Raw genomic sequence first — 72089 nt, 5'->3', positions numbered from 1 at the left:
ATAGCTCAGTTGGTAGAGTGCTTGCCTCGCACGCACAGGGCCCTGGGTTCAATCCCCAGCACCACATAAATAAATAAATAAATAAAATGTAGAAAAGGCTGGGGATGGTGCTCAGTGGTCTAACATCCCTGGATTCAATTCCTGGTACCAAGAAACAAATTAAAACAAAGCCAATCTGATAACTTGATGTTTTGAGAGCTGTTTGTCAGCTCCTTCTTCGATGCTGTTCTTCCCACCAGGATTGTCAGTCTACTAATCAAAAAAACAGCAGCAGTGGTTTCATGGTTCCTTCTACTATGAAGGGGAAAAGCCAAAGGCCCATGGGAAATTTTGTATATTCCCATTAAAAGGTAGGCCATGGTTTGGTAGCCTAAACCATGTTATTCTCTTGTTTCTTAGGGCTTCTTACCTTCCTCTTTCTTTTGTGTGTGTGTGACGCCGGGTATTGAACCCAGGGCCTTGGGCATGATGGGCCAGCTCTCCACTATGGACTTACACCTCATCCCTGAACCAACCTAGATGCCCTTCCATAGACGAATGGATAAAGAAACTGTGGTACATGTACACAGCGGAATGTTAGTCAGCATTAAAAAAGAATAAAATCATGGCATTTGCAGGTAAATGGATGGAGTTGGAGAATATCATGCTAAGTAAGTCAATCCCAAAAAACAAGAGGCTGAATATTTTCTTCCTTTCTTTCTTCCTCTCACTTTCTCTGACTTTTTTTTTTTTTTTAATATTGCTATTGACGGCTCCCTTTCTGTTCTTTTTCCTCCTTGCCACTTGAAAATTTGGGTTTGGAACACAGTGTCATTGAAAGTGATACTTCCATTGTACAAAAAAACTAAAGAAGAAAGAGCACACCCCCCATACACAGACTTTGTTTGACTTCCCTTCTCCCACTGTTTTTGTTTGTTTGTTTGTTCTTCTGGTACCTGGGATTGAACCCAGGGGTGCTTTACTGAAGAGCTACATCCCCAGCCCTTTTCATATTTTTATTTTGAGACGCCACACCTGCCTTGGTTGCCATTTCTACCACCAGATCGTCAGATGGGCTTTTAACTGAAACAAAGTGAATGTTACTATCTTTTTTCTTTCTTCCTAAAACATACCCCGAACACATTAAATAAAGGCAAGTGAGTTCATTGAGGTGGTTCCTCCATCACAAGATTATTTGGAGTTGGGTGCTTCAGGCCCTCTACCGAAATATTCCTCTTGTCTCTTTTAATTTTTGGTAATCTAAATATGAGATTAAAGCCTGGACTGCACCAAGCATGGTGGCACACATCTGCAATGCCATCTACTCCAGTGGCTGACACAGGAGGATCCCAAGTTCAAGGCCAGCCTCAACAATTTAGCAAGCCCCTGTCACAAAAAAAAAAAAAAAAAAAAAAAAAAGCTCAGTGGTAAAGTACTCCTGGGTCTAATCTCCCAGTACCGAGGTGGGAAAAAATTCTGAACCGGGTTGTGGAAATATCCAGTCCCCAGATTTTGTTCTGCTTCCCATTGTCACTCAAATATCTCGATAGCCTGACACACAGAGATGTGAAAAGTGAGGTTCCAGAATACAGGCAGCATCCCGACTCCTACTGTGATGTCGGGCAAGTTCTGGAGTCTCCCTAAATTTTCACCTCCTCCCACTGTGGACCAAACTGTACGCAGTAGATAAAGTTGCTAAGAGGATTGACAGCAGCCTTTCATGAAAATGTCTACACAGAGCCGCAGGAACGCAATACAGTTCACCTTCCAGCTTTGCTGAACTTGCTGTTGCAGTCTCCAGACTGATTCTGTAGTTCAATCCTTCTAAAGTAGGAATGGGGGAAAGAGCACGCTACAGCATCTCAGGAACTTGACGTTCCCCTGGTCCACGAGGGCAGAGTGGAAAGCCACGAGAAGTCAGAAGGGATGCCTGAGTATTTTCTCCTAATAACCTCAGCAAAGGCATGTATCACTTTAAGAAAAACAACCTGGTCTCTATGGGTTCATGACACAGGTAAATTAGAAACGATTAATGACACCTGTTATCCTTCACATCCTTTAAAACAAGTGGACAATTTTTTTTTTTGGTATAAATGATCAGCTAAGTGAATATTTCAGGCTTTGCACCCAAATGATTTCTGTGTTTCCTTAGCTGTGGTGTTAGGTTAAAACTGAAGAAGTTAGGTTACAATTTTGCATCTTGTGATGCAAAAGCAGATGACATGTAAATAAATGCACAGGCATCATTGCGTTCCAATCAATAGTTACTTGCACAAATGGATGGGCTGGATTTGGCTTCAGATCTGTAGTTTACTAACCCCCAATTTAAGACGATAGAATCATAGACTCCCTCGATGAGAAAGGAGCTGCCCCCTAGCCAGTGCTTGAGTCTTCGATGATTCAGCCTCACGAAGTGGTTATTCCACCTTTGCTTAGATTCCTCCTGGACATGATGGCTTTCTACTTCTTGATGTGGACAGATCAGTTCTTAAATTCTTGTTTTAACTGATCTCAGATTGTCTGTCTGATCCTCTGGTGGTTGGTCGTGCTCTTCTTTATTGAGGTGACCTTGAGGGTGACACTGTCAGTGATCCAAGCAAGAGAAGTGATTGGCTCTGATGTCCACAGAGAAAGTCCAGTGAGGGCATGACTACGTTGACCTTGTTCACTAACAGCAATGTGTCAAGAACACAGTCCAAGGGTCCCGGGAGTCCTCTGCTCTGCTAAATATTTCTTTATTACTAGATCATGGGGAATTCAGTTGTTTCCAGGTCAGGGATCAAGACGGATAGAGCAATTGGTGAGTTTGGAGAAGCACCTGTTCACCTACAAGGAAAAACTTTTTAATATTTCCACACGTCTTCCCGTGGGAATTGTGAAAAGTTTCTATAAGACGGAGAAGAATCCCATCCTGTATGGTGACTTCAAGGCACGAGGTTTCCAGGAGAGTTACAGGGTCTTCTTCAATTTTCACCTAACGTGACCTGGGCATGGTGGTGCACACCCCAAATCCCAGGGACACGGGAGCCTGGGGCAGGAGGATTGCAAGTTCAAGAGCAACCACAGCAACTTAGGGAGGCCCTAGCAATTTAGGGAGACCCTGTCTCAAAATTAAAAAAAATTAAAAGGGCTGGGAATGTAGCTGAGTGGTTAAGCACTCCTGAGTTTAATCCCATTACTGGGGGTTAAAAAAAAAAACCAAAACTTTTTTTTCTTTTTAACCTCACATGAGTGTGAAATATTTATAAGCTTGAGGATTGTAAAGTATGTAAGAACATTTTGGCAATGTGAATTGGAGGCAAATTCAAATGGAAGAGGTATGTTTTGAGATGTATGTAGGCTAATAGGTAGCTAGAGGCAGTTACTCAGCCCTAAAGTGCTCTTTCTACCTACAGGCTGGGCAAAGCATACTGTTTATTCAATCAGCTGCTTGCCGAGGCCGGTTCCTGCTTGCTCTTTATATTTCCATTTAAATATGATTTCTTCCTAGAAACCTCTGAATCCACAGACCTATCAATCAGACTTACTTTATGTCCCTCCCCAGACTCTTTCAGCAGTGCTAGCCTCCCAGGTTCTGGGCTAGGATAATTCCTCTGTGAAGAGCCCTGGGTTGAAGGATCCCCATCTCTTCACCTTCAAACCATTTGCCCCTTCCCTAGGAAGAGGCTGTGTTCTAGCAGAGCTTCCTTCACCGGCCCAGCAGCTTCTAACTCAAGCTCAGCTAGAGTAAAGTTGCTAGATTTCACAAATTCAAATACAGGACAACCCATCAAGTTTGAATTTCAAATAAATGAGGACTTACCGGATACATTAGTACATGCCTCTGATACCAGCCACTAGGGAGGCCAAGGCAAGAGGATCACAAGTTTGAGTCCAGTCTCAGCAACATAGTGAGACCCTGTCTCAAAATAAAAAACAACAACAACAACAAAAAAGGGCTGGAGATATACCTCAGTGGTAAAGCACTCCTGGATTCAATTTCCAGTATTGAAACAATTAAAAAATCAAATATATGATGACTAATTTTTTTTAACAAAAGCATGTCCCAAGTATCATTTGGAGGATGCTCATACTAGAAATCCTCAGTTGTTTACTTAAACTTCAAACGTAATCGAGCATCCTGTCTTGTATCTGCAGATCTTAAACAAGAATGACCTCGAGACAACCTATTTTGTCCCATCTCTTCCAGAGTCAGCTAAAGTGTGGAACCCCTACATGTAGCATCTGGCTTCTCCAGTGGCTGGCCAGAGGAGCTGGACATAATTCTGTATGGCTGTGAACACTGATGGATTAGAGACAAAAAGTGCACAAGATCTAGCAGGAAATTTCCTCTTAGACGTCCAATGGATAGATCTGAGGCCTGGTGCTTTCCTGCAGTTTGTATGGAGATATTTGTATGATTAAACAACTGTTTGTGGGGGCTGGGGAATAACTCAGTTGCTGGAGTGCTTACCTCACATGCACAAGGCCTTGGGTTCAATCCCCAGCACCACACATACACCCCCCCCACCACACACACACACAAACACTTGCTTATGCTTATGCCCTCATAGGTTTGTTCATCTTCTTCCACACCTAATCTCCCCTTCCCCCCTTACATTTCCTGCCCTTAAAACTGCACCTCCCATTAAAACAATAATTGAAACAGAGCATTCACTGATAGATAGCATGATGCCTTTCTTCTTCCTTTCTTGATTTTTTTTTTTTTTTTTTTTTTGGTACTGGGGATTGAACCCAGGCCCTTGTGCATGCCCAGCAAGCACTGTACCAATGATGACCTTCTCTTGTGCTCCAGGAGAACTATCTCCATTTATTACTCTGTATGTTAATAGAGTTTTTGTTTGACTGTCTCCTCTGGGCAAGGGGTGTGTCTTTGGTTCATTGTTTTTTTGTTGGGACATGGGACAGTGTTTGGTACATAGTTGAAATTCAACATCTCTGCTAATATTTAATCAATATCTAGTAATAATGAATGAATAGAGCAATGAATAGAGCAAACAGTTTTGACAGTATATCTCAAATATTTCACTGGAAAAACTGGCCATGTCTGGTTGGGAATAAATCCTCAAGCCCAAGTAGCATGATTATAGGGCTTTTATTTCAATTTATCTCAGTATTTGGTAGGACATTCTGAGTCTAGTGGGGTATTTTTATTATTATGGAAGAATTTGAAATTATAATCTGAAATTATAGCCTTGGAACTTGGAACTTGTAAACTTGATATCTTACATCATAAATTAAATATAAGAAGTAGCATGGGGGTTCTATGTGCCAAAGGATTTTGCCATATTTACATTTGTTCTGGTCTTCAAGGCCCTGGTCCTGCAGGACTGAACCCAGGACCATCTTCCATACACACTGTGCTCCCCATTCTGGATGGTCATTTGCCCAAAGATGCTCATTCTCACTCCTCTGCCTCTTCCCAATCCTCCCACATAGGTGCATAATCATGTGTTGCTTGATAATGATGATAAGTTTGAAAAACGAATCATGAGGCAATTTTGTCCTTGCATGTACATCCTAGTGTTCTTAAACCTGGAAGACATAGCCCTTCATAGTCCTTAATCAATTCAATTTCATCAGTCACTTGGCATGGCCTCTTACTGGCAGCATTAGCAGTGGGTGGATTTCATTCACGTAGGAGCCACAATGAACAAAACGACAGGAGATTCAACCTAGCCCAAGAGAAAATGTTGCAATCAAGATGTGTGAAGCTGCTGCTGGAGAAACTTTGCCTACTGAGTCACAGTAAACTTTAATTTTTATTTAGTTTTCTTTTTCTTCCTTTGGTGCTAGAGACTTTACCACAGAGCTGCTTCCCCAGCCCTTTCTATTTTTTTTTTTTAATTTTGAGACACGATCTCATTAATTTACCCAGACTAGCCTCGAACTTGAGATCCTCCTGCCTCAGCCACCCGAGTAGCTGGGATTACAAGCATGTGCCATAGCACCTGGCCTTTAATTTATTTATTTTTTAATAAAAGGAAACTGCTCTAAAGCAATAATTTTAAAAGTAGGATAACCTGGCATGGCGGCAGTTGTCTATAATCCTAGCATTTGGGAGTCTGGGGCAGGAAAATCACAAGTGCAAGGCCAATGTCAGCAATATAGCAAGACCTTGTCTCAAAATAAAAAAAAAATTTTAAAAGGTTAGGAATATAGGTCAGTGATAGAACATCACTAGATTCAACCCCCTGTACCAAAAAAAAAAAAAAAAAAAAGAAAAGAAAAAGAAAAAAGAAAGAAAGAAAGAAAAAAGGAAGAGTAGGGTATAGTAAATTCATTAACAAGTAATAGTCATTTATTCTCCTTAGTAAATATTAATATCATATACAATTGCATCCACTGTATTTTTTTTTTTTTTGCTCCAGGGATTGAACTCAGGAGTGCTTAACCACTGAGCCACATCCCCAGCCCTTTTTAAAAAATATTTTACTAGAGACAGGGTCTCACTGAGTTGCTCAGGGCCTCGCTAAATTGCTGGGGCTGGTTTTGAACTCACAATCCTCCTGCCTCAGGCTCCCAAGTCACTGGGATTACAGGTGTGTGCCACCAACCCTGGCTCCACTGTACCCTTAGGGAATCACTGTGGCCTATGTGGCCCATCGTGACCTCATAAGCAGTGTAGGGCGGAGGCTGGGGAGAAAAGAGGAACCTGGCTTGCCCACCTGGGTAACGATTCCATCATACTGTAGTCAGGAGCAGGACTAAGGAAAGGAGGGGATTATAGGAAACAGGAACAGACCAGGGTGAGCAAATAAAAGGAGGTGCTACCTTGTGCGTAAAATTCCTAGCATCGCAGCTTGCTGATGAGAAGCTTCCTCATTCTGGGTAGGCGTACCTGTCCTGTATTTCTCCTGGTCTATCTTGAAGTGAGGCATCTAGTTTCTGCCTCCGGAAATGAGGGCACCAGGGGACAAAAAATGTAGCTAGTTAGGAGTCTGGAGACTCGGATTCTATTCCTCATTCTGCCACTAGCCAGCACGGCGGTGACTTTTGGCAAGTCGCACCCCCCTTTCTGAGTCTGCCACGTAACACAGGGAGGTTTGCCCGGGCCTTTCCTGAGTCTGCCTGATGCGTGGTCCATGAATCACCATGTATTACAGCAATCTGCTTCGACTAAAAGCTATGGCTCTGATGCTTCCCTAAAGCAATCGAAGAATATTTTCTTACTTATCGGTCATGACATGCAAATCTCCCCTTAGTTATTGCTGCTGATGCGTCCCCTAGGTGCCAGGTTTCCTTGTATGGTTTGTGACTTATGAGCTTGTTCTCCACCAGACTTGTCTGCTGTGGGGGGTGGCTTGCTGTGGCCTGCGCCATCGTCCTATCAAGGTGATTTTAGCTTTTCTTCTGCTGAGGCCTGATGCTCACACTGACCCCGTGTCTACGTTCATGTCTTGGTTTGGGTCAATGTGAACAAAGACCCACGTCTGTGTGGACACAGTCGTCTTGACTCCTAGGATAATTCCAGCAGCCCTGGAACGCTGGACACAGGACCAGTGGCCTGCACCCCTTCCCCCAGCCCTTAAAGACCTAGTACCCGGCCCTTAGGTCTATGATTGGCTCAGAAAGCCCCTGAGGCAGGGGACTTCAGGACCCACTTGCTGCTCTGATTTTGAGTTCTCCTTCAGCTCTCAAACGTTTCCCTTTCTTGGTTTTGAGCTTGAATCTTTGTGTTTGGATAAATGTGTCTGTGCCTGAGTGTGGGTGGGGAAGTTTCCCTGGGTTAGCTCAACCAGAGCCATTCTCTTTTCTTAGCTGTTTTATTTGGTTATCATTTTCATAGGTAAAAGAGTGGGCACACAGTGCAGTGTCAGGTGTTGACCCTTTCCTGTTCTCTCTCTCTCTCTCTCTCTCTCTCTCTCTCTCTCTCACACACACACACACACACACACACACACACACACACACACACCTCCCCCCATACATAAAGCCTGGATGGATGGTCTTTCTAGAGCCACAAATTCCATTTCCCAGGAGGAGCTCTCTCTGCCAATGCAATCTCCCTGCTCCCCTGGGAAGGTGAAGAACAGCCATTCTCACCAAGTGGTGAGCACACAGGGCTTTTTTTGAGAGTGGGGAGAGGAAAAGAGGAAGACAGCTGAGGGCTGGGGTGGAAGAAGCTTTGGAAAGTAACCCTCCTAGCAGCAGGACATTAGCAAGAGCCAGGTCTTGCTCTTCCCCTTTGCTCCCCTGGCGTGCAAGGAGATGGGAGTGGATTCCGAGCAAGGAGCAGAGCGAGGTTAGCACATGGGAGAGAAGCCAGTCGGAACTCAGTGTGAATCCTAACTCTGTCACTCTTGCAAATTGCTTCCTTTCTCTAGCCTTTCATTTCCTCATTCACAAAATTAAAGGATTGGATTAAATGTGGGAGTTATAAGCATTTTCTCAGCAGTGGAATCTGTGTTTTCAAACACAAGTTTCTGTAGAACTAATGTATAAAACATAAAAGAGCAGCTGCTTTGGTGGTACAGGGGTCAGACTCCAAAGCCCAGTGGCTTGAATTCCTTTTGACCCCTCAGGAGCCTGTGCAGAACCCCGGGGCACATTCATATCATAGCTTCTCTCCTTTTCTCTCTCTCTCTCTCTCTCTCTCTCTCTCTCTCTCTCTCTCTCTCTCTCTCTCTCTCTTTCTCTCTTTCTTTCTTTTCTTTCTTCCTTTCTCTCTCTCTCTCCACCCCCCAATAGAGACATTATAGTTGTGATGAGAAGGAAAAAAGTCTCTGTAGCTATAAAATTCAAGGGACAGAGCTGAAGAAGCATAATGTCTCTGAAAATAGGAAGTTGACGTTGCTAAGCTACAAAGCAAAGGTTCTCAGAACACACCACATTCTTCCTTCTGGAACTTTTCACCTCCTTTCAAATAAGCTGTCAACAAGCTTCGGCCAACTGTTTTGAGATAAGTGGAAAAATTGCTGGGCTGGAAAGGACTTCTTTCACTAGCCAGCTGTGAGATATTAGCAAATTATTTTACCGCTTGGAGCTTCCATTCTTTCTTTGTAAACGGGAATGGATGTGCTTTGCCACAAGGAAGCCGCTTAGAGCTCTAGAAATGTTCTGCAATATAGTCAAATTAATAGTTTGCTACTCCCCCAAATTTATTGAGCAAGTACTATGTGTCAGGCGCCACTTGCTTGGTAACAGGAAGATAGACGTTGAACAAATGTCATTATGTGAACAGGAAGTGCACAGTGGAAAGGGAACACAGAGGGGAACTTGATCCAGCCCAGGGATCAGGGTGGTCCTAAGACTGGGAGGGAGAGAGGGGCAGGGAGAGAAATAAAGACTATAAAAGACAGAGACACAGAGAGACTTAGAGATGAGTCAGAGAGAGAAACATAGAGGCAGAGGAAGAGAGAGACTGAGAAAGCGACAGAAAGAGGCAAAGACAAAGAAAAATAGAGACAAAGACACAGGATGAAGAGGACGATGAGGAAGAAGTTTGGGCAAGTACGTGCGAGCTGGATGTATCTGCAGAGGTGAGTGATGCAGGTATAGGTTTCATCGCGTGTTGTACCCATTTTCTATTACTATAGGAATAAATAACTGCAAATTTAGTGACTTAAGGCAACACAAATTTACTTTCCTAGTGTGTTGGAAATTCCCTCTGGAGTCTTCAGAGGCCAGTCTATTTCCTTGCCTGTTTTAGCTCCTAGAGGCCAACCACACCCCTGGCTTGTCCCCTCCTGCCTCTCACTGCAGCGGTTTGCTCCCATCACCACATCCTCCAGCTACTGACGCCCTTTTACATCATAGAAAGTAACGCATTCCCAGGCTCTGAAAATTGACATCTCGGCACGGGTTGGGGGGGGCTATTTTTCAGGCACCACAATTATTATTATTATTATTATTATTATTTAATCCAATAGTGTATTTATAAGATTGTACATCATGACCCAGTGGGATTTATGCCAGAGATGCAAAGATGGTACAACTACTATGAATCAATTAATATAATATGGCAAATTAACATAATGAAGGTTCAAATTACATGATCCTACCAGTAGATGCAGAAAAAGCATTTGATAAGATATAATGCCCTTTATTTGTTTATTCATTTTTAAAATTTTTTATTGATTTTTTAAAAATAAATGACAGCGGAATGCATTACAGTTCTTATTACACATATATAGCACAATTTTTCATATCTCTGGTTGTATATAAAGTATATTCACACAAGTTCATGTCTTCATACGTGTACTTGGATAATAATGATCATCATGTTCCACCATCCTTGCTAACCCTCTGCCCCCTCCCTTCCTCTCCAACCCCTTTGTCCTATCTAGAGTTCCTCTATTCCTCCCATGTTCCCCCTCCCTACCTCACTATGAATCAGTCTCCTTATACCAGAGACAACATTCAGCATTTGTTTTTGTTTTTTGATTGGCTAACTTCACTTAGCATTATCTTCTCTAACTTCATCCATTGATCTGCAAATGCCATGATTTTATTCTCTTTTAATGCTGAATAATATTCCATTGCGCATACATACCACATTTTATTTATCCATTCATCTACTGAAGGGCATCTAGGTTGGTCCCACAGTTTAGCTATTATGAATTGTGCTGCTATAAACATTGATGTGGCTGTGTCCCTGTAGTATGCTGTTTTTAAGTCCTTTGAGTATAGACTGAGGAGAGGGATAGCTGGGTCAAATGGTGGGTCCATTCCCAGTTTTCCAAGGAATCTCCATACAGCACCAATTTGCAGTCCCACCAGCAATGTATGAGTGTGCCTTTTTCCCCACATTCTCGCCAACACTTATTGTTGTTTGTATGCATAATAGCTGCCATTCTGACTGGAGTGAGATGATATCTAAGAGTAGTTTTGATTTGTATTTCTGTTATTGTTAGAGATGATGAACATTTTTTCTTATATTTGTTGATTGATTGTATATCCTCTTCTGAGAAGTGTCTCTTCAGGTCCTTGGCCCATTTGTTGGTTGGGTTATTTATTTATTTATTTATTTCTGGTGCTTAGCTTTTTGAGTTCTTTATAAACCTTAGAGATTAGTGCTCTATCTGATGTGTGATGGGTAAAAATTTGCTCCCAGGTTGTAGGCTCTCTATTCACCTCACAGATTGTTTCTTTGGCTGAGAAGAAACTTTTTAGTTTGAATCCATCCCATTTATTGATTCTTGGTTTTAATTCTTGTGCTATAGGAGTCTTAGTAAAGAAGTTGGGGCCTGATTCCACATGATGGAGATTATGGCCTACTGTCATTATTGACAAATGACAGTCAAAGGCTTGAATACACATGCTATTCGTGCCTTCGGAAACGCAGATGGTAGGATTTCCTGTGATTCTTTCAGATGGCCCTGATACTGCCTGAGGATGAGAATGAACAGGAATAGTTTCCTAAACCGTTCTCTAAGACCTGCCAGCTCATGCCACATCACTTACAGAGCCCATGCCATTTTCTTGACTATCACTATATGTGGTTCTTCATTGTTAATAAAAATCACCCTGCGGGATATTCTGTTTCCTCAACAATCTGTGGGAACGGTGCAGTGTGATGTTTAAATCTTGGCACACAGAACACCAGTAACTCAGCTTTTGTTTTACCACAGTTTCATTATTTCCTGGCTCTATTCTGCATGTCTAAAGGCAGCAGAATACGTTGGTTTCATTGAAGATAAAAAGTATCTGTGCAAGCCGGGCATAGGGACACATGCCTGTAATCCCAGCCATGAGGAGGATCACGAGTTCAAAGCCAGCCTCAGCAAATTAGCAAGACCCTAAGCAACTCAACAAGACTCTGACTGGAAATAAAATATAAAAAGGCTGGGGTGTGGCTCAGTGGTTAAGTGTCTCTGGGATTAATCCCTTGTACCAAAAAAAAAAAAAAAAGTGTTTTTCAAATTCTCTTGCATTGATTTTGAGCAATGGATAAAGGGGCAAAGATCTTCATGACAATTTGATTTTATGCTTTGATTTTAGGATGGGTTCAAGCACTTGACATTTTGAAGCAGGTATTAGAAAACAAGTTGGCTGACTTCCATTAAGAGTCAACCCCATAAGTTCTCTGGTTTTAGCAATTTATTTTTTTTTACAGTTCTAGAAGCTGTATAACAGTAAGGAAGCTGTGCTCTAATTAGAACCATTATAAATAGCATCACTAGAGTTAAAATAATAAAGGGGTATTTCCATGTTACTATGGGCGAGTTGCTGCAAATCAGGTTAGGTCGCTGTTCTGTGGCTTCCTTTGAAAAATTATTTTCCTTTTTATCCTGAGTCCAAGAAATCATTACATATAGATGCAAAACAAAACCCAAGGGTTTGCTTTATATATATTAGGGAACCCATTCATTTTAAAGTTTGCAAAATTTCTTTTATATGTATTATTGAGTCTGAGACTCACTCAAACCTATAGAGATCATTTGTACCACAGAAGAACAGCTATTAATATTGTATGAATTATATCCACACAAAGACACATCATTTGAGTAAGACACCAAAGCACAATTCTTCCAAGTCCTAAGCTTTTGAAAGTTGGCATTTGTGATTGCTTTCCTTCTGGTAGCATTGAATTGAGTTTTCTGACGTTTGTGATCAAAATAACTATAATCCTAATTAAATTCTGAATGTAATGTCCTCATAGATAAAGCAAAATTTTGTCATTTTTATGTTCTACTTTACTCCAAAATGTTGAAACAAGTAACTTTCAAAAATATATGAAATAGCCAGGCATAGTGGCACTATCCTATAATTCCCAGCTACTCAGGAGACTGAGATAGAAGCTAGCCTGGGCAACTTAGCAAGATCCTGTTGCAAAATAAAAAACACAAATAAAAAGGGCTGGGGAGGAGTTCAGTAACTAAAGCATCTGGGTTCAATCCCAGTACAGGGGACAGGAGGAACACACACACACACACACACACACACACACACACACACACAAATTAAAACAACAGTGAAAAGAATATAGATGCAGAATTGAGTCACTAATGAGAATAAAAATGATCTCCAGTGTGACCTAAATTCTTGCAACAGATGGGCCACAAATTTCACTCAAAAATTTCCCAGTGACCATGGTGTGAAGAGTTCATCTTTCCATGTTCAGTGATATAATTCAGTTTTGAGAATGTGAAAAATAGAAAAAATGTTGTCAAAGAAGGCAACTGTTACGGAATGGATTTCTTCTAGAGTCCTCTGACTTAAAGGATTCTTAGTGGATGCAGATACAATGTTGAACGCAAAACCCATCCTGTCTGGTTGATGGAGGGTTAGACTTTTGAACATCAACCCCTCCCCTCAGTATCCTGCTACTACACCACATATTGATAAATCCTTGTACATGGTTGCTCAAGGCTGTTGCCAGTTGCTAGCTCTTTGAGCGCTGCTTGTCATTTCTTCTGCTGAATATAGGTGCAATCACTATTAACTGGCATTGAGCCTCCTTATTATGCTTAGTTTCAGGAGGCATTATTAATCCAACATTCATTCAGTTTTGTTTTGTTTTAACATTTTGGTTCTTCCTTGTTTCATGATCATTGATGAATAAAATCACTTAAAAAAGTGTTCCATTAAGAAATTCATATTTAAGCCAGGTGTGGTGGTGCAGACCTGTAATGCTGGCAACTTAGGAGGTTGAGGCAGTAAGATCACAAGTAAAAGGTCATCCTGAGCAACTTAGCAAGGCACTAAGCAATTAGTGAGATCCTGCTTCAAAAAGGTGGTGGTGGTGGTGGGGTGCTGGGGATGTGGCTCAGTGGTAGAGCACTCCAGGGTTAATCCGCAGTGCCACCCCCCAAAAGAAATTCATATTGAATAATGCTACTTTAAATAAGCATCACTCCTGCTTACTGACTTCAATGATGATCATATTGAAACTAATCCCAGAGAACGAAGTCAGTTCTCCTTCCTCATTTTGCACTTAAAATTGTGCCTGACTTGAGAAAATACTTAAGCAGCTTTTCACAATTTGCTTCAATGTTTTCTCCTTTGTCTCTGATGTGAGAATGTGCATTTTCAGCTGATGACTTTGGTGTCATGTAGACAAATATTTAGGATTTCCTTAATTTGTCAATATATGCCCCTTGTATATGTTGCTTAGCCTCTTTCCTGAGTCTTACTAATCCCATTCCAGACAAAAATGATTGAAATCCTTTTCTTGGAATGATGACTGAAACAAATAAAAATGCCTTGTGTATTTCAAAATTGCTAGAAGAGTAGATTTTTAAATGTTTTCGCCATACACACAAAAAAAGATGAGTGTGAGGTGATGAATTTGTTAATGATCCTGTTTCAATCATTCCACTTTGTAAACATTATTCAGACATGTTGTTCTCTGTAAGGACATGCAATTGTTATTTATCAATTAAACATAAATTAGATGATTTTAAAAGTTTTTAAAAACCTCTAACATCAAGGTCATGAAAACTAAAAGAAACACTGTACAGAGAGCATCTCTGTAGTATACAGTATGTTGTATGTAAATGAGGACAATAAATAGCCCAATCTACCAGGGTTCTTGAAAGGATTAAAAGAAGACCTATAAAAAACTCCCCCAAAGAAACAAATTTGTTGAAAAATATAGTCCGTTGCCAAGGGTGTGAAGAAATAGGCACCCTATTACATTGTAGTCTGTTCCCTAAAAACAACAGTTCAACTTAGTTTCTACCATAAAATTTGCATACCAGCATGACACAGCATGTACAAACACGAATATTGCAACACTTTTAATAAATTGGTAAAAACTGGAAACCACCTAGGTGTCCATCAAAAGGTAATTAGGTGCTTACCTTTTGGTATATAAGTTCTATGAAACAACGAAAAAGACTGAGGTAGATCTATATGTACTAACCAGAAAAACTTCAAAAAATAAAGTTGAATTTAAAAAAATAAAATATAGTGATCATTTGGTATGATACCTTGTATGTTAATGCACACAGCCACATACAGCAGTGCTGTGTATTTTTAATTGATATAAGTGTGTGTGTATGCATTTTAATACACAAAAATGTAAACTTTCTTAAATTTTTAAATTTTTTTTTTTAAAAAACAAGGAATCTGTGTATACATTTTATCTGTGAAATTCAACTTTTAAAAATTGCTATGCACAATAACCGGCATGTTATAAGCATCCAGTGAGTGTTAATTCCCTTCCTTTAGCATAACATCTCTAAATCATCTACTAAGTGGACTTGGACTTATTCATTCATTTAGGAAACGATTATTACTGTTATTATTATTATTATTATTAATAAGCACATAATTTGCCCCAGATTTGTACTACGTTTTAGGAAGGGAATAAAGAAGAGGTTATTAGCTGGGGATATAGCTCAGTAGGTAAGTTCTTGTCTCACAAGCACAGGGCCCTGGGTTCAATCCCCAGCATAAATAAGCAAACAAAGTTTAAAAAAATTAAAAAACAAAAAGAAGGGGATATTAACAACTCAAGAAGAAGACAGATTAAGTAAGAAAAAAAATCTCTGAGGTGCCGATAGATGAAATAGAGGATCCTCTAAGAATGCACTGCTGGAGCGCTTAACCTGTCCAACAACTCCAGGATGAAGAAAGCTTTACAAAGATGTGTATGTCTAAGTCACAGTCCCCACCCCATCACTGCCAATAGTCTAGGTGGTCACGTATAAATCAAGTAATCTGTCATTGCAAGTGGATTAAGGCAGAATATTTATAGCCAAAGTAAATATGATTCAGGGTTGCCTATCATAATTCACCACTGCTGAAACACATAAGAATTAAAGAAACCAGACTTGGAAAATGTTCAGTTTTTTGCTCAAGAACTATCTTATAAAATAGAATCAGAGAGCTGGAGGCCCAGACAGGAGAATTGCAAGTTTGAGGCCAGCCGAGACAATGTAGTGAGACCCTGTTTCAAAATAAAAAGAACTGTGGCTGTAGCTCCATGGTACAGTGCCCTTGGGTTCAGTCCCCAGTATCAACAAAAACAGCAGCAGTTCCAATGCCACCGTCAGTTCCCTGCCCACCCCTGACTTGGCTGTCCTGTCTCCGATCATGTTTTGGAGTGGGAACCCTCCTGAGGGGATGCATGGAAATGGAAACAGCGATGTCAGGGTCATAGCAGAACCTGAGGTCCAGGGAGACAGCAGACAGGATAAAAATGTAGCACGAGAAGTAAGACTCAAGCGAGGTTGCAATGAGAACCGCAGGAGTCAGAGAGCCATGCAAGGCCAAAAACCAAGACTGGTCTAGGGAGCAGCTGTGGAACCAGAGTTTGCTGGGAGGCTTCTCTTCCTGACCAGATGGTAACACCCAGCCACTAGCCGGTTTCAGACATGGAAAGCAGGCTCCTGGTATTCTACTAGCCCTCATCCCTGCTCTTTGCTCACTATGGCTTCCTGGCTTTGGAGCCTCTGATTTGGGCTCCTAATGTCTTATCCAAGTGGACTGATGGCCCTACAGATGTGACCCGTGGCTGTTCACAAACATAGTTTAGAGCCACCCAATGGCTCTGAGTACCCATTGCTGACCTCATTGCAGTTAGGGCTCTTGGGTTTCTAAGCCAGCATTGGCTTTCTAGCAGTCCTTGGGGAGAGTTGGAATCCAAAGAAGGGAAACAGAAAACTTGATTCAATGGGTTAGTGGACTGGTAGCAGCAATGTTGGATTGTAGAGATCTTTGATGAGTGTGGTGGTTCTGGGACCAGGATCCATCTGGCCCCAAGACATTGTGTCCTGCACAGCACCTGATAAGGACTGTTATAGAGAAGCATATTTATTTTCTATTGCAAATGATCAAAATTTAAGCAGGACTAGTTCACGACAAGAAAGCAAAGCTCTGTGAAGCCTAATTGTCTAGGAGACACGTTAGGTTACAGATTTTCTTTGAAACAGTTTCTTTAATGTATAATTCAGATTCTCTGAGCCACTTATTTTTATCTCTGTTTGGGGGAAAAAAAACAATGCTTATTTTTAACTCAAGGAAAGCTGTGCTTTTTCCTCTTCTTGAGTTTTTTCAATGAATCTTTGATCTCCTTGTTTCGCAGACTATAGATGATGGGGTTCAGCATGGGGATCACTGCTCCGTAGAACACAGATGCCACCTTACCTTTGTCCTGGGAGTAGCCAGCACTAGACTGGAGGTACGAGAAGAGGCCAGAGCCGTAGAAGAGGATCACTGTGGTCAGATGGGAGGCGCAGGTGTTGAAAGCCTTTATCCGCCCCTGGGTCGAACGGATCTTCACAACGGCAGCAATGATGTGGCCATAGAACACCAATACAAGAAGAGCTGAGGTCCCACCAACTGCGCACACCATGAGAACATTCAGCACCCGGCTGAGGAAGGTAGGGGAGCACGACAAGGCCATCAGGGGTGGCAGGTCACAGAAAAAGTGGTTAATGACTCGCAGTCCACAGAAATGGAGCTGGAATATGGAGCTGGTCTGGACCAGTCCCGTGAGGAATCCTCCCGCATATGCTGTCATGGCCATCCTCACACAGATGGCAGGTGACAGGAGGGCTGGGTAGAGCAGAGGCCTGGAGATGGCAGCATACCGGTCATACGCCATGGCCGACAGGACACAGCACTCAGTGCCTCCCATCCCAATGAAGCAGAATAACTGAGCAGCACAACCCGCAAAGGAGATGGTCTTCTGCTCCCGGAAGAAGTCCCAGAGCATCTTAGGGGCTACAGAGGAGGTGTATGAGAGGTCCACAAAGGACAGGTTACCCAGGAAGAAATACATGGGCGACTGGAGGTGTGGATCCATCCTGATCAGGACCATGAGACCCAGGTTTCCAGCCAGAGTCACGAGGTAGATCCCCAGAAACAACAAAAAGAGGACAACTTGCAGTTGTGGATGCTCAGAAAATCCCCACAGGATGAAATTGGTCACGGTGCTGACGTTCTCTCCCACAGCCATGGAGCTGCTGCCTTCAGAGCCCCAGAGGGAGATTCCTGGGGCAAGGAAAACCCGGGTGAAGAAACCATTTTGCTCATGGAATCATAGATTCCCAGAACCAGAGGACACAACTGTGAGGCAAATGTCCTGTCTGTGCTGCAGAATTACCCTCTAGAGCAAGAGAATGTATTGGGTCACTCATGGAGACAATTGTCACCCTGTCAACGTTGTATTTGTTTATATAAAAGCGGCATGTCCCTGAAGAGACCCTCTGCCATTTTTACATTCTCTGCATCATCCCCTTCTTTGTCAATCGCACCGGCTTCCTGAAGGGATTTGTTAATGGTACTTGGGCCAAATACTCCTGTTTTCAGTTGCCCTAAACATTGCAAGTCGATTATGAAGTCAGATTTAGACTATCTGATCTTTTGTTCTCATGAAAAGAAATATCTCAAAACTCAAAACGCTTAGAAAGGCGATTTGGTGTTTCTTATCAGGGTAGTTTGTTCTGACCAGCTTTCATGGGGTCATGGTGTCCCTCCACGCTCTTTTGAGCAGTGGAGCAAAGTACACAGATCTGGGGACACCTGGCATCCCCACTGGACATTAAAAAGGGGCAGGGGAAAAACAGGTTCAACACTGAGAAACCCTAATGCTCGTCCTGCCAGGTTGGTACCCACCCACCAAACCTCTTGCGTTGGTATTTGGTAGAGCTAGATATTGAGGATGTAGACATTAACACATCATTATTATTAAGTTCAGACTGCTCCACACAATACATGGGACAGGCAGAAAAACAGGTCAATATCAGCAGAGCATGACCAGTATGCTAAGAGAAGTATGTACACAGTGTCCCTGAGCCGAGACACAGCAGGTGGCGAGTAAGGAGATACCAGGATTAGAATTCAGGGTGTGGAAGGGTTGAGAAGTGGTTCAGAGATCTTTATATTAAATGAGGGAGAGGTGAGGGAAGCATTTGCAAGAATCCAGGAAAAGGGACATCAGAAATACCAACAGAACAGAGGCACAATGTAAATGGGATTAAGAAAAGACAAAAGAGGTGAGTGCGATGGTAATCCCAGCAGCCCAGGAGGCTGAGGCAGGAGGATCACGAGTTCAAAGCTAGCCTCAGCAACTTAGTGAGACTCTAAGCAATTTCATGAGAACCTGCCTTAAAATAAAATATGAAAAAAGGGCTGGGAATGTGGCTTAGTGGTAAAGTGCCACTAGGTTCAATTCCTGGAATCAAAGGAAAAAAAGAGAGAGAGAGGGATGAAGTAAGCAAATAAAACTAAATGTGCAGTGTGTTGGGTATTATGAAATAAGCCAGCACATACTATAAAGACAGGCAGTATTGTAAGTACAGGGCATGCAGTGATGGGGGTGTAGCCATTGTTTTCATGCTCCTGCCTCATCAGCGGGTGCAGTGGAGAGTAGAGCCTGGGTCAGGAATGAAAAGACCTACATTCAGTGCTCATCATTGGCTAAGTCATAAAATTAGTTCTTTTTCTCCCCCAAAGTTTGCATTTGTTATTTTCAACAGTTAATCCTCACGGTCAGTGGAACGGTCCTATTATTGTCTCATTTTATGGTGGAGGAAAATCCTAAGAAGAGATGTAAGAATGATGTGTCAGCTTGTGCAAGGCCCCAGAGCTGGTGAGTCATGATGCAAGGACCAGAGACCAGCTCTATGTGATGTTCAAACCTTGCTTTGGAGGACACACAGGAGGATCATGTGAAGATGTTGCATCAATGGAAAATAAGTGGTGGAGGTTCTGAGGCCATGGAACTATAAACAAATCAGTATTAAAAGGAAATGTCTATGGGACATAATCCATTTCTATGTACTTACCTTCAGATGATTCTGGTAAAAATAACCAGACTATTTATGTAGCAATCATGCACAATAATTGGCAGCTAGCTTTTATCATACTCTAAAATGTAATAGAGTAGAAATCATAGATTCTTAGAGATAAGATAGAAAAGAATCATAATGAATCTTGCTAGAAAATGTGTAGAAATGTTGGAGGGGGGTGTCACCAATTGCTCTGCTCTGATCGCTTTGAACTTGCAATCCTCCTATCTCAGCCTCACCACACCCAGATCTTCTATGTTTTCTTAGCATAAGCTCTGGAAGGGCATTATAACCTCAGTGCTTTTTACAGGGAATGGTACATGGTAGTCCTGAAACAATATTCTGAATGATTTCAATTTGAAATTCCAAAAAATCACATATTACAGACAAAAAACTATTGAAGTTATGAAAGATCAGCAAGTTATTAAGTGTTTGGGCTAAGATTTAAACTCACAGTTCCTTGACTTTATAGTCTGTTCTCTTTCCTAAATGCTAGGAAATCACTTGGCCTTGGGTCTGAGCAATTGGTAGGACTATATTACAGATACGACTGCAATAGATATGATCCTTCTCCCATTCCAACTGACTGGTTAGGACAGATGCTACAGGACTTCAGTTTTGAACATGACAATGGAAAGTTTTCTTACCTCAATCTTGCCAAGGCTGTTTACATTACAACAGGTTCAAGTATATACCACGATAAAGAGGAATGTGGTAATTCCCAAACAAATAACACAGTTGAAGTATAGTGTTTATTGTAATTCAGATGATTTTGTAGGTCTGATGAAGGAAACCTGGAAATACTGAAGTGAGAGAGGGAGATGCTATCTACACCGATCACTAGCCCACCACCACCACCACCACCACCACCTGTCTGGGTGCCCTGCACATGACAGATGTCCAATGAGTGTTATGTTCACTGGCTAAATGGTTACTAGAGAGACACTGTAAACTTGCCCTATTCAAAGACCACTGGACTTGGCTGGTTTTAAGTGATGTCCTGATGTCTGAAAAATTCAGAGAATATATCTCAAATATTGAAATAATAAAATCAGAGCTAGAAGCCAGGTAGGCTCAATTTTCCATTATAGATAATAAAACTAATGCCAAAAGAGAGTGAACGTCTGTACAGTGGATTGGTACCAGAGGTGATGACGGAATCAGTATCTCATTCTTTAGTAGTTCTTTCTGCTCTTCTTCATTCTAAAACATGGAGTCTCAAAGGTAACTAAAGAGGATTCAAAGAAATGCAATCTTTTTTTGAAACTTCAGACACACTCATGCTCACACCCATGAGTCTACAATAGCAAAGAAAACACTAGGTGGAATGTTAAACAATGTTGATTCAAGGTCTCGTTTCTCGTCCTTGTTTTTTTTTTTTTTTTTTTTTAACTATGTGACCTTTGGAAAAATAATTTGGCTTTCTGAATCTTAATCTTCCTAACCTCTGTATATGCAACAAGGGGATTACTTAGACCAGTGTTCTCTAGCTCACATATTCTGTCCAATTTCTATTTGTAAACAATAGAAAACTTTTCAAGAAACAAAAATCTTAGAATTCTAGAATGCAAAATGGGTGAAGTCCAGCTCCTTTCAATAAGGCCAGAGCAGTACCGCAGAGGGTCTCAGCATCTTTCCTGCTTCACCTTCGCCGCCTTCAGAGGCCTCTCTACTCTGTCATTCTGTGATTTTAGGGTTCACTAGTAACCAGCGTGAGAAAGAGAGAAGGGCAGACTCACCTACAACACCTAATATTCTGAGCTTCAGGTAGATGACTAAGAACAGACTCTTGGAGCAAGAACAAAACCCATCTCTGCGCACACCTGGAGTCCTGGTCTTGACCAAAGGGGTAAACAAGGTTTGGATGTAGCCACCAAGAGAAGGACTCACTGGGGCTTTAAAAGAAAGCCAGTTCTCCCCCAGGTTCCACTCAGTCTCTGTGGGTAGTTGGGTAAGGTGTGTCCCAGAGAGCACCAGTGGACAGCTTGGCTGGCTGCCTGGGCTCAGGAGTAAAGAGGCCAGCTTTGGGCAAAATTGATTTCCATTGGCCCTGCTTCCATTATATTCCTGGTCCCTGATTTGGTTCCAAAAATATCTCCCTGGAGTCAATGAAATCCAACCCTTGTTTTTGTTTCCAAGGTAAGTAGCAATTTCAGACAATCGTTTTGCCCTTGTAAAGCCATGGACATTTAAAGAACCTCTCTGAGTGACTCCAAGGGTAGAAACTAGAACTAGGTGAGAAAAAACTTGGTGGTGTGGGGGGGGGCAATTAGAGAAACAATAGCACAGCCTAAAAGGTGAATGTATGTCCCAGAAAGAAGTAGGTTCCTCATCATTGGAAGTGTGCAAACAGAGATAGTTCACTTGACCGTGAAGGGGTTTAAGATTTAAAAGAGAATCTGAATTAGGTGACCTTATAGGCTCCTCAAAATCCTGGGATTCGGCAGAGCGCAGTGGCACGTGACTTAAATCTCAGCGATTTGGGAGGCTCAGGCAGGAGGATCACAAGCTCAAGGCCAGTCTCAGCAATTTAGTAGGGCCCAAAGCAACTTAGTGAGACCCTGTCTTAACACGAAACATAAAAAGGGCTGGGGATATGGCTTGGTGGTTAAGCACCCAATTGCCTGTACTGTTCTGGGGTTGGGGGGGAAGAAGATTCTAATTTGGTGAAATCAAGAGAAAGAGGAAAGGGCATAGACAGGTGCTAACGTTTTTTTTTAATTCTGGGGACTGGGCCTCTTGTACGTTTTATTTCATAACGTCCTCAAAGGAAAACATTCTTAAAGCCACTTTTAGATAAGAAGGAATGTGGGAGAAGCTGCTTGCCACAGGTCCCAGAGATCTCCTGGTAAAGCTGGAATCTGAACTCAGTTCCTCCAGCATCAAAAGCCCACACTCAGCCCTGCACATGCCACGACAGCCTGAAAAATGATGGCGATAGGGGAAAACAACAATCACACGACAGCCCTTGTCTTTCAAAAGATCTCTGTGTTGGGGGGGGGCGGGGGGCGGGCGGGTGGTGTTTAAAAGAAAAATAGCCTCTTGTTGTTTGACTAGGGCCAGATTTCCCCCGTATACACGCATTGTTTTTGACCTATCAAGTATTCAACTGGAAAAGACCTAAAGTGTACTTGTGTGTCTTGGGGAGGGACACAGAAGGAAGTGGGCATTGTGTCAACCCAGGGGACACTGGGGCTTCTTTCAAGGATCTGGGAAAGGCGGCAGCCACACCCTGTTTGTGTTGGCAGCAGTCCAAATTGCATCCAGATGAGAAAAATCGAATGCAGTTTCCTTCTCCACCCACAACCCCACCAGCTTCTCCTCTGCCAGGCCAGAGTCGCCTACTGTGGAGCCCAACAATCACACCCCTCCTCCAACCCCCGCTCTTGGTGCTACGCCTACATTCTTGGGGTCTCCTAAGGCTTGATGCTGGGGGAAGGATCGCCATGGTCAGCCCAGTAGTTTGTATGGAATTAAATCTTTTCTAGGAAAAGAATCATTAAACCCAAACCCCATACCCAAACAAGCCTCCGGTTTTCCTCTTCTTATCGAGTGACAGGTACAAGGATGGGGTACCAGCAGCCGGTGGTGCTTTATAATCTCTGCCTCCCATCTTCCCTCCTTCAGAAAAGATTCTCTGGTGTTTCTTGGAGATTTAAAACCTTGTCAGTAGAATCAAGGAGGCCTTTTCTTGTGCTGTCTCCACAATTTGTGCAGAGGGTTGGTGAGGCAACTTTAGCCTGCTTGTTCACGGTTAACCACAGTTTTCTAACTGGTCTTTTGTTGGTGGTGGTGTTGTTAGTGCATTTTAATTACACCTGATAATGGGTTTCATGGTGGCATATTTGTACATGCAAATAACCCTTGCTGTTCTTTTTTCTTTTCTTTTCTTTTTTTTCCCTTCAGACTCTCTCCCATCCAGTCTATTCTCCTTAAGCTGCAGACAGCCTTCCCCAACGTACTCATCCAGTTGTGTCATTCATTCCTTCCTAAAAATGCTCATTAGTTTGTTGTTGTCCTGATTCTCAAAGACTCAACATGCAGTGATGACTGGGGATATCAAAGAGGAAAAATGACAAGATCCTTGGGTGCAGCCAGAAAGATGGCAGGTCTGGTCTTCCCAGCACAGTTTCAATAGAATGGTGAGAGTGGATGGAGCCCATCAGTCTCAAAGAATATCTGAAATCAGGCCTTGGAGGGAATTCAAGTAAAGCCAGGTACTAAAGAAAGCCATAGGCCCATTTACCAGTGAAAGAAGAGAGGAAAATGAATCACAGGTACAGTAGTTGGCAATGTCAAGTGAAGACCTTCTTGAGGTTGGGGAAACTGGATCTGAGGCAAAGCTCTCAGAGACGGAAACTCAGGTTCTCAGCGTTGGTTATTCACCAGACTGATAGACATGAGATAGGCATGAGTGATAGGAACGTGAAGGTGAGGGAATAATTCTATAGGCTGGGCCTACGTGCTGGCCTTCCACATATTTTCGTTTAAAAAGCAATTACCCCAAGGCCATTTTGGCCCTGCTCTGCCTTAAGTCAGTAGATGTTACATTCCTTAACACACAGCCTGAAAGGACACCTTGGTGATCTTTACACAGACTAGACTCCAAGATTCAGGAAGACAGGATAACAGAAAGCAAACCCTATCAATCATGAAATCTGTAAGAAGGAATTCTAGTAAGGAACCAATCAGCATGGGCCAAAGTGACCGAGGGTTACCTTTAGATCTTCAGTGTGCCATTTTAATCTCATTTTAATAATAAAATTTCCCACCCTATGGGTTTCACTCGAGTACCTGTGGGTAAAATCAAGCTCAGTAGGGACTGAAAAATCTGATACAATCCTACTGTCAATCAAAAGTTGAGAGGGGGTACCTGGGCAGGACTCTCTAGAGACTTCCTAAGACCCTGATATAGAGGCAGCTGCAGTGGCGCACACCTGTAATTCAGCAGCTCAGGAGGTTTAGGCAGGAGGGTCATGAGTTCAAAGCCAGCTTCGGCAACTTAGTGAGACCTTGTCTCTTAAAAAAAAAAAAAAGGCTAGGGTTGTGGCTCAGTGGTTAAGCACCACTGAGTTTGGCCAGTTAAAAAAAACTAAGGCTACCTAAGAACAGAGGCCAGTGATCATGGGAAGAGCAGGACCCCAGGATCAGCATGAGGTAGGTTTAGAGTAGGAGGAAGTGACATGGAGGATAAAATCACAGGCTGTTACACTTGTGCTTAAAAATGGTCTGGTCTGTCTTTGTAAATTGCTGTTTTAATTCACTGAAAATAGCATGAGGCCGGGTGTAATCCCACCTGTAATCCCCGTAACCCAGTAGTCTGAGGCAGGAAGTTAGCAAGTTTGAGGTCAGCCTAGGTAACTTAGTGAGACCTTAGTCTCATAATAAAAAATAAAAAGGGCTGGGGACGAATGTAGCTCAGTGGTATAGTGCTCCTGGGCTCAATCCCCAGTGCAAAAAGAAAAAGGAAAAAAAAAAAAACCAAACAAACAGAAAACTTGTTTATTTATTTTTATGGTACTGGGAATTGACCCCAAGGGCACCCTATCTTTTTGTTTTGAGACAGGGATTTGGGCTTGCAGTCCCCTTGTCTCAGCCTCCCACATTGCTGGGATCACAGGCATGCACAACCCTCCTGGATCATTTATTTATTTTGCTGGATCCAGGGAAATTGGGAGAAAGTGTTCTCTGAAATTTTTTTCTGAGTCTTAGAATAGATCTAAAAAACCAGCGTGGTGAAACCCACGAAATAGTTGCCCAACCACATCTGTGGGGCATCTGTGACACTCTGCAGACTGTGCCTATAGTCGATTCTTTGAAGAGACTCTTGATTTTCTGATCCCCTTCTGGGAAGCCACAATGCCACAAGGTCCCCCCCCCCCCGAGCTTTTCTTTTTAAAGCATTTCTTTAAAAAGCCTTTTTGGGGGGGACCAGGAACACCACCGGCAAATAGGAAGCCATTGGGAATCCTGCATTCAGTGTTGCTCTCAGACATGGCAACACCGAGCTGCCCCCCTAAAACTCTGTTGCAACTTGGGAAAAATACAACCACTTTGAACTCGTTTCATCTTAAAAGCAGCATTTTGTTGGCAGGACTCAATTTGAAAGACAAGAGGCAGCTGTTATTGGAGGCAGGCAGTGGGTTGAGTGTTTACTCGAGAGGATGCCCAGCTGAGCCCAGATGGTAGGAAAGGCCTTGTCTAGGGGAGGTCATAAAAATCCAGCCAAACAGAAGATACTTTGTTGTATGTGAATGATGATGGTTGGGGAGGTGGGAGGGGAAGAGAGGAGGGACTACAGGGTATCAGGCACTTGGTTGTTCAGTTGACTTTTAGTACTTAAGTACTTAGTACTGAAAATATAAAATTCATCTTGAGATTCTCTCAGCCAGGGAAGGCAGAGAGAAATGTATATATTTATTTTGTTTATATATTCTTTCCGTGCCCTGCCTATGTTATATCTTTGATTGAGGTCTTAAGATATTAGTCTTCCAAGTTGATCACCAAGTTGGTTTGGGGACCACACCCAGCAAGGCATGGCCAGAAACGACTTCTGGCTCATTCATTTATGGCTTCTCTTCAATACCAACGTTCAAGCTCAGAATGGCAGGAAACGTATCAAGATTGACTTCACCTCACTGTGATGATGTCATTGTGCCCTGCGTTTTTCAAGTGATACTTATTTAGCCCTCTATGTTTCAGGGCTCTCTGACAGGCCTGGGGACATCCAGAAAGATAACTCAGATGGTAAATCAGATGGTATACTATCTTGACCTCTCCTCCACCAATTCAAAATTGCACTGCCCCAAGCCACATGGTTTGGTGGCCCCATTGTTAGACCTCACCCTAATGGGGAAACAGCTTAAATTTCAAACTCTGACATTGCTCTTTACCAAAACCTCCCATTTTTCTGTTTTGCAATTGTCAATGAATCTACTTCTGGTTTTCATGACTTCTTCTTCTTTCAGACCTTCCCAAATGTCTGGACTCATCATTATCCCAGCCCTAACTGATTCCTATCACCATCTCTCACATTTTCTTCTCCTTTTCCTGGTGATGTCCATAAGCTTGGTCAGGTTGCCTGGTGCTGAGAGCCATAGCCAAGTAGGAATGGCTCGTGATTTTGTGCCCAGCCAGACTGCGGCAGCCTGGGCTGACTGTTTAAATGTGGCCCCTTATCTCACCCAGGCATCCACTGCCTGGTGACAGTCCTCGGAGCCTCTTGGGGATTCCACTATCATATTTTCCAAAGCCACCCCAGGATCTCCTTTCCTGACACCCTCAACCAGACATGATTTCTCTCTTCTAAGCTGTCATAGCTTATGCTAACCTCATGGCTCTCATCTCTCAGCCTCAGAAGAGCCGGGTCGACTTGAACCATTTCACTTTCACATCTCTTGGGATTGAATCCATTCATCATTTTATTTTGGTGCCCAGTACACAGAGCCTGGGGTACTTGACATCAAATAGATGTCCAGTGACTAGTTCTTGAATTAAATGGGACAACTTTTCAACAAAGAAACTCTTTTTTTTTCCTTTTTTCTCTTTAGTGTTGCTGGTGATTGAACCCAGAACCCCACACATGCTAGGCAAGCACCTTACCCCTAAACTACACACCTGACCAAAGGAAAAACAAAATTTTTTTTGAACCAACAGTTTCATCAGCTGCAAATTTGGAGGGAGTGGTTTAAGCATAATAAAATGTGCAATGCTTGTTATTAGTTTTCTATTGCCGAAAAATTGCATTGACATACATTTAGCAGTTTAAAACAGTAGATACAAATTCTCTCATAGATCTGTAAGTCATAAGCTCAGCACAGCTTAGATGGGTTCTTTGCTGATGACATTCCTCCTGAACAGAGTCAGAAAGGATACAGGGGTTGTTCGAGGGCCAACCTCAAGCAGCATGCCATCCTGTGAAGTAGGAAGGGAGGTAATTTTACTGTCATCTTTGCAATGGGAAGTCATAGCTTGAAGTTAGTTGGAAAGTTTGTCACTTACTTCCTGGAGATATTTTTCTTATTAGTCAGAATTTTTAGTATTTTTTGAAAATTTATGTATGTTATATCTTATATATTTTTATATTTATCCAAAGCTAAAAGGGATGAAGAAGTTGTGGGCCATCAGGATGAAGAGAACTTCTGGGGCAGAGCACAGAGAAATTTATCCAACCTCTATCAGACATGCATGTTAAAATATTTGTAGAAATAATCTCATCTAAAGTGAAAACTATTTAGGAAAATGTAGATACTATTCGGGTCATTGTGGAAGCAGTGCTAACATTCTGTCCCTTTGGATGACACCTATGCACATCTGTGCCTGTCCCTCATCTGTGCCTCATTTGCTAGGTTAAGTTGAGCTTCTGCTTCCCCTCCCCCATAAGGTGAGGGGCAGATGGGTATAATTTTTAAAGCATTACACACGTGAAAGTCTGTACAGCACTGTCACTACTCAGACCCTGGCCCTGTCTATGAACAGTTATGTTACTGCAGAATCTTGGCATGAGCCTCCCTCTACTGGTTAATGAGAGCCTAACAGGATTTCACATTTTGATGTCTCCTAGTGACAGTGACAGATAAAAGAGACATAGAAGACTTAATTCCATTTTATATGCCATTCCATATTCGTTGGCTAATTTAGGCTTCTTCATAGTTATATGATGTAATCTTGACAGTCAATAGGTAACTCAAGTTGGTTCAAGTCAGGCTACTTGTTTGTTCTTTGTTTTTTTCTTGAGACAGGGTCTAAGTTGCTTAGCACCTGGCTAAATTGCTGAGGCTGATCTTGAATATGCAACCCTCCTGCCTCAGCCTCCAGAGCCACTGGGATTACAGGGCATGTACACCACGCCCAGCTTCAAGCCGTGTTTTAAATTTCAAGGGGATCTATGTTCAATCTCTTCATTCCTACTTCTAACCAAAGGGGCTGCTCCTCTCTTCTTCCTTCCTTCCTCATTTGGCTCTGTGCCAAGATATTTCCTCTTGGTGACATCTGGTCCACGTCCTAGCACAACAGAAAGGGGGTTGCCGAAGCCCCCAGCTATATTGGTCAGTTACGGCTCTACCAAAGCTTGAGGTCTGAGACGGTGCAGGGTTAGCAGGGATCTGACAAGGATGTTGGGCTTGAACATCTTACCAAGTCTCTTAGTTTAAGTGTGTCCTCTTCTGTTGGTAAAGGAAAGAGCCGTTTCATTTGTATGTGATTCGCTCGGAAACAGAGAAGTGCTATGATTTTGTTTGATTTAAATTTTTTCTTAGAACCTTGAATTTACATGGCTTCTATCTTTTTTTTTTCTTTCTTCCCTTTCATAACCAGATCTCTAAGGCATATCCAGCTCAGAAACGTGCCTGCACCATTTCTGAATGTCATCCGTGGTCCCATGTATGTTTGAGTACCTTCCTTTCTCCCTCCCACCCTTCATTTTCGCTGCATTGAGGTCCACTTTGCACAATATAACATCCACCTGCTGAAAGTGTGCGGTTCAGTGGCTTCTAGTTTATTCCTACTTTTGCAACCGTTGCCACTCCCTAATTTCACAGATTTTCATCAAGAGAAGCTCCACATCCATTAATACTTTATTCCCATTCCTCTCCACTCCCTCAGCCCAAGGCAACCACCCATCTCCCTTCTGTCTCTGTGGATCTGCCTGTCTTGAGCACTTCATGAACATGGAGTAACACAGTAGGTGGTCCTTTGGGACTGGCTCTTTCATTTAGCGTGGTGCTTTCAAGGTCATCAATGCAGAGGGTGTCAGTACTTCACCGCTTTTTATGGCCAAATAATGTCCTATTTTACAGGATGGTACAGATGGACCAAGTCTCTCCATTTTGCTTCATCAGCTTTCAGTGCTCCAAGTCACCAGACCTCTGACTTATTCTTGGTATTGTCCCCTCAGGAGAGAACATATTTCCCTCTGGGAAAGATTTTATCTGTGTTTCACCACAGCTGGTCCCAACTGTCTTATTCTTTTTAATGATCATTCCAATATCTGAAGACTTTGGACATTTTTTTTTTCTTCCTTGCTAGTTTTCAGTTATGGCGGCTTGATTCTGCATAATGTAAAATTTTCTTTTTTTTACGATGAACCATTTTTCATTTGTTTACTTAAACATGATCTGGGAGAAATCTTACTTCCTTACACTGAGAGCATAGCCTTGTCGGTTTTCTGTATAATCACCTTTGAGACGCCAGGACATACCCTCACCCTGGCCCATCACCACCCAGGGTGGTCTCCATAGCAGAAGCTTAGGGCCTGCTACTTCAGCTGGACTGTCCTCAAGAAGGACATGAAGGCACTTGTTCTCTTCTCTAGTGTCCTGGTTTCACTTCACTCCGGGATTACTTATTGCTCATTTCCATAAAGTAAATGGAAATACGTATAAAAATGATTTCTATTTTAAAGCCAGCATTTCAATTATTTCAGACATGTTTTATTACCCTAGTGCCACATGCAGAAACCCTTGGCAAACTTCATTTAATTGTTCTCTTAACTGTATTTTCAATCCCCCTTTTTAAAAACTATTATTAGCGTTTATTGCATATTTTAAGTGAGATAATCGTTGTCTTCAAGGTCTTTTAGGGCCTAACGTTGCCATTCTTCTTGTGTTTTTTTAATCCCCATTTCCTGGTGTATTTTGAGGTTTGTGTAAATCAATTTTCATTGAAAGTTTATTTGGAAGAATTGTTTAGAGTCTAGGTTTACACTATCTCTTAAAATCCTTAAAAGAGAACTTGTAATTGGTTCTGGCTAGTTTGGACTTAAGGACACTTCCTACCTGGCACTGCTTTAAATTGTCACTGAAAGATTCCGTGACCTCTATAGATAGTGTGAATTCAGACCATCAGCTTCCATTAGGGTGCATGGTCACATATTCTCAGTTTACTGAGATAGTCAATATTTTCTTTCTTGTGAAATTGAACTTTTCCTTTTAATTTCCTCTTGCACTGAGTAGTAGTCCCCTGGACTCTCAGATGCATGTCTAGGTCTCCTGTCAGACTTCAGAAGTCCCTGGCTTTGTCTCCCTGTTGCAAAGTTTCATGGGTCTGTCAGAAAATAGGCCAATATTTCCAATGTGAAAACATCTTCAGGGTTGCCGTTGCTTTCAAGATTCCTGATTTTACTTAATACACATTTGCATACTAAACAGTTTCCTTCTTTTCTGACCTGCTTAGAAAAGTATTTTAAGATATTTTCTAAAAATACATTTCATCAGCCAGGCACAAGGGCACATGCCTGTAATCCCAGCTACTGGGGAGGCTCAGATAGGAGGATTGCAAGTTTAAGGCAACTTAACAAGACCCTTTCTCAAAACGATATATGTAAATATTTTCAATATATATCTTTGTTTGTAGCATTGGGTACATTTATACCATCCAGTCTGCCATATTAACAGAAATGTAATTTTTCAATATATGGTCTAAGGGATTCCTTCTTTTCTTTTTATTTTAACTTTCCAAGGACTGGAGAGTACCATAAAAATTCCTGTGTTTATTCACTTACAAACAATCCCTATTTTTGTTCTAAAAATAAAATACAAAAAAAAATTTTAGACCAAACTCCTTATGACATATTTCCTTGGCAAAGATGTTAGGTCAAAATCTAAAATTACACTTCTCTCCACATTCCTGCCTCAACTGATTGGAATTTGCCTAGGCACCCTGCGCGATTGAAGTCTGGAACAAAGTAGTCATTATACTGCTTGTGATGTAGTGCATGAGAAAGACCAATGACCTCGTGTTCAGTCCCATTTCCTTTGGCCTGAAATCTGAAGTTCCAAAAGAATGTGCGAGGGTCAAAAACCAAAGAACTGAAGGTTGCCGCTTTATACAAATTGATATACTAACTGCCTTGTAGAGTTCTTGCTGGTGTAGGAGAGTCAACTGTCAAGACGGAAAGCAGCCATGGGATTTACATGGCACTGAGCCAGTCCCAGAGTTAGATGGGTTGACTTGGAATTCTGCCATAGCATCAGTGAGAGGGAATCACATTAAATGCATTTCCCTTGCACAGTCTAGAATCTTCCAGTCAGCAGGGTCATTAGTCTACCAGACTTTGAATTAACAGTGGCCATGGAAAAACACTTTCTTCTCCTTACACCTCTTAATAGCATCTTTAATTTCCCTGTTCCTCAGACTGTAAATCAAAGGATTCAACATGGGAATCACCACCGTATAGAAGACTGATGCCATCTTGTCATAGCCCAGAGAATCATCAGAGCTGGGATGCATATAGACAAAGAGACCTGATCCAAAAAAGAGAGTAACTGCTGTCAAGTGAGAAGCACAGGTATTGAAGGCCTTGGATCTGCCTTCCACTGAGCTGATCTTCAAGATGGTGGCAATGATATAACCGTAGGAGACCATGATGACTAAGACAGATGTCACACCGAAAATCACTGCTATCACAAACTTCATGATATGCAAGGAAAAGGTTTCAGAGCAGGATAGGACCAATAACTGAGGCAGGTCACAAAAAAAATGGTTGATGACATTTGGTCCACAGAAATTGAGCTGAAGCAAAGCACACAATTGGATCAATGAACCAAAGCTGCCAGTTACATAGGCTCCCACCACCATCTGCACACAGAGAGTGGGGGACATGACGGCTGTGTACAGCAGGGGATTGCAGATGGCAGCGTATCGGTCATAAGCCATGGCTGCCAGAAGACAGCACTCAGTCAGACCCAGGCTGGAGAAGAAGAAGTACTGCATGGTGCACCCCAGAAAGGAGATGGATCTGTGCTTCTGGAAGAAGCCTGAGAGCATTTTGGGGGTCGTGGAGGTCACATAGAAGAAATCTAAGAAGGATAAATTGCTGAGGAAGAAATACATGGGTGTATGAAGGTAGGGGTCCAACCTAATTAGGATGATGAGGCCCAGGTTCCAGACCACTGTTGAGAGGTAAGTTCCCAAGAAGACTATAAAGAGAACAGTCTTGAGCTTGGGAAAATCTGAAAATCCCAAAAGAATAAAGTTGATTGTTGTATTATTCCTTCCTCCAGTCATTATCTTGGAACTTCTTAAATCTGCAGAAAGGTTCTTGGGTTAAAAATGCACTATTTTAATATTATGGAACATTCTTATTTTAATATAGTTTCATAGATTTAGACAAACGTTTATCAATATTCAAGCTAACCTTGATAATATAAAACTTATTTTTAAAACTACTGGAAATTCCATTTTTTACCTACTCTTAATAATTTGGGTTGTAGTCTTGCAATTTTTTTTCTATACACACAAACATAGAGACGTTGCCAAAATTCTGTCTAAAAGTTGATACCAATTTACAGTATTATCAAGATTTTCTGACAGTGTTTCTTGCCGTCCTATTATCAACACAGCCTATATTATTTAGTATTAATCTTTGACAATATTACAGGTAAAAATTATTTCGTTGTGTTTCATTCACATTTACTTTACTGACTTGCTCATATAGATAATTTTTACATTTGTTTATTTGGTTATTCATTATTGATTTTAGGAGCTGTCTACTTAAAGAATGATATAATTCATTGTCCCTCATACCATGACAATTATTTTTCAAGTTCATGATTTATTATTAACATGGTTTACATTATATTTTACTGTACAGATTCATTTTATTTTTAGGTCCTGGCCTTGGTATTATACTGAAAAAGATTTATTCACATGATCCAATCGACTTTGACCCACATTTTCTTTTAGTTTGTTTATATTTACATTAAATTTTTGTTGGATATTTTAATAACTAATAGGAATTATAAATCTGAGATTTTGGTTTTGGTTTTCCAAAATTAATTGCCACTCATCCCAACCCAATTAATTAAATGATTTCACTTTACGATGAAGCCATTTGTGGAATTTCTATTGTGCTCATTCTGCTCAGTTTTCTTTCTTTTTTCTTTTTATTTTTGTGATACTGGAGATTTATCCTACATGGGCTTTCCCACTGAACAACAACTTCAACCCTTTTAATTAGTTAATTTATTTATGGCTTTTTAAAAATTTGGTTCTTTTTAGTTATACATGATAGTTTTAATTTTATTTTGAAACCAGTTCTCACTAAGTTGCTGAGGCTGGTCTTGAACTTGAAATCTTCCTGACTTGGCCTCCAGGTGTGCATCACCACACCCAGCTATTCTGTTGGATTTTAAATCTCTCAGTTAATGTGCCATCTGTTCAGTCCTGCACCAAATTTTTAAATTTCTTATACTTTATTAATAAATTATAGTACTTTTTTTTTGGTACCAGGAATTGAGCCCCGGAGGGCTTATCCACTGGGCCATATCTCCAGCCCCCTTTTTTTAAAATTTATTTTTTTAATATTTATTTTTTAGTTTTCGGCGGACACAACATCTTTGTTGGTATGTGGTGCTGAGGATCGAACCCGGGCCACACGCATGCCAGGCGAGCGCGCTACGGCCTGAGCCACATCCCCAGCTCCCTTTTTTATTTTTTATCTTGAGACAGGATCTTTCTGAGTTGCTTAGGGTCTTGCTAAGGTGCTGGGGCTGGCTTTGAACTTGCAATTCTCCTTCCTGTGCATCCTGAGTAGCTGGGATTATAGGCATGGGCCACTGTGCCCTGCTGTACATTTTGATAGCTGTGAAACATTCTCTCATTTTTCCACATTGAGATCATTTTGATGGTTCTCATACTTATACCTTCGGATCTTTATAATGAATCTATAAAAGTAAATAAATATGATCTTACTGCATTTCTTTTTTTGCTAATTTGGGGAGAACTAACAAAAAAATTTTCATTTTTCTGAGATGTCAAGTAAAATTATAGAAGAAATAACACCATGTTATAAATATAATATTAGGGTTATTGGACTTGATGGAAGCGACTGAGTCTAGTGACACATACTGAGTTCCAAGTTCTGTCCCTGCATTGCCCTGACTGCTCTGTGCCTTCTGTTTCCTCACTGCAAAATACAATAAGTGTAGCTATTCTCCTTGCATCGAAGAGACTTTTTTTTGTGCTTAAAAGAGCAATGATCATGACAGGAAAACACATTGAAAGAAGAGTAATCTGATATTCTACATTATTAATGTGATTTTAATACTCAATAAAGAGGATTTAGGCTTAACCTGGAAAGAGAAGATCACACCAAATCAATACCATCTATCAGTGTACACAGTTGGCCTCAGTAAGATTCAGACTGTATTCCGACAGTAAGATCTGAGTCACTTGCTGTATATGCTGGAACACCTTCAATAAGGACAGAAAGAGTCCATCAGCTTCATTTATAATGAATTTATATTTTAAGAAATTAAACAAAAGATTCTTTGGATTCTTTGGAAACACTACCATACTATTTCCATACTATATTTTTCCTTGTCCTTGGGATACATTTGTTCTGGAGACCCTGAATCTCCAAGAATATTTTTGAGATTTTAGGAAAGGTTTTCAGTGAATTTGATCTGGTTTTGATCTTTGATTTTTTTTTTTTTTGGTACCGAGGATTGAACCCAATGATTCACATCCCCAGTCCTTTGTATATTTTGTTTTAGACAGAGTCTTGCCAAATTGTTTAGAGCCTCGCTAATTTGCTGAGGCTGGCTTTGAACTCACAGTCCTCCTGTCTCAGCCTCTCAAGCCATTGGGATTACAGGCATTTACCACCGAACCACACCCAGCTTGATCTTTCACATTTTTTAGTGAAAAGATTTTTTAAATAAAAAAATAGGAACAAATTAAAATGCATATTATAATACACTTTTTCTAATTTACTGATGAACAAGAGAAATTGAAATGAAAATATTTAGGTAATGCCTGTTGCTGCTGATGATGATAATAATGATAATAATATCCAGTAGTTGCCCAGCATGGTGGAGCATGACTGATACCCCAGCAGCTCCAGAGGCTAAGGCAGGAAGACCCAAGTTCAAGGCCAGTGTTAGCAATTTGGCAAGGCCCTAAACAACTTATGAGACCCTGTCTCAAAAAATCAGAAAACGCTGAGGATGTGGTTCAGCTGGGGATGTTAGATTGAACCCAGTATCAAAAAAAAAAAAAAAAACATCGATAATACCCAGTAATCCCATTAATAGAGAATGGTTCTATAACTAGACAAATAGAAAGGCTATTTCATGCTGATTCCTGCAGTTATTTCTACTTCATTTCCTTCTGTGTTCTGCTTTTACTTCCCATGGTCCATTCAGGACTAAAGATACAGCCCAGAAAGGTAAAGAAAATGCAGCTCCTTCGCTTCCCTTCAAGCCTGGGATGGAATCCTGCTCAAGTGCAGTTTAATAACCACCCATGACTTCAAGGGATTGACATCAGCAGCAGTCCAGCCTGAACACATTAAGGAACAAAATTACTATTCTTCTAAAGCTTTTTTTTTTATGATGGAAATTCACTGCAGAAACGATGTTTTCAGAGCCCCCCATAAAAATAAAATTTATGTAAAAACAATTTCAGCATTTGAAAATAAAAAAATAAAACCAGTTGTTCAATGTGGAAACACTGTTTTCTCTACTTTTGGAGAACTAACAAAGAGCAGTAATAAACTATTCATATACTTCAGCCCAAGGGAACAGTATATGGTTCCAAGAGCTGTTGTAAACTCAGTTAAATTACAGATCATAATTCCACTCTTCTTGTTTTCTTTCTCTCTTTATATGACGTTATGTTTTCTAAATAAAATTTTATGTCCTATGAGCCAAATGGTTTGATTTAGTCCTCTTTCCTAATAAAGCTGAAATTAAATCATTATGCATTAGTCACAGAAATTGTTTGTTGTTTTGCAAACAATACAATTTTTGTGGAATACCTAACATCTGCAAGATGCCAAGTAAGACTGTCAACTTGGGAAGCAGCAGAAGGAAGATTAAATAAGTACTTTAAATAACTCTTGGAACAATTCATTCTTGCTCTTTGTATATTTACAGAAAGACAAAGAAATAGGTGTTTTAATATGAAGAGATAAGTACACAGTGTACAAAGTGTATCTTCTTGCCTACTCTGGAACTTTCTCTAATATGAATTTGGAGTGTCTTCTTCTAACTCCCACAGTACCTGCATTTTTTTTCTGATACAATAAAAAACTTATTGCTCTTATTATGAGTTTCCCCCATTAGACCTTAAGCTGTACTTTCAGGCAAGTATAAATTAAGAAACAATTTCATTAACACCTAATATGTCACTTATATATTGCTGTATAAAAAAATATCAGCTCAAACATATTTGCTTAAAACATCAGTGAGGGGCTGGGGTTGTGGCTCAGGGGTAGAGCGCTTGCCTAGCATGCTTAGGGCACTGAGTTCTATTCTGAGCACTACATAAACGTAAAATAAAGATATTATGTCCACTTAAAAGTAAAAAATAAAAATTAAAAAATCAGTCAGTGATCATTTCTCATGATTCTCTTGGTTGACTGGATAGTACGTAAGCTGGCCTCCCTTTGGTCCCTCCTGTAGCCATGGACTGCTCGGATGACTACACTGTCTAGTCAGATAGGGCTGGGAAGTCCAACACAACCTCCCGCACTTGATTTGGGCTTCACCTGGGATGCCTGGAATGGCTAGGATGGCTGAGGTCCTTTCTCTCATAGTCTTTCACCCTCTATTCTTCTAAGCATCATTTCAGGATTCCAAGACAGCAAGCTTCCATCGCAAGTATTTATCTGACCTTTGCCTGCACTATACTTGTTGGTGTTTAGCCAAATTAGGTCATATGGGCAAACAAAGACTCAATCCGGTGGGGGACTATGAAAGGACGTGTGTACAGGGAAATGCAGTTCACTGATGTCCATTAATGTCACAATGTACAGCATCTAGGTTTAAAGCAGTAGCTGAACTGAATGTTATAGGTACCTAATAAATACAGTGAAATTGTAATTCATTCAACTACTTCTGGGAAGAATGTAGAGGAAGTGTTTGCTCTCTATAAAGGGAATTACTTTTTTTCAAACAAACAGCCAAAGTGTCTTCAATCAAAAGGAACAATGAGACAATGTCTCGGGAACAGACAGAGCATTTATTGGTTGTTCTTGGCTTTTGAAATGGAGAGAATTCAATGTATTCTACCTCTTAGGAGGTCTCAGATGCAGTAAAGGTAGTTGATAATGTACTGGCCGTTGCCTATGTTTGGGTAGACGTTGGGAATATTCTCGAATGTTCTAAGAAAATATTCCTTTAACATAACTTCAAACACAAATATATTTGTCATAAATAATCCTGATATTTTACTAATTGCCCATTTACTACCTTCATCCTTACAGTAATTATAATTTTTATCTTCCTAAGTCCTTTCAATGTGAGTGCTGTTTGTCCTATTAATTGTCATTATGGCCATTATATTATGATTATAGAAAACCTTTTCATTTTGATATGTGCCAGATACTAACTTAACCCTGGTTAATTTTCTTTACTCCATTCAGTAAATGGAGAAGAAAATTCAGTGTGAGACCTTTCAAAATACTCTGAAGTGCCTGGCAATTCCAGTGCCCAGTAATCCTAGTAATTCAGGAGGCTGAGGCAAGAGGATCAAAAGTTTGAGGCTAGTCTGGGCAACTCAGTGAGACCCTGCCTCAAAATTAAAAAGGGCTGAGGCTGTAGCTCAGTGGTAAAGTACTCCTGGGTTCAGTCCATAGTACCAAAAAAAAAAAAAAAAAGAAAGAAAGAAAGAAACTACTCTGCAGTATAATATAACAACAACCATAGGTAACACTTATTTAGCACATAATGTATGCTAGATACTAGTGAATATCGCATGTGCAAATTAATTCACTTAATCATTACACAAAAGAAACAAGGAACGGAAGATTAAAAAGAAGTATGAAATTATATATGGTTTTAAAAAGTGCTCTGGCAAAAAGGTTGAAGAGAATAGGGAGTGTTGGGGAACAAAGCCTATTTCAGTTTAAGCAGCTGACCAGGGTAGACCTTGCTGAGCAGTGACAGGTGAATAACTGCTTAAAGGAGCTGAGGGAGGGAGTAGTTGGTGGAAGAGCATTCCTGTAAGAGGGACAGGCTTTGCAAAGGCTGTTCAGATCAGACATGTCCAGAGATTGTAAGGGTGGCTGGGGAGAAAAGAATAGGAGACAGACCAAGATAAAGAAGACTATTGCTGAAATCCAAATGAGAATTGATAGTGGCTTCATCAAAGAGCTTGCAGCCTCTCAGGGATTACAGACACCTAAAGAAATAATAACTAGGAAAGGCGATACATGCTAGTAAGATGAACATCAAAACAAGGCTTTCAACTAAAGATCTCCCAGTTCATGTTATTCATGATCCTTGATTAAAAGATGTGGAAAATAAAGGAGAGATGTTACTATTTCATAGGAAGCATAGCTTAAGGGACTTTGGGGTCAGATAGACCTGGTTCAAGTCCCACATCTCTGCTACCTCTTGCTTGTAGACAAAGCTGAGCTCCTCAAAGGCTCAGTTTCCTCATCTGTAAGATAGTTTCATTTTTTGAGTGTCTGCCACACTGTAAGTTTGCAGAGGTGCTTCCTATAAAATTATTTCACAGCAAAATACTTTAAAAAAAAATGCTTCCAGACTGGTGTGGTGGCAAAGCCTGTAATCCCAGCAACTTGAGAGGCTGAGGCAGGAGGATTCTGAGTTCAAGGCCAGTCTCATCAACTTAGTGAGGCTCTGAGCAATTTAGGCCCTGTCTCTAAATAAAGTTTAATAAAAAGGGCTGGAGATGTGGCTCCATGGTTAAGCGCTCCTGGGTTTAATCTCTGGTACTAAATCATCATCATTATAATCATCATAATCATCATCTCCAATATCCTTCGTGGTTATCCTCATTACTGAAAGATGTCGATTACACTTTCATCTTACCCTGGGTTTCAAGCTCATGTCAAGAACAGACTTACTTGTTGAGATACCACTGGTTATAAAGAGCACTTAGTGAACTGAGAAGGACCTTTCAAAAAGTGGTTCTAAGTATGATCCTGAATAAATATCAACCTCAAACTAGACTAGGACAAGGGTCAGAGGTTTGAATTGTATTGAGTGTGTGACCTTAACTAAGTTACTTAACATTTCCGAACTCTGATTTATTTACTTGTGAAATAGGAATATAAAGATTATTTGCAGGACTTGTGTCAGGATAGCATGAAGTTGCATATATAAAATGCTTTACAAAATTCCTTAGGAGATTGCTTTATAATGGTTACTAAATTACTATGATATTATCTGGGACATAATAGGCTGTCTGTAAATGTTCCATTATTTGCTGCATCTCCATGACTCAATTTATACCCAAACTTGGGAATATTTATTTTTACTTTATTTATTTATTTATTTTTTGCAGTACTGGTGATTGCTCTACCACTGAGCTACAGCTGCAGCCCTTCTCTTAAAATTATTGTTTTTGAGACAGAGTCTCTAAGTTGCTGAGGCTGGCTATGAACTTACAATCCTACTGCCTCAGCCTCCTGAGCTACAGCAATCACAGGTTTGCTCTACCACATACAGCAATTTTTATCTTATATTGTCCCAGGGACATTTTCACATATTAACAGTAATTAAGCTATTTCCTTCCTAATCATTAATATTAGTCCCAAGACTATAGCACTGCATATACTGAAACTGATATGGTTGTATTTTTCTATTACTTTAAGATAGAACAAGTATATACTTTTTAAACTCAAAATGGGCTCAATGTTTATTTCAAATGAATTGGGCATTACATTATTGTGTATGAAAACCTTATGTATTCAGCAGCAGATATTTCATTTCCACTCTGCTTTCCAACAACTGGGTGATTTTGGTAGTCTTATTATCTCTAGGCACCCAACAGAATTAAACATGGACAGTTTTTTAAAAAATGTGGAGGATTGATAAAAAACATTTTGAAATAGTGAAGCCTTTTGGCTAAAAACTCAAGAAAACTGGTTCATTTGTCTATTTACTCCACTGGACTCTGAGTTAAATTCTGGGACTAGGAAGATACAGAAGGTGAATGCAATTTGGGGTGATGATTGAAGAAGCATCTACTCAATTCACTTCTGTGGAAAAGAGTATGACCGGAGATTTTCACGGTCTTTTGGCCACACCCCCATCCTGTCCAGACTCACATGCTCTTGGTCCTGGGGAAAGTCACTGGACACTTACTTTCTACCATCTTCCAAAAGAACGTTTCTATAGGAAGGTCTTTCTCTTCCAAACTCTGCTCTGTGCGTGCAATCTCCTGGCCATCCATGATAAGAGAATTTCTTCCAAAGAGGGTTCACTTAAATACCTCCCTAGTTCCAACAGGTAAAGATAATAGCTAATTACGCTGTCCAGATAATTGTTCTCTAGTGTGATGAGAAAAAGTGAGAGATTTCCCCTGACGATTCCATTTCCATTTTATGAATACATCGTTCAGAAAATGTTTTTAGACCAATGAATCACCAGAATAGGAATGCACCTTGTATATCATCTTAATCTGGAAACTTTCATCATAAATTGGTTTTGATGTCTTTTTTGTTACAGATAGAATGCTATAATGAACATGTTTTATTCAAAATGCTACCTATGCTTAAATTATTCATGAACTTCATCATAAATTAGAGTATTGATGGTTATATAATGTTTCACTTGAAACAATTCACCTGTTGGATTTTTTCTTTACAGGATTCTAAACAAAATCTAAATTTTTACTATGAAAGAACCCAATATGCAGTTTCAGCACTTTGGAAATTTTCACAAATAAATTTCTAAAAAGGAGCTTTACTCTATTATTTCAAACACATTTTTCTAGCTTTCCATTTCGTTTTATTTATAATTTACCAACATTATGAAAATCTATTTTACACTGAATCTTATTGCTCAAAAATTTTTCCATTGATTTTAAGAAATGTTCTTCCCTGTACAGAGGCTAGATAAGTATTTACCTGTGTTTCTTGACTTTTGTTGTTGTTGTTGTTGTTGTTCTTGGAGTCACATTTTGTAACTACTCAAATGATCCAGAATTTACTTTAACTTGTGATGTAAGGAGCTAATCTTTTCTTAAATAATTTATTTTTCAATAATTTACAACTTGTCTATCATATATTACATATTAAGATCATGAGCCAATTTGGTTTTAATGGTCTGTCTCTATCTTGAGAATTACATGCAGGATTCAAACTTTCATGTAATTTGCATTTACTTTTTTTCCCTTACACTATCTTTATTTTATTTATTTTTATGTGGTGCTGAGGATTGAACCCAGGGCCTCACATGTGCTAGGCAAGCGCTCTACCGCTGAGCTACAACCCTAGCCCTGCATTTGCTTTTTTTTTTTTTTTTTGTACTGGGGATTGAACTCAGGGGCACTTAATCACTGGGTGACATCCCCAACCCTATATTGTATTTTATTTAGAGATAGGGTCCTGCTGAGTTACTACGTGCCTCACTGATTTGCTGAGGCTGGCTTTGAACTTGCAATCATCCTGCCTCAGCCTCCCAAGTGGCTGAGATTACAGGTGTACACCACTGCACCCAGCTTGCATAAATTTTTAAATTTGCCTTGTATCTCATTACCCTCATCCCCTGCTAGACTGTGAAATTCCTAAGAAAGATATGTGTGTTGTTAACCTTTGCCTCTTGGCACTTAGTGCACTGGTAAGTGCCCACTGAATGTCTTAGCATAAGTGAGTGAGTGAATAGGAGTTGGGGTGATAATTCAGGAATTATGTATTCAATTCATTTTCCTGGAAAAGAGTAAAATAGTACATTTTCTTGGTCTTTTGGTCAGCCCTTGCTTGGAGGCAGTTCCTCACCCAGCTGTAGAGAGATGGTTATTGCCATCAACTCCAGATATAAATTGTTCTGGTTGTATTATAAGACATGTTGAAAGATATTCTTAGGACCTTCTGAATGAACAAAAGGAAACTGAGCATCCCAAGGAAACTTTAAGAGCAGAACAGTAGAACAGCAGAGAAAAGACTGTGTGTTTTGTTGTCTTCACTTTTTCTCCCTTGGCTTTTTATCTGCCTTTGATTTTTTTATTATTTAATTCAAAATAAGCAAGTGATCATTTGGGAAATTTGAATAATAGAGAACAATACCATAAAAAGTCACCCATTCCACTATGCAGAAATAATTACTTTAGGGCAGCTCAAAATTTATCTTCCAATTTATTCATTTCCCCCATTGCTTTATTGGAACTTTGTTGGAACTCAATCCCAAAGGAGAGATGCAATCTCATGCTGCTAGACTGAGCAAAGTGATCATGAAATCTCTCTTTTGGGAGTGCATGTGTAAGATATTGGACTACCCAGAGAATGTAGGAACCTACACCCCATAAGCTTTAAATGCTGCAAAAGGCAGTTTTCCCAAAATCCAAGAGGGCTGTGTGTCTTATTCCTACAAACTTCCAGATTTTCTACCCAAAACAGTTATCCTTTTTTATATATATATTTATTTTTTAGTTGTAGTTTGGCACAATACCTTTATTTATTTATTTATTTATTTATTTATTTATTTATTTATTTATTTTTATGTGGTGCTGTGAATTGAACCCAGGGTCTCCAACATGCTAGGTGAGCACTCTACTGCTGAGTCACAACCCCAGCCCTAAAATAGGTATTTGATGAAAGGAAAAAGAATATAAAACTATATCCAGAGGGATACTCTGCCAGACTCTTCTACTAGGAAAGCCCCAGTGAAGAGCACTTAATTAAACACATAAGCAAGCTCAAAGAGGAGACTAAACTCAGATTTCCCAGCCTGGATTGAGAAATGGAATACAGCCCTGTTTTGTTAAATTCCAGTCACAGTAGTCACTGAATTTCTAAAGGTGGGCAATCAAGGGATTGATTGGTACTCATTCCAAGGACAGCCACCATTCTACAGTTTAGGACATAGAGTTCATCTTGCTAAGAGGAGTGTCCAATTCTTTCTTCCCTTTTGTTCCCTTGATGATGGTCTACAGATATTCTGGAAATTCAGAATTTAGTCTTGAGATGAATAGCAGACCAGTAGCTTGTGGCCCTATCAATTTAATGTAGGATAAGATTTTTCCATGACACAATTTAAAAGTGAAAATGTAACTAATTTCTTGCTTTTTTGGTATAATTTCTAATTTGAACCTCCATTCTATCTGATAAGAGAAAGTTTACATATTTGCCTTTATGTGTTAAGACTTCCAAGAGAAGTCACTAATTTTAGGATTTTTATCTTTTATTTCCAGTTTCTGAACATCTAAACCAGTCAGTTAAGATTTTCTCTTTCATTGGCTCCTTAATATTAATTCTAAAATCCAGAGCTGTGGAGTTCTACTGGTATTGGAGGGAATACTTTGACTTTTCAGATCTGCATTGTTTGGTATCCCACAACTCTACCACACAGTTCTTAAGCAGAACCTACCTTTGACTACTGGCACCTAGCTAGTTCCAGCCCTGTCCTTTGGCACCTGCTGAGCTGCCCATGGTTCTGATCACCTCTGGTTATTAATCTGCATGTTATTCTTCCTCTTCCTGACCATTTGGTTCTTTTCTCCACCAGCCCTTGAGATATATGGGAAACTCTTCAGTCCTCTTCCATGACTCTCTGTGGCCACAGAAAATTCAAGGTGACTTTCTCAGTCCTGGCTTTTCTTGCTGCCCTTGGACTCTACAGCTGCCACCTTAATGTAAATGTGGTAAATGGGGGAATTCCAGGAGCTCTGTGGCTTATTCATACCCTAGCAAGGAGCACATATTAGTGAGTGCTGCTTTGGGTTATCCAAAGATCTTCTGTATCTTTCTAGACCCTAAACTTAACCCCAAATTATTAAAGAACAAGGAACAAGACCCCCACTCTCCCCACAAAACATGCAAAATTTCCTAATTCACAGCCAGCTCTTGGCTTCCTATATTCTATGGGGAGGAGAGTCTTGATTTGATTCTATTAAGTTTATCACCTGGTGAATCTTTTTTGGTCTTATGCTTGAACCAAAGAATTTAAACTAAAAAGAAATGTTTATTTTCCAGCTCTCCTGTGACACCTTTCCCTAGAATATGAATGACTAACCTCTGACTTTCCACTTTAAGGAAAAGCTTTCAAAACTAAGCAAAGGAATTCAAAAACGCACAAAGGCATATAAGCACACAGGGAGTATCATCTGATATTATGCAAAAAGATGAGCACATGAAACTCAAATTGCAGGGAATCATTGATTTTAGAATTAGACTTCCCAGATTTTGACCTTGTTTGAATTACTTTTGTTGTTGTTGTTGTTGTTGTTGTTACTACTAGGGAATAAACTCAGGGGTGCTTACCTACTGAGCTATATCTCCAGCACTTTTTCATTTTTATTTTGAGACAGGGTCAAGATTGCCTTTAACTTGCAATCCTCCTTTCTCAGCCTCCCAAGTCACTGGGATTACAGGGTGCCCACCATGCCCAGCCTGTTGTATTACTTGTGAGCTATTAAACATTAGTATAATCACTTAAATTCTTTTGCCTCCAAATGCAAACATAATATTGAGCACATAATAGTAATGTATCTCTCAAGGGATTTTAAAGATTGAATAAGGACGCACAAAGCACAAATGCCTGGCATTTGTTAAAGGATCAAGACACATTATGTATTACCTATTATTGTTAATCTGTTATTACTAATAGGCAGATCTGGTATTTCATTCATATTCACTGGCATGACCACACTGATGTCTTACTGAGTCTTTCGTTCTGATGAGTTGGTGCTGATCTGGTGTCAAACAGTCAAGCAATCTCCAAGCAGCTGGGTCCTAACAGTTGCTAGACTGTCTTTCCGGAGCCAGCAGATTTAGGTGGTAAGGAGACAATGAGTGCAAATGGATTTTAGAGAGATTTACCATTTTGACTAGCATGAGTTTCGTGTTTGCCACAGTTCCTCCAGTCTCTCAAGTCCAGGGTGGTGAAGTAGAGCGGGATACGTGAGGATAACATGTGCACAGTTTAGGTTTGGATCACAGCTGAGGAACACTGACCTGAACATATCCCCAGCCTTAAAAATAATTGCTGGCAGCTGGCCCACCCTTCCCTCTAGAGAGACATTATCTTTATTATCTTGGAATGTAAGCAAATATTCTCTGTGGTGGAGATAGAGATGTCTCTATTTCCACCATCCTGACTATTTCTGAGAGAGAGAGAGCTTTCTCAAACATTACTGCCATTTGGTTATAAGAGAGGAAAGGAATTGTTTGAAAAATTGGCAGAATTTGCTTAGTAATCACAATAGTTAATTTTGAGTTTTTGTCCTTAAAATGAATTCTGGTCCCCTAGAGAAGTAGATGGCTACAATTTAAGGACCATATCACTTTTCTGAGACTACGTTTTGCAAAATTTAGTAGGTTTTCACATAAGCACTTCTCTAAAAAATTTTTTCAAGATAACTTTTATTGGTACATTATAATTGTACATAATAATGGGCTTTGTTATTACATATTTATATATTACATAAGCATTTCTGCTAGTTGTGACCTTAACTCTAAGCACCAGTTCTCTTAAGAGATCTTAATAATTTGTGACCCCAGAAGCACTAAGAATCCAGCTAGGTATGATGAATGGCACTCCATGCTTAATTCTCTCTTTCAACCCCAGTACAGATGGCATCTAATAGCCTTGGCTTCAGGCTGAAGCTAAGGGAGGTCTGAATGAGATCACTAACAGGTGTTAGTGCTAGAGACCTTAAATGAAATCTAGGCTCACAACTCCATCCTAACTTCCCTTGATAAAATCCTACCCAATAGCTGCAAATCAGCTCTTCTCCAAAAGAAATCCCCCTTTCATCTGCAAGCTGCTGAAGCTGGATTGTACTCCAGGGATATGGAGTATTAGAACTCCTCAAGCTGCAGTGTCTACTGATGTCAAAAAGCTTTTCTTGAAGTCCTTACCATGGGGACTTGGAATTTTCCTTTCTGAATACAGATGGGGTGGGGAGAATTTATAAAGTTTCTTTTATCAGAAGTAATCTCTTGGAAATTTCCACACATTCTGGCCACCTAAGATCATGCAAATTAGAATCTTTTTGGAAAATAAACAACAGAAGTCTGCTTTCTGTCTCAGCATCCTTTCTTTGGTTGATATTTTTAAATCTAACTCGCCATCATTTCCCTGTATATTATAGCAATGCCAAAAAAGATTACAAGGGAAACAACCAAATCAGGAGTCTTATACCTCCAGAGTTTTGATGTCTTATCGATAATTCTATCAGCCAAGTCTCACTTGTTAATTATTAGAAAAACAACTTTCTAATAGAGCTTTGTTCTACTAAACAAGCCAAACTTGTAAAATAAACACATCACTGCTGTCAGATGTGGTTGTGCATGCCAGAAAACCCAGCAACTTGGGAGGCTGTGGCAAGAGGATCGGAAGTTCAAGGCCAGCCTCAGCAACCTACTGAGGCCCCCAACGACTTAGTGAGACCCTGTGTCAAAATAAAAAATTAAAAGGGCTGGGATGTGGCTCAGTGGTTAAGCATCCAAATAAAATAAAATAACAATGCTGGAGTTATCAAAGTCAGGGGCTAGGCCACCGTACCATCACAGAGCCAGTATCTGATTCCCTTTTTCTGGTTCCATGGTAGAGATAATAAAATGGAGAAACAAAAATGTATAAAATATAAGGAATTGTCCAGGAAACCCTACCCAGCCAAATGGTCAACCAAAACTTAAACCTGGATGTGTTAAACATTTTTATCATGACAAATTTCTGTCTGTGTGAAATTAGCAAATCTTTTATCTGGTGCAGTTACTTTTGACCTGGATAAATCCACAAATGAAATTAATCCAAATGTTCCAGAGATAAAGGAATAAGTTAAATGTGAGAATTAACTTGCTTTAAAAAAGTGAATAAGGAGATAAATATATTTAACCTGATTTAAGTATCACACAAAGTATACGTGTATTGAGACATTATGTAATACACCATTAATAAATTCAATTTTATGTTTTTATGTATCCATTAAAATAAATTAAAACAATAAAATTTAAAAAGGAAGGAGGGAGGGGGGGAGAGAGGAAGGGAAAAAAGGAAGGAAAGAAAGAACAGAAAAGGAAAGAAAAAGAAAAGAAGAAAAAAAAAGAAAAATTTAAAAGATCAGCTAGTTCCTTTAGGTGCCAGGAGTAATCCCTGACCAGCAATCCCTGACCCACTTAAAATGAGATGCTATTTGGTCTTTCTTGTCTCCTGGCAACCTTGATTAGTACTAGCATCTCTGGTCCTAGAAATGCTGCCATGGTAGGTAGTGATGAGATATCACTAAAGTCAAGTGTCACACTGCCACAACAACTAGCTACAAAAATGCTTGTGTGTTCATACATGAACATACAACCAGTGAACTCTACATCATGGACAACCACAGAGTGGAATTCTAATTAAAATAAGTTAGTCCCATGCATATATAATATGTCAAAATACACTCCACTGTCATGTTAATATCTAAAAAGAACAAATTTTAAAAATGCTCATAAATACTTGTGGATTGCTCGGCCTATTGTTTATTTGGTCTCAACTGTACATTGAGCTTTCACATACTTCTTATACATGTGCCTGGCTTTCTACCAGTGCTGGGTTTGTATTAGGAGTATATAGCAACTGTACTTCTGAAATGAATCCCGTAATTAGTAGCACCAGATGAAACCCTTCTTCCATCTGCTTAGGGCCTCTTTGATTTCCTTGTTCCTCAGACTGTAGATCAATGGATTTAACATGGGGATGATGACAGTGTATAGGACTGACGCCAGTTTGTTCTGACTCAGGGAATCTCCCGAGTTGGGATACATGTAAACAAAGATACCTGAGCCAAAGAAAAGGATCACGACCGTCAGGTGAGAAGCACAGGTGTTGAAGGCCTTGGACCTGCCTTCAGCTGAAATGATCTTCAGTAGAGCGGCAACAATGTAACCGTAGGATACCACGATGACCAAGACGGATGTGAGCCCAAAGATCACTGTGAGCACAGAGGTCATGACTTGAAAGAAAAAGGTGTCAGAGCAAGAGAGGACCAATAATTGAGGCAGGTCACAAAAGAAGTGGTTGATGACATTTGGCCCACAGAAATGGAGCTGAAGCAAAGCACACAGTTGGATAAAAGAGCCAAAGAACCCAGCAATGCAAGATCCTGCCACCATCTGCACACAGAGGGTGGGGGACATGATGGCTGTGTACAGCAGGGGATTGCAGATGGCGGCATATCGATCGTAAGCCATGGCTGCCAGAAGACAGCACTCAGTCAGACCCAGGCTGGAGAAGAAGAAGTACTGCATGGTGCACCCCAGAAAGGAGATGGAGCTATGCTTCTGGAAGAAGCCAGAGAGCATCTTGGGGGCTATCGTGGAAACGTAGCAGATATCCAGAAAGGACAGGTTGCTGAGGAAGAAATACATGGGTGTATGTAGGTGGGCGTCCATCCTGATGAGTGTGATGAGGCTCACATTCCAGGACATGGTCATCAGGTAGATCCCTAGGAATACTGAAAAGAGGGCAATGGTGAGCTTTGGAAACTCAGAGAATCCCAAGAGAATGAACTTCGTAATTGTTGTATGGTTCCTTCCTTCTGTCATAGCGTTGGTGGTCCCAAGATCTGCAGGGACAGAAGAGAACAAATCCCTAAGTCAGTTGTTATCCCAACTTCTATTGAGATAAACCACCTTATCTCCACACAGAGCTCATAAGAAAGAGCAATGCTGAGCGTTTGGGGGAAATTACCCTGGTTAACTCTGCCTCTAAGTGACTACAGTGGTTGTGTCAATTTTCCCACATGTGAAAGGGGATAATTACACTTGTTATTATTAACTATCAGGCTTTTATTAGGACAAAGGAAAGTATAACAATATTTGGAAGGTCCCTTAAAAATATGTTTTAGAAATTGCAGAGTGTTATTAATGGCATTATAATCCCTGCTTATAGTTCAGTGAGTAAGAGCATGGGTCTAGTTGTCACACAGCTGTCACTTGAATGCGGCTCTTCTACCTATGAGCTATGACTCAGGAAAAGTTATCTAATGTCTTCGTGCCCTAGTTATGTATCTGCAAAGTAGTAAGAGTAAAATTGATCTTCTAAATTCATTTCATATTAAACTATTTCAGGTATGTACAGTACCTACCATGTATTTCACATGAAGTGGTGTTGTTACAGGATATCTTTATAATATAGTTTGAAGCACTCTTGGTTTGCGGAAAAAAAAAATTAAATTTAAAAGTTCAAAGGATCATATAACACTCTGTAATTAAAAGAGATTAAATTAAAAGTCAACAAGTCGATAATCAGAAAAATCATATTTGGAAACTACGTATTTCTAAATTACTCAGAAGCCCAAAGAATAAGTTATAATGGAAATTACAGAATATTTGTAACTTAAATATAATGAAGAATACAATCTGTCAAATCTTGTGGATTTAACTAAAGATGTATTTAGAAAAAAAGTCATATTAAATAACTATTAAAAAAGAATAAAACAGTTGGGTGTGGTAGTGTACACCTGTAATCCCAGCGTTTTGGGAGGCTGAAGCAAGAGGATCGAAAGTTTAAAACCATCCTCACCAAAACCGAGGGACTAAGAAACTCAGTGAGACCCTGTCTCCAAAAAAAAAAAAAAAAAAATACAAAATAGGGTTGGGGATGTGGCTCAGTGGTGGAGTCCCCTGAGTTCCATCCCCCCCTCACCTGGTACCAAAAGAGAGAGAGAGAGAGAGAGAGAGAGAATTTAAAAAATGATGGATGTGAGCATTATCCTTAGTTAGGAAAGAATACAAATAAACAAAATAAATAGAAGGAATTTTAAAACAATACAAGAACATCAAAAGGTGATTCTTTGATGTGTGAAACTGAGCAAAAGAAGATAAATTTTTAAAGAATGAGGAGGGGGACATAATTTTAGACGACAAAGACACTAAAACAAAAATATATCCTAAATAATTTTAAGCTAATAAATTTTAAAATTTAAACAAAAAGTAAAGGGACTGGGGTGTAACTCAGTGGTAGAGCACCTGCCTGACATATGTAAGGCACTGGGTTCTAGCCTCAGCACAGCATAAAAACTAAATAAGTAAAATAAAGGTAAGATAACTAGATAGTAAACATCACTAGAAAAATCAAACTTGCCCAAACTGATTCAAATGGGAAGAAGAACCTACATTCTTTATTGGAAGTATATTGTGTCCTTAATGGTAGAAATATTCAACCCTTATTCTAAAGGGGCCAAGCGAGAAATAAAGCTCACCAACATGTTTTATTAATATTTGCTTTAAAGTTTCTATACAGGATAATGAATGGATAAAAACAATCGAATTTAAAAATCTACTCCCCAAGAAGAACAGGAAGGAGTTCAGTGGATTAGACAAAGGGGAGTGAAGGGAAGGGAGAGGGATAGGAAAAGGAGAGACAGTGGAATGGATCCGACTTAACTTCAAATAGGAGCTCACCACAGTGCGTCTCACGATTGTGTACATCCACAAGACTGGGATCCTAATTAGAGTAAGATATACTCCATGTTTCTCTGTATATGTCCAAATTGACTCTACTGCATGTATAATTTAAAAGAACAAATAAAAATTTAAAAAAATTTTTAAAGATCAATTCATTGAGTCTAATTAAACATTCACACATGCATGCATGGATACTGCAAGTTGTCCCATCATCAGGTGTATCCACAGGACACTGATTTTTACATTTATTTTTTAAGTGAACTGTAGATTCATTAAAAAGGGATCCATGGAGTGGAGGAAGTGGAGTGCTGGGGACTGAATCGGAGTGGGTTGTGTTCCATACTTGGGTGAGAATGTCAGGGTGTGCCCTGGTATTGCATATAACTAAAATCGATTTTTAAAAAATCAATTCCATATCTAAATTCCAGCAAAAAAAAAATAATATATAAAACATTTTACAAACAGAACCTGAAATACTTTTGACAAAAGTCAAGAAATACCCAGATGATTAAAAACACAGGGCTGGGGCTCTAGCTCAGTGGCAGAGTGCTTGCCTCGCATGTGTGAGGCACTGGGTTCGATCCTTAGCACTGCATAAAAAACGAAACAAATAAAAGCATGCTGTCCATCTACAACTATAAAAAAAATTAAAAAAAATATTTACCTCTAAGAAAATGTCACAGGATTATTTCATTTCCTTCTGCTACTGTATTTCAGAGTAAGCAAATCTTTTGATGACCTCTAATTAATTAAATTAATTACTGAGAAAGAGAGCACATTTGGTGTCACCACTTACTGTGATTCCTGGCAAACTCCTGCATTTCTATGCACCTGTGTTGCTCCATCTGTCAAAGAAGGATCAAGGGCTTTTGTGGGGACTTCTTTAATCATGGCATGTAAGGCATGCAAGTAGGAAGTGCGTGAGGTTTATTGGGTGGATAACGAATAATAATGACTCTATCCTAGAACAGATTTCCAGTTAAAAATCCCTTACAGGGAAAAAGGGGACAATTTGGTGGTGAACGCATTGGTTTCCACAGTCCAGCTGTCAGAGAAGGTCCACGCCCTCTGTCAGCACTTTCCCCACTGGCTAAGGTTTGAAATTCCATGGGGAAATTTTTTCAGCTCAACTGTCTGAGTTTCTATTGAAATTAGTATTATCTCGTTGAGGCAGGGAAGAGGGATTGTGGATTTTCTGAAAAAAAAATAGGTGTTGAGCCTGGATGTCTGGCATCTTTGGGTTGAGGGCATATAAGGGCAGGGTCACACGGAAAGAAGGAAAATAGAGAGAAAGGGTTTCAGGAGTGATCTTGCCCATCCATTCTGACTTTACCCACCCAGATATTTGGGCAGTGTTGGCTCTGACAGCTGTGCCTTGGAGAGGTCTGGGAGGCACTGTGGGTTCGGCTGCCTTCTCCAGGGCAGAGTTGTAGTCCCCAGACGTGCTTAGGGTCCTCTCAGAAACCAGAAGCCACAAACCTCATAATCTGAGCATCCAGCCTATACTTTGAGTCCTGGCTCCTACTGGCCATAGCTGCCAGAGATGTGTTTCCAACTAAAGATTGTCTTAAATGTTTCCTTGGGTTTCAGTGTGGAGAGGGAAGAGGCAATTAGCGGAGGCTCCTATTCAGTTAATTATTCTCAAGAGTGATGGTGGCAGAAAACAAATGGATAAATGTTGCCAGAGGACTCCATTATCATGAGCCCCTGTTGGCCCAATGGAATCAAGGTCCAATTTTCCTTTGCAGACTTTATAATCATGTCCTCTGGTAGGGATTCTCAAGTCAAGGTGACCATATCACTTATTATCCAAACTGGATACCTTTGGGCATGAAAAGGGGAGTTGTTAATAATTGTGCTAAGACAACAAGCAAAAAGAAGCCTAAAGCAGGATTGTCTAAGACAATGCAGGTAACAGGGTTTCCCCAGATTTCAAGGTTTTCTAAAAACTGCTGTTGATTTTGGCTTTAGTCACGTACCTGCTCATTCTCTGGAGAGACTTGTTTGCAGTTGAGTTCTGGCTCCATCAATAACAAGCAATGTGACTTTGATTGCTTTCCTCCATCTCACTCGACCTGTTTCTTAATCAGTAAGATTCGATAAAGAACAACCACCTCATATGGTCGTGGTGATTTGATAAGATAATACCTGTGCACTGTGCCATTGCCTAAAAGCACTAAATATATGCTAACAATTTTATTATCACTACTATGTCATTGTTTTAATTTCTACATTTTTTTTCTGTCCATAGCTTTTTACAAAAGCTAGGGTGATTTCATAGGTGTGATTATTCCATCTTTACATTTTTATTGACATGTGACTATTATGCATACTAATGGGACACACTGTGGTATTTCAACACGTGCACACAACATGCCCTAATCAAGTCCGAGTAATTAGCATTTTTCTCTTTGTCGTTTCTTTATGTTTGAATCATCTGAGCTCCTCTCCTCTGGCCCTTCATAGAATGTATAATAGGCTATTGTCAACTCTAGTTATCTCCTTGGGCTATGAAACTCCAGAACCTAATTTTTCTAATTGGGTTTTTATATCCATTGTCCTAACTCTGTGTATCCTCCTTCCTGGCACAATTTCCAGGCTGTATCTGGACCTGACTCATCTCGTCATGCTCTATGTTCACCTATTTTTTTTCTGAAATGGCAAGATTTAATTTTTATTAACACATTGATTTATATGTTACTGGAATTCAGTGCGACATTTCCACGTGTGCATCCAGAATGCATTGATCATATCCTACAACTTCTTCTCCACCTTTATCCCTGACTCCTCCCTGGGACCCTTCTCAGTCCCTAGTAATCACTATTACACTTCAGGCTGACTTTTTTTTTTATAGTTACATATTGAAAGAGGACATATGTTGTTTATCTCATTGTATCTGCTTTACTTCATTGAACAAGATGTCTTCCAGTTCTATCCATTTTGCTGCAAATAACAGAATTTCATTTTTCTTTATGGCTGAATAATGTATCCCACTGTGTTCACACAGCATAGATTCTTGATCCATCTACCTGTTGGTGAGCATTCAGGCTTATTCTATATCTCAGCTGTCGTGAGTGGTGCTCATATTTGATGTATGATGTCATGGTTTAGATAGGAAGAGTCCCCCAAAGACTCATGTATCTAAGGCTTGGTCCCCAGTGCAGCAGTGATTAGTAGTGGAGTTTTGGGGAGTGGTTGGATCATGAGGATTCAGTAGGTTAATCCATTGGTAGCTGAATGGAATACTGGAAGGCAGTGGAAACCCCATAAGGTGAAACCTGGATGAAAGAACAAGGTCACATGGGACATGCTGTAGAAAGGTATTTATTGTCCCTAGCCCCTGTTTCTTTCTCTGCTTCCCAGATGCCCTGAGCTGAGCAGCTTTCCTACTCCATGCTCTTCTACCATGGTGTTTCTGCCTTGGAGCCCGTTGACCATTCACTGAAACCACTGAAACTGTGAGCCAAAATAAACCTTTCTTCCTCTCAGTTGTTTTTCTCAGTTATTTGTTACAGCAATAAAAAGCTGACTAATACATACGATTTGCAAACACTTTCTTCTGACCTGTGGATTATTTCTTCACTCTTGTTTCCTTTGCTGTGCAGAACGTGTTTAGTTTGGTGCAACACCATTTACCAATTTTTGCTTTGCTTCCTTTGCTTTTTTGAATTCCAGCCACAAAACCCCTGGGTTTTCTTCTAGTTTCAGAGTTCAGGGTCTTATATTAAGATCCACTTTACTTTTAAAATTTTTTTTAAATTTATTTTAATTATTTATACATGACAATAGAATGCACTTATGCACTTTGATATATCATACATAGATGAGAAATAATTTCATTTTTCTGAGTGTAGGTATTTCAGAATCATATTGGTCATGTAGTCACATACATGCATACAGTAATAATATCTGTTTCATTCTACTATCTTTCCTATCCTCATATCCCTTCCCATCACTTCCCTCTACCTAATCTAAGGTAACGCTATTCTTCCCTGGTGCCCCCCCACACACATCTTATTGTGAATTAGCATCCGCATATTAGAGAAAACATTCAACCTTTGGTTTTGTGGGATTGGCTTATTTCGCTTAGCATGATATTTTACAACTTCAACTATTTACTGGAAAATGCCATAATTTCACTCTTCTTTAAAGCTGAGAAATATTCCATTGAGTATATATACCACATTTTCTTTATCCATTCATCTATTGAGGGGCACCTAGATTGGTTCCATAGTCTAGATATTGTGAATTGAGCTGCTATAAACATTGATATGGATGTGTCACTATAGTATGCTGATTTTAAGTCCTTTGGGTATAAACCAAGGAGTGGGATAGCTGGATCAAATGGTGGTTCCATTCCCAGTTTTCTGAGGAGTCTCCATACTGCTTTCCATAGTAGTTGTACCAATTTTCAGTCCCGCCAGCAATATATGAGTGTACCTTTTTCACCACATCTTCACCAACAAAATTTATTGTTACCTATATAAATTCAAGTTTCAATCTACATGTGGATATTAAGGTTTTCTAGCACTATTTGTTGAATAGGCTAATATATGTTTTCTGGTACCCTGTTGAGAATCATCTGGCTATAGAGGCATGGATCTTCTATTCTTTTCCTTTGGTCTATGTGAATGTTTTATGACAATAGTATTCTGTTTTGTTACTATGGCTCTGTAGTGTCTTAAAACTAGATGTTGAGATGCCCCCAGATTTGCTCTTCTTACTCAAGATGGTCTTGACTATTTGGAGTCATTCATGAGTTTGTATAAATTCTAGGATTCCTTTTTATAATTATGTGAAGAATGTTATTGGTATTTTGATAGCAATTTCATTAAATCCATAGATTCCTTTGGGGAATATGGCTATTTTGACTATATTAATTCTTCCCATCCGTGAACTGGGGAGGTTTTTCAACCTTTTAGTATCTTCTTCAACTTCTTCAGTGTTCAAGATTGCTTTTACCATTTGCGGTATTCTGAATTTGAGGATTATTTTTCCCTTTTTTGTTTGAAGAATGATAAGGAATTTGGGTAGGAATTCAATTGAATCTGTAGATCACTTGGGGAAGGATGAACATTTTTTCACAATATTAATCCTTTCTGATTCGTGAATAGGGGATATTGTTCCATATGTCTGTATTACCTTAATTTCTTTTATCAATGTTTTATAGCTTTAAATGTACAGATCTTTTATTTCCTTTGTTAAATTTACCCATAGATAAGCCCCAGGCCCTATAAACCAAAGAGCTGCTGGTATAAGTCCTGGCATTCAAAGGTCAGAGAACCTAGACTTCTGAAGTCGAGGGGAAGTGAAAGAAGGACATCTCAGCTCCAAAACAGAGAGGTGAGGGGAGAGAAAGAGGGGGGTGAAGGGACTGGGGGGAGGAGGGAGAATGCAAATACAAAACAAAAGAGCTCAGAGTCTTTGGAAAACCTGGCCCTAATTCTAAAAATCTGGAACAAGTAAGGCTTTCATAAAAATATTGTTTATAGACATGTTTCTATAACACAGTAGATTATACATTCTCAGAAAGCACTAAAAATACTAGATGAAATATAAAACATATTTTTTTATGACTTCGTCAGTGAGAAAGCAAATAAATCCCTGGATGCAGAGATGACAAGAAAGCACAGACCCAAGAGGGTAGAGAACTGGTTTTCCGTTTCCCAGGAGGGATTTAGTAAATGCTGTGGCCTGAGGCCTGAATTCTAATGGAACACATTTGAGGGATAGAAGAAAAAGTATGTGACATTAGAAGGCAACCCCATGACATTAAAAAGTTACTTCTGAAAGGTGACAACCTCAGGGGACAACCTGGGAAAGAAGAGACAGTGATATGCAAAATTCTCAGCCTCAGTTTGGGAGACAGAGAAGAAGCTTAAAAAGATCTTTTCTTATTATTATTAGGTACTGAGGATTGAACACAGAGCTGCTTTACCACTGAGGTACATCCCCATCCCTTTTTATTCTTTATTTTGAGATAGGGTATAACAAAGTCACTTAAGACCTGCTGAATTGCTGAGGCTGGCCTCAAACTTATGATCCTCCTGCTTCAGCCTCCTGAGTCTTTGGGATTAGAGGCATGTACAGTCACAGTGTATCCCTAATTATTCTTAACCCCAAACATTTACTTATTTATATATATAATCTACCCATTTGTACTATTGTAGTTCTGAAAAAAATCCAAGTCACAATATCTTTTTAAAAGGAACCTGGGTTAGTATTAACCCCAAGGTACCTGACAGAAATAACAAACAGTATTCTTGGAGGAACTCATTTTAAACCCAAATCTCCATGAGTCATGAAGATAAAGTCTGTAGGAATCTTATGACCAACATCACTCAACATACAAGTGAACAGGGCACCTTGAACAATAATCAGCAATAATGAGACTGCAGAATTAGACTTGCAAAACTAGTTATTTTAATTATTATGTATTGATAACTTTGATAAGCATATTTATCATGTTTAAAGAAAGGATGCTATTGAAAGTGAGGTGAAAGGAAAGGAGACCATCAAAACTGGCTATTTACAAAAAGAACAAAATGAAACCTCTAGAAGAGAAACAAAACCTTATGACTGAAATTCGAAACTCAATGGAAGATTAAATAGCCTGACAATTAACATGACTTGTAATAGAATCAATTTACTGGAAGAAATGATTATAAACATTAGGCAGAACACAGTAGAAAAATTTTAAAAGAATAGATTTTTTCAGTGATGTTGAAGATAAAGAAGATCCAACAAATGTGTAACTGGCGTTCCAGAGACACGTAATAGAAATACAGAAGCAGTTTTCAGCATACTAATGTTGTGGCTGGTAGAGAGTCCATGGGACTGACCTAGAGACCATGACAGCTGCAACCTCTTGGTGTCAGCATGCAGTGTCTGATGCATGCATGTTGCTCTGGTTATTTTCCATTTGGTCTGAACACTTGGTGTTTTACTTTCCTGAACTGCCCTCAACATGAAAAAGAAAAAAGAACTCCCCAAATCCTGCCTCCGTTTTCAAATCCCCATGTAAGTACCTAAACATCCTCACCTTTTACATGGCTTCAAGTCATCACCCTTGGAGAAGAAGTCTTTAACCTTGAACCCAGGGCACTGAACCACTGAGCCACATTCCCCAGCCCTTTTCTATATTTTATTAGAGACAAGTTCTCACGAAGTCGTTCAGGGCCTCACTAAATTGCCGAGGCTGGGTTTGAACTTGAGATCTTCCTGAATCAGCCTCCGAGTCACTGGGATCACAGGTGTGTGCTACCATGTCCAGCCCCAAAAGATTTTTAAAGTATCACTGAGCCAAACACAATCAAGAATCATTAAACAATTTATCTCACAAATACCTCTGGCTTAAGAAAAGACAGATATCCACCTACAAATAAGGGCTCATGATGGCTCCTCCCTCCTCTCTTATGTAATATCACAGCAGAAGTCTAGAGTCACTATGTTAGCTCCATCACATTCATGTACAAACTGCTTCATGGTGAGTTCTCACCAATCATTTAGTCCGACAGAGCTCCAGCACTATGAAAGCAGAAAGACTGGTACGGAATCGTCAACATTCCCTGAGTGTAGATTAATACAATATAGATTAATACAAGGTTAGCTTTCCAGAGATTCTTAAAGGCTTCTATTCAACCATCCCAGATGTTCATGTGAGGCCCAGCACAAGTCTTCAAACTTCTCCAGCCATGCCTAATCACCCTGCTTCACCACCTAGAAAGACGACAGTATTTCATTGATTTATCCTATCTCCACAGTCTCATCTATTTCCAGAACCTGTCAAGGGATAATATGAGGCTAATACATTTTAAAAGATTTCACGCAAATGAATTCCATTTCATGTCTCTTGTTCCCCAAGAGAGAATGATATTGGTCCAAGAGAATTTTTCAGTGAAGGTGGATGATTGGAAGGCTCACGTTAAGTCAACCTGGATGATTCCAGATCGTACATAAAAGCTGACTGACTGAAAAAAAAAATGAAAGTTTTTCTTTTCCTTTTTGGGAATAAAACATATCCTTCTCACCTTTTTTTTTTCAGCAGATATCATCAAGTAAATCTATAGAAGGTGCTGGAAACCACCCCTCTGTAGACAAGTGGGTCCTCCTGGGACTCTCAGATGAAAAAGAACTACAGCTCATCCTCTCTCTAATGTTTAGGGTATTTGCTTGTGTTTAGGATCTGTCACCTGGGTCATATCGTCCTCATCAGGATGCACTGCCGCCTGAACATACTGTGGACTTTTTCTCAGTTTCCTGTCCTTCATAGACATCTGCTATTCTTCCTCCATTGTCCTGAGGAGGACATTGTCTGATGCTTTCAGACTTCTTAAAAGATGAGAAAACAATTTCTCTCCTGGCCTGTGCCACTCAGTACTTTGTCGTGCCCTGGATGGCTATGGCTGAGTGCTGTCTCGTGGCCACCATGGCCTAGGACAGATGTGTCGCCATTGGTGGCCCTTTGCAGTACTCAGCCTTCATGGCCCCAGGCCTGTGTCAGAAGAGGGTTGCTGGGGTCTGTGACAGTGGTTTCCTTAGCAGCTGAGTTCAAACATCTCCTTGCTTTCATCTCTACTACTGTGGGCCAAATATTATTCAACATTCTTCTGTGACATTCCTCAGATGACCCTCTTGTCTTGCTCTGATCCCTTCATCAGCCAACTGATTCTTTTTCTGGCAGCTGTTTCTGTAGGTTTGGGTTCTTTCCTTCTCACCCTGTTGTCCTGTGGCTTCATTGCAGCCTCCATCTTGGAAATATCCTCATTCAAAGGCTGTGCCAAGGCCCTCGATACTTGTGCCTCCCACCTGGCAACGGTGACACTCTTCCATGGCACAGCCCTCTCTGTGTACATGCACCACAGCTCTAGCCACAGCACAAAGCAGGACAAGGTGCTGTCAGTCTTCTGTGTCATCCTCATCCCCATGTGGAACCCTCTGATTTGCAGCCTGAGGAACAAGGAGATCCAAGAGGCCCTCACGAGGGTCATAAAGAAAGTAGCAAGAGTAACCGAGGGCAGGTATGACGGTCCCTAAGAGGACAACAGAGGTAAGAAAATTCATGAGCCCCTTTGTAGGTCACAGAAATAGTTAGATGGAGGCAAGTGACAACTTGGCTTCTCTAATTCCTGGTGTCATTGTGATTGTTGGCCTCCAAATGACTCCTTGAAAGGCAGTGTCACTGACATTGAACGCAGTGTCACTGACATTGAACACAGTGACATTTGAAAAGACAGTATCCTCCATGAGCCCAAGGATGCTTTCAGACTTCTTAAAAGAGGGAAAACTATTTTCTCTCATTGCCTATGCATTGAATTCTTTGATTAGAACCAGGGTGAATAAAATCCTAAATGTTATTACATTTTCGAGAACAGATTATGTTTGAGAGATATTACATGTGAAGAAGTGACAAGAAGCCAGGATGCCTCACGTAGACTATTCTTTTCTTCACGACTTTATGACTCTGATTTGTAATTCTTAATCATTTACTTGTGTTGTAATAGAATTAAAATGGTATAACATGTAAAATAAATATATGAAGATTAAAAACAAGTTGAAAAGGAATATTTTATGATTTTCATCTAAAACTGAAACATAGAAAGAGTGAATGACTTAGAGAGAGACATGAGGAAAGGGGCAGTTGTGGTGGGGGGTGAGCAGTGTTTGTCTCCCCAAATAACCTTGTTCCTTCCACCTCAGCCCTTTGGACTATGGAATGAATGAATTGTGAAAAAAGGAAAGGTATGACAGAGCCATGGCACAGGCCTCTAATCCCAGGGGCTTGGGAGTCTGAGGCAGGAGGATCACAAGTCCAAAGCCATCCTCAGCAACCTAGTGAGACCCTGTCTCAAAAAATAAAAAGGGCTGGGTATGTGGCTCCATGCCTCTGGGTTCAATCCTTAGTACCAAAAAAAAAAAATGAGGGGGACAGGGTAATTAGAAGGCAGGGGGGCACTTTTAAGGTCAAGAGTTGGAAGATTTCTTGAGTCTAGAAAGAAACCAAACTCAGAAATTTCTAGGCATAAGTGGGTCTGGAGCATGCTCCATGGTAGGTTCCCAGAGACCATGCTAGACCTCAGAAAGATGGCTGTCGAGGTGTGACCAGGAGGCAGAACCTAAGTCCCAGAGACTGAGCCTCCAGGGGAATACAGAGCCTTCAGTCTGACAGGGGAGCAGCAGATTAATCAGATGCTGGGGTGCCCATGTTCATCTAGAAAGTTTTAGAAGAATCTTATTTTACCGTACCTTTTGTATTTTGATGAGCACATTAGAGTCATATATCATAGTGGGGTTCATTTTGACATAATCATGCCTGCATGGATATAATTTGCTCCATTTCAGTCCCCAGTACTTCTTCTTTTCCTCCCTCTCCTCCCCCTTTCCTCTTTCTCCTACTCATCCAGTTTTCTATTCATCTATTGTTTTTTAATTGGCACTTTATTAATACATATATAAAGGTAAAATTCACTGTGTATATTCATATGTGTACCTAGCATAATTTGGTCAATTTCATTCTGCAGTGCCTCTTTTCCCATCCCTCCTCCCTCACCCTCAATCCTCTTCCTCTACTTTACTGATCTCCCAAAAAATTTTTAAATTTTTTTAGGTTCTTAGTTTTGATGGACACAGTACATTTATTTTATTTATTTATTTTTGCGTGGTACTGAGGATTGAACCCAGTGGCTCATACATGTGAGGCAAGCATTCTGCCACCGAGCCACAATCCCTGCTGTCCCCAAATTTTCATGGGATATCCTGCTATATTTTTCCTTATTTTGCTGTAGCTTCCACATAGGAGAGAAAATATTCAACCCTTGACTGAGTCTGGTTTTGTTTTAGTCAGCTTTTTTGCTGTGACCAAAAGACCCTACAAGAACACTTTTAGGGGAGGAAATGTTTATTATGTAAGGGCTCATGGTTTCAGAGGTCTCAGTCCATGGACAGCACGCTCCATTCCTTGGGGCTCCAGACGAGGCAGTACATCATGGCGGAAGAGTTTGGTGGAGTGAAGTGGATCACATGATGACCAGGAAGCAGAGAGAGACAGAGAGACTCTACCCTCCAGATACAAAATATATACCTCAAAGGCACACCACCAATACCCCATCTCCTCCAGCCACACCCTACCTGCCTTCAATTACCACTTAGTTAATCCCATTAGGGAATCAACTCAGTCAGGTTAAGGCTCTCATCATCCAATCGTTTCTCCTCTAAACCTTCTTGTATTTTCTTGAACATGAACTTTTGGGGGACCCCTCACAACCAAACCACAACATGATGTTTCACTTAGCATGATGTTCTCCAGTTCCATCTATTTACCAGCAAATGACATAATTTCATTCTTTTCTTATAACGTATTGAACACATTTATTAATCTTCATGTTTTTACATTTTATGCATTTCCAAAAATTATGAAATTGTATCATATTTTTTATTTTTCTTTTTAGTTATACATGACAGTAGAGTATATTTTGACATATTTATACATTTGCTGGAAGATGGATGGATCTGGAGACTGTTATGCTAAGTGAAAGAAGCCAATGCCAAAAAAATCAAAGGTAGAATGTTCTCTCTGACTTGTGGACACTAACACATAATAAATAAGGGAGAAAGGGGAAGAAGGAATGGGGGATAGAAAACAGGAAAGATAGTGGAATGAATCTGACTTAACTTTCCTATGTGCACATATGAATATCCCACAATGAATCTCCACATCATGTGCAAGCACAAATCTGGGTTCGTAATTAGAATATGATGTACTCCATGTTCGTATAAATATGTCAAGTTTTTGTTCCTCTTTATAGCTGAGTAAAACTCCATTGTGTAAACATACCACATTTTATTTACCTCTTTGTCTATTGACTACCACCTGGGCTTGTTCCATAACATGGTTATTGTAAATTTCTATAAACATTGATGTGGCTGTATCCATATAGTATGCTGATTTTGGATCTTTTGGATAAATAAATATCCAGGAGTGGGATAGCTGGATCATATGGTGATTCCATTTCTAATCTTCTGAGGAAATGCCAGAAGACTTCTAAATGAAACAAATAGATTCAGCAAAGTAGCAGGACACAAGATCAACATATAAAAATCAATAGCTTTCCTAGACTCCAATAATGAATCTATTGAGAAATAAATCAGTAAAAACCATGCCATTTACCAAAACCTCAATAGAAGTAAATATTTGGAAATGAATCTAAAAATAATTCTAAACAGATATTTCTTCAGACCAGAGTTTATGAACTAAGGTTCAGACATGAAACATTAATACAATACTTTATGATTCATGTAGCTACATCACATAGGATTAATCTTTTTCTTTTCCCACCTGATGTTAGCAGATGAAAAATTACCCCCATTTTACAGACAGAAAATTTGGGCATATTGATGCCATAACTTATTGAGGCCATAACATATTGAAGCCATGCTCTTTACCAGGTATGAAACAATACATGTGTCTCACAATATCATGTTGTACAGATTCAATGTATAAAATAAAAGTTGAAAAAAAAGAAGCTATTCAGTTTAAAGGACTAAACATTTTAAACTATTATCAGGGGAAAAATATATATTAACCCAATAACAAGACTTAAATTATTAACTAGTTGTCCTCACCAATCTCTTTCTCTTTATAAGTAATATTGGCTGAAATAGAGAAAATCAACAATGGACCTTGACCAAAACATCTCATTATTGACAGTAACTGTCAAGACATATGACATTCCTCCATCCTGCTCAAAATCTCCTCCAAAAAGAAACCACAACATTTGTAGGAATGATCTTAGGTAAATATACTAATAAAGGATTTTAAGGGTTAGAAATGCAACATAACATGTAGGAAGGATCTCCAAACCAGAGCACAAATGTTGTATGTGACACTAATAAATAGAAGGCATACTGAATACGACATGCTCAAAGTGCTTTGGCATCTTTAACTTCCTCTATCAGAACTACTCTATGAATAACCTACTACTACTGTCAGCCCCGTTTCATAGATGAAAATACCGAGGTGTGTAGAGGTTCATTTGTCCAAGATCACACCACCAGCAAGGGGCAGAGCCAGACTTCAACCCAAATTATGTAATACCAATTATGACCAAGATAAGTTATGTCTCTATCATTAATTAGTACTTGTGTATTCCTTGATTTTCTCACATATGCATAGGAAATAATACCAAGTCTGACTTAACAGGACTACTGCAGTGATTGATTTAGGTCTGGTGTTTGAGGAAATGTGTAGGTGTGTGTGTGTCCACAGAAAATAAAAACATTTTGTCTTTATACCTGTACTTTGGATAATAATGATCATCACATGCCACCATAATTAATAATCCCCTACCTCCTCCCTTCCCCTCCGACCCCTCTGCCCTATTCCTCCCATGGTCCCCCTCCTTATCCCACTATGTATCAGCCTCCTTATAACAAAGAAAACATTTGGCATTTTTTTTGGTGCGAATATATTGTGTATACAATCAGAGATATGAAAAATTGTGCTCTTTATGGGTAATAAGAAGTGTAATGCATTCCACTGTCATATATAAATAAAAAATAAAAATGTTTTGTTAACACAGAAGTACATGCACATCTAATTTATTGTTATTATGCTGCTGTTGCCACCTAACTGTGCCACCCAGGGAAAATCTCTTAACATCCTTGACCTCAGGTTCTTCATCTCTAAGTGGAGAGTTGGGGACAATCCCCATGTCCTCTGCCACTTAAATTTCTCCAATGTCAGGGGAATAGAAGTTACAATTGTCAGACTATGATGTACTCCCACAGGGAAGTAAGGAACTGATCCACCTGGCAAAGAAGAACATGAAATCAACAAAGGAGAAAACTCCATGATAACCATGACCCCAGAGAGCGAGGACCGGCAATGCCTTCTCCTCTAATTGGCTTCTCTCCGCTCACCTCTGCTCTCAGGGGCACGTTGAAGAGGATCCCTCGTGTGGCCACTCACTCGCTGTGCGTGGAGGGCCAGGTTCATGGCCTACAGCACCCAGCCAGGAGTGCAACGGGCCCACTCAGAAAGGTCTTTGGAGAAGAAAGAGGCAGTGACAACCTTACACAAGAACTGTCTTCCTGGGGGACCTGAGTCAAGGTCAGAGGGTAAGACTTGGAGCAGTAGATTCCGTGCTTGTCTTGAGGTCCGTGTGGTTTAGAGGAGGCCCCACATGGAGCAAGGTATAATTAGTCTTTCCCACTCTTCACCTCCCCCCCGTCCCTCACGTCCTCACCCTGCACTTAAGGTTCTTTCTCTGTATCTTTCTCCTTAGCCAGATTTTCTGCCCTTCAGTGAAAAGAACGATCTCAAACCTGAAATTTCAGATATTACTCTGGGGGGGAGGGGGGAGTGTTGAATTCTGGTGGATGTGACCTTAAATTCTGCCACTTTCTGGTTTTGCTCTTGTAAAATGAGGATAATGAGAACATCTAAGTATAAATAAGGCAATTCCCATGAAGTCTCACAGTCATTGACACTAAATCAAAATTAATAATTTAGAGTTCCTGGAGAACTTCCTAAGATCAAAACATGCTTATCTACTATGTTTCCCTATTTTCTCCACCCGAGAACCCTTTTCATTTCAGTTTTACACTTCAGGATTTTGCTTTTGAAATAATAATAATTAAAGTCATTCCCACTTAAAGGTACAGATTGATTCATAACTGCCGAGCAGTAAGAGACACAGTGTTAACGACATCCCAGTTACTCAGGGGAATTTCATTAGGCCCTCTGAAATCTTCCAATAGCTCTCCATGGCCAGCTTTGCTGAACCTGGGGGTCTGCAGACACTAGCAGGGGCATCACAGATATTGAAGATGCCTTCTCTAGGCACGAACAGTGTTGATCTAAATGTCCCCCTTGTTTTACTTAGATCAGTCTTCATTCAGGCACATTCCTGGCCTTATCTGATTTTGAAAAATTTTGTAAAATTCCTCGCACATCTTCTCAGACTGAGCTTGACTTTATTAGATCAGAACTGGAAACGGTCTTAGCTGTCTACGTGCATCTGGGAAAATTCCTAACCAATATTTATGTCAGACAGCTTTCCTTCTCCAGTCATCCTGAGAGTTAGCGAATACTTGCAAATCATTTATCCAAAAACGTGAGTACACTCAATTATTTTTTTTAATTTCCTCAAGTTCACCAAATTGTTAACAAGATTCATTTTCAGGACAAATTTTATCATAAGTAAGAAAAACATTTCTCAGCTCCTCATTTTTTCCTGGGAACTGGGAGTTAACAGAATACACTTCAGTGTAGCTCATCATATGAACAGTGCAGTAAAGAACATGGTGAAATTCAGTGCAGGTGATGGATCTCCAATTTGATTTATTTTCATTGAATTGAACAATTTTGTGGGTGTCTGGGAGACGTTGTATGTGCCAGTTTATGATTTCAAAATATTTTCATTGAATTTAATTCATCTTGTATAAAATATGTGAAAACTTAAGTTGAAATCACCCTATTCTGTAACAGAAAAATCTCCAAGTTTATAGAATAATAATGGAAATTAAAATAAGATACTCTTCATTTCACACTGAACTCTGAGTAAAAGAAATATTTACTAATGTAATCAATATTCAGTTATACAAATGCTTAGTGTACCTGATGCTTAGTGTTGAGTAGTGAAACTCACTAGTCTGTGCAATGTGTCTAGCCAGTGCTGTCTGCTCCAGGGTACTTGGTGGTAGTGGGACATGAATGTGGCAGTGGGAATTTGCAATCCAGCTAGGTAGAAATGACATGGTAAAACAGGATAGAAAAAGATAGAAGTATTTCTTAACAGTATTCTTGAGTCTGGGCTTAGAGATCACCTAATTAAGGAAATTGTTTTATCAAGAGCTCCTCAATACTTTAGTATTATCAGATCCTTGCTTTTTCCTCTTTTATGGAGACAAGTGATACTGGAGATGATATAATTTATAACATTTATTGAGCTCTTATTGTGTTAATCTCTTTATACCATACAGCTCATGCAGTAATATTATGAGGTGGTAAGTATCATTAGATCTCTGTATGCATGAGACACCTGAGACACACACATGAGAGGGATTGTAAAAAACAAATTGGGTCCAGAAATGTAGAAATATTTGGAGGGCTCATCAATGCTGTGAATGTACCTTCCTTAGGCACATTATGATTCTGCTTCCCAAAAGCCAAAATTTTCTAAAATTGTGACAGTCTTTGGGGCCAGAGTGCTCTGTGCTCTCCTCCTTGGAGCACATGTGAAGGCTGCCCTGGAGGGTTTCTTAAATAACATTTTGGGATCCACATGCTTATTCCCCAACAAAGCTCATCAGAAGTATAAATTAGATATTATGTTCCAGGCCAGTTAGGATATTGCATTAAATGTATTCATAGGAAAACTTTCATAACTTCTTATAACAGGGTATGTTGCAAGCCATCCTTGAGCTGCGTGTGTGAGCTATGCACATTTGAGAATATGAGGGGACTGTGGCATTGCGCACTGATTGGGCTTTGTGACATGAGTGTGGCTTTCCTCTCGCTCTGCATGTGATCCCACACAGCATCTGAGATGGGTGTGACATTCCAAGATGTCAATTAATCTGATGACCATAAAACATCACAAAGCAAGACTCCACCTTTCAAAACCCTATCTCTTGCCTTATTTGGGTGGAATATTCTATTGAATGTCTTTTCCCTAATAAATAGAGGGGTTCTGGGTGCGCTCTCTCTTGCTCCCTATCCAGCTCTGCCCAGCGTGGAGCTGACCCTTAAGCTCCTGCCCTCCTTCTTAGAAACTCATGTTCTTGTTTTGCATGCTTTCTTCGAATTTTTCTCAGTTTATTGCTGCATCCAGCTCCTTTGAACCAACTCATCTCACCAGCCCACCCAGCTGGCGGGAAGGGTAAAGATTTTTCTTAGGGGTAGAAGAAGAAAATTTTTTTTTAAATCTAACAAAATGACAATTCGGGACAGAACACTGTTTCACCTTGTTTTGGAAAGATACCACTTATGCTTTCAGGATTATGGAGCAGTAGTCGTAGAATGCATTATCAGAGGGATTTTGAAAATATTTTATTCCAATCAGTGGTCTCTACTTCATACTTGTCCATCACAGACTTTGGAGGGCACTTTTGTGGACGTTGCCAGTGAAATTTCTAAATATCTTTTTTTAATTCTCGTGAACTCCATGAATTACTTGGAAACCTGAAATACTGAACTGTTCTTGTTGACAATGTGAGAAGAAAAGCTGAAGCCTTTCCCAGAAGGATGGGGAAGCATGTCCCTATGAAAACGGTAATGCTGTGCTTCCTCCCGAGTCACCCCCACATTCTCTTATCCCCTTTCTCATACCAGGAGCATGGAGGCAATGACTGGGGGAAGAAATGTCACAGAGATCACCCAGTTCATCCTCCTAGGATTCTCAGATTTCCCCAGAATCACAGCAGTGCTCTTTGTGATGTTCCTGCTGACCTACATGATGACCTTGACCTGGAACCTGTCCCTCATGGTTTTAATAAGGATGGATTCCCACCTCCACACTCCCATGTACTTCTTCCTCAGCAATCTGTCCTTCATCGATCTCTGCTACGTCACCTCCACAGTCCCCAAGTTGCTGTCCAACTTCTTCCAGGAGCAGCAAACCATCAGCTTTGTGGGCTGCATTGTTCAGTACTTCTTCTTCTCCACCATGGGGCTGAGCGAATCCTGTCTCATGACCGCCATGGCTTACGACCGGTACGCTGCCATCTGTAGCCCTCTGCTCTACTCTTCCATCATGTCACCCTCCCTCTGTGCTCGCATGGTGCTGGCAACTTACACAGCCGGACTCACAGGTTCTTTTTCCCAAATATGCTCTCTGCTTCAGCTCCACTTCTGTGGGCCTAACGTCATCAGCCACTTCTTCTGTGACATGCCCCAGCTGTTGAAACTCTCCTGCACTGACACCTTCTTCGTGCAAGTCCTGACTGCTATACTAACCATGCTCTTTGGGATAGCCAACGTCCTACTGATCATGATATCCTATGGCTATATTGTCATGTCCATCATGAGGATCGCGTCTGCCAAAGGCAGGTCCAAGGCGTTCAACACCTGCGCTTCTCACCTCACCGCGGTCTCCCTCTTCTACACATCAAGCATCTTTGTCTATTTGAGTTCAAGTTCTGGTGGCTCCTCCAACTTTGACAGATTTGCCTCCGTCTTCTACACCGTGGTGATTCCCATGCTGAATCCCTTGATTTACAGTCTGAGGAACAAAGAAATCAAAGACGCCTTGAAGAGGCTGCAGAAAAAGATAGGCTACTGCTGAGGACGCAGGTCCGGAGGTCAAATTCAATGAAAGTATAAATTCTCACAGACGACATCCCCAGACACCCACAAAATTGTTTATGTCAGATTGTGCACACTTGGATAGATTGATGTAAGCAGGCCACACTGCCTTTACATATCATCTTTGGAGTTCTTGCTCGATTCTCTCAATTCTGATGAGAGTCATATGGATCATTCTATTTTAGGTAAAGACTTAAGTGGAAAGATATTTGGAGATTTTTGTCAAATCATCCTCAAGTTTACAGTTGAAAAGGGTTGAGAGAAAGGGGAATTGTAGAAGCTCTGAGAGATTGTAAAGTTCACAGCATGCCAACACCACAGTCCAAGGTGACTAAAGGACATGCCGTAGCCCTTGCAAGCTTAAGAATGTGCTTAGAAGCACTGCTCTTTTAAAATGTATTAAAATGTATATGTCTGTCTCTAAAGGATCATAAGGGCTTCAATGGGGATGTACATGGGTTAGGTTTCAAATGAGAATTTTTTTACATAATATTGAATCAATTTTTATCTGTAATTTTGGATTTTCAACATAATATGTGCACATATGTATGGGGTACAACATGATTTTTTTAACATGGTGTTTTAAAATCTGCACACATGGTGTCATGCTCAAATCAGGGTAATTGGGAGGTCAGATTCATCCCATTGTTCTTTCCTTGTCCTGTCCTTCCTTCCCAATCCCCTTCCTCCACTTCACTAATCTCTTTTCTATATTCGTATAATTTTTCCCCTTTTCTCCACCCCCACCACCATTTTGGTCTAGCTTCCACATATTAGAGAAAATATTCAACCTTTTACTTTTTAGGGCAGACATTTAATTTAGCACAATAGTCTCCATTTCCATCCATTTGCTGGCATATGCCATAGTCATTCTTTCTCATGGCTGAGTAACATTCCATTGGGTATATATACCACATTTTCTTTATCCATTTACCTGTTGAAGGGCACCTAGGTTGGTTCCATAGCTTGACTTTTGCAAATTGAGCTGCTATAAATATTGATGTGACTGCGTCACTATAGTGTGCTGATTTTAAATCCTTTGGATATGTACCAAAGGATTATATAATTGGATCAAATGAGGAATCTTCATACTTCTTTCCAGAGGAATTGCACTAATTTTCAGTCCTACCAACAATGTATGTAGTCCTTCTCCCCACATCCTTGCCAAAGTTTATTGTGATTTGTATTCTAGATAATTGTACTGTTTCAGATAGTGACAAAATACCTGTGGAATGGAAATGTCTCTTTTTTATGTCAATTTTTTTTGTACATGTCTCTTTGACATACCAATTTCATTTCCTTTAGCTATATGTCCAGTAGTGGTATTTCTATCACATGTGGGTATTCTGTTTAATTTATTGAGGAAGTTTTTACTATTTTTCATAATAATTTGCATTCCCACCAACAGCATATAGGAGATCTCTTTGCTCCACCTCCTCACCAACACTTGTCTTTCCTTTGTTTCTAATGGCCCTTCTAACTGGAGAGATGTGATCTCATTATGGTTTTGATTTGAATTTCCTTGAGAATTAGTGATGTTAGGCACACACACCCCATACCCATCAGCCTTTTCATGTCTTCTTTTGAGAACTATCTACTCTGGTTTAGGACCTCGTGCTATGTCCTGTGCAGCCAGGGATTAGTAAAGTGAATGTGGGGTGCACTGCCTGGGATATTAAAGTTTGAAGAAATATTTAGAAATAAAGACAAAAGACATAGAAAATAGTTTCAAATGAGGGGCATGGGTTTGGGGGGGGGTCAGACCTGATGAATTGAAGGTCTAACAAAGGAAAAAGCTTGCAAATCCTTTATTTAAAGGGAAGCACATCAAAGGGATTTATTGTCAGAAAGCATTCTGCAAGGTAAACAGAGGCTGCAGGATCAGGCTAATGGGGCTTCTGTATTTGCACAATATCTTCTTGCTTAGGAAAACCGGTGCCTTGAGGCTGTTAAGCCCATATTTCTTTCACTCCAGGGCAGCAGCATCTGAATTCAAAGCTATTGGACCCATAAATCCCATGCCAGGCACAGAATCTGCCTCATTAACAGCAGCTACCTGCAAATGGGCGTGTCTTTCAGCACTGCTAGAAACCCCAAAGGGCAGTCTAGCTGTCTGAGGCCAGTGTTCAAAGCAAAGATTGATTTCCCGCTGTCCACAGGGCCCATTGTTAAGTTTGTCTCCGTGTTACTTTTTCTACTGTGTTTGCTGTTTATATATTTTGGACATTGACCCTTTAGCAGATATATAGTTTACAAGTATATTCTCCCATTCTGTGGGTTGTGTTCACTCTGTTGATGGTTTTCTGTGTCATGAGGAAGCTTTTTAGTTTGATGTTCTTTTTTGTTGAATATTGCTTTTGTTGCACATGCTTTTGGGGTTTTATCAATTAAATCCTTTTCTAGACTAAGGTAATGGATATGGTAAGAGACAAACATTCACTTTGCTTATTTCTTCTGCAATGTGAATCCAGCTTTTTCAGCGCCGTTTATTGAAGACTTCCATTCCCCATTGTGTATTCTCCACACTTTGGTTGGAAATCTGTTGACTATAAATGTACAGATTTACTTCTGGGCTCTTTGTTCTGTTCATTTGGTCAATATGTCAGTTTTTAGACCAGTATCATGATATTTTTTTCACTAGAGTGGTGTCTATTTAAGGTCAGGTATTGTGATGCCTCCGGCTTAAAATTGCTTTTTTACATATCATTTTGTCTATTTGGGGTCTTTGTGGCTTTGTATGAATCAAACTGTAAAAATAAGTCAAACGTGAAATAAATCTCACCAACACGTTTTATGAATCTCTGCCTTAAAGATC

General features: G+C 40.1%; 4 protein-coding genes and 1 pseudogene across 4 annotated transcripts; 2 read left to right on the top strand and 3 right to left on the bottom strand.

Moving 5' to 3' along the window:
• Positions 1-16885: 16885 nt before the first annotated feature.
• LOC101967210 (olfactory receptor 5A1) lies at positions 16886-17830 on the bottom strand. The gene has a single exon (XM_005331656.3). The coding sequence runs from the start codon at positions 17828-17830 to the stop codon at positions 16886-16888; it is 945 nt and encodes a 314-aa protein (XP_005331713.2).
• Positions 17831-31721: 13891 nt separating this feature from the next.
• On the bottom strand, positions 31722-32669 carry LOC101959072 (olfactory receptor 5AN6). Its single transcript, XM_005331554.1, has one exon. It carries the CDS (start codon positions 32667-32669, stop codon positions 31722-31724), a length of 948 nt encoding a protein of 315 aa, XP_005331611.1.
• A 15478-nt stretch (positions 32670-48147) lies between these two features.
• LOC101966630 (olfactory receptor 5AN6) lies at positions 48148-49107 on the bottom strand. Its single transcript, XM_005331655.2, has one exon. It carries the CDS (start codon positions 49105-49107, stop codon positions 48166-48168), a length of 942 nt encoding a protein of 313 aa, XP_005331712.1. The 3' UTR covers positions 48148-48165.
• A 9392-nt stretch (positions 49108-58499) lies between these two features.
• Positions 58500-60064, top strand: LOC120883644 (olfactory receptor 5A1-like; annotated as a pseudogene).
• An 8242-nt stretch (positions 60065-68306) lies between these two features.
• LOC144376729 (olfactory receptor 5AN1-like) lies at positions 68307-69368 on the top strand. Its single transcript, XM_078045005.1, has one exon. The coding sequence runs from the start codon at positions 68307-68309 to the stop codon at positions 69252-69254; it is 948 nt and encodes a 315-aa protein (XP_077901131.1). The 3' UTR covers positions 69255-69368.
• The last annotated feature ends 2721 nt before the right edge of the window (positions 69369-72089 follow it).

The sequence above is a fragment of the Ictidomys tridecemlineatus genome, chromosome 4, assembly GCF_052094955.1.
Source record: "Ictidomys tridecemlineatus isolate mIctTri1 chromosome 4, mIctTri1.hap1, whole genome shotgun sequence".
Taxonomy (NCBI): Eukaryota; Metazoa; Chordata; class Mammalia; order Rodentia; family Sciuridae; genus Ictidomys; species Ictidomys tridecemlineatus.
The sequence above is the reverse complement of the archived record's forward strand: the minus strand, read 5'-3'. Positions and strand labels throughout refer to the sequence as shown.

Coding starts and splice junctions, on each gene's coding strand:
- LOC101959072 (XM_005331554.1), bottom strand. CDS start 32,669: ATGACTGGAGGAAGGAATAATACAACAATCAACTTTATTCTTTTGGGA.
- LOC101966630 (XM_005331655.2), bottom strand. CDS start 49,107: ATGACAGAAGGAAGGAACCATACAACAATTACGAAGTTCATTCTCTTG.
- LOC144376729 (XM_078045005.1), top strand. CDS start 68,307: ATGGAGGCAATGACTGGGGGAAGAAATGTCACAGAGATCACCCAGTTC.
- LOC101967210 (XM_005331656.3), bottom strand. CDS start 17,830: ATGGCTGTGGGAGAGAACGTCAGCACCGTGACCAATTTCATCCTGTGG.